Source organism: Pogoniulus pusillus, chromosome 1 (assembly GCF_015220805.1).
Source record: "Pogoniulus pusillus isolate bPogPus1 chromosome 1, bPogPus1.pri, whole genome shotgun sequence".
NCBI classification, from domain to species: Eukaryota; Metazoa; Chordata; class Aves; order Piciformes; family Lybiidae; genus Pogoniulus; species Pogoniulus pusillus.
The window spans coordinates 23,927,527-23,997,970 of NC_087264.1; the positions used below are offsets into that span (position 1 = coordinate 23,927,527).

A 70,444-nucleotide genomic window follows, 5' to 3' on the forward strand; every position below is an offset into this window, starting at 1 on the left:
TAGTGCAAAGCCTGTGCTGTTCCCAAATGAGGGAAAAGTGAGCCTGTGGCTTTGCCTGTTATGGTAAGGTTTGGCTAACTGCCATCCTGATTGGCTATTCTGTGTCCAAAGGGCAATTAATCTCTAAGATTGAGTCCAACCTATCACCTAACACCTTCTAATTAACTAACCCATGGCACTAAGTGCCTCATTCAGGATCCTTTTAAACACCCTCATGGATGAGGATTCCACCACCTCCCCAGGCAGCCCATTCCAATGCCAATCACTCTTGCTGGGAAGAACTTCTTCCTAACATCCAGCCTGAACCTACCCTGGCACAGCTTGAGGCTGTGTCCTCTTATTCTGTCTCTGAGTGACTGGTAGAAGGAACACCCCAGCTCACAGGCTGGCAGATGAGCCACTTTGGGACACTGTCCATGGCTGATTATTCCCGACCTAATTTTTAACAAGTCCATCCTGAGAGTAAGTGGAATATCTGACCAACTGAGCCATCAGCCACGCAGATCTCAACACAGGCTCTACAGAGAGATCTGGAGACAGGCTAGGTCAATGAGCTGAGGCTAATAGGATGAGATTCAAGACAGAGAAGTCCTGGAGCACCCCTCTGAGGAGGAAAGGCTGAGAGACTTGGAGCTGTTGAGCCTGCAATCAGCCCCAGAGGGCATCTTCTCAATGCTCACCAAAAGCTAAAGGACATCTAGGGGGCAAGAAGATGGTGCCAGACTCTTCTGAGTAGTGTCCAGTGACAGCACAAGGAACAATGGGCACAAACTGATCTGAAGAGAAGAAATTTGTTTGGTATGAGGCTGCTGGAATCCTGGAGCAGGCTGCCCAGAAAGGTTGTGGAGTCTCCTTCTCTGGAAAGATTCCAAAGCCACCCAGACACTGTGATCCTGGGCAAGCTTCTGTGGGTGCCCCTGATTTAGCAGGAGGCTGGATAATCTCCAGAGATTCCTGCCAATCCCAACATGCTGGGATTCTGGGATCTGCATGAGCAGTGCTCTCCACAGGAATCTTACCAGCAGAAACAGGAGGAGCTGAGTTTGTTGCTGACTTTCAGCTGCACATCATTGCTGCAAATCCTATTCCCCACTGCAGTGGTCCCTGCCACGTGTCACTCCCTGCAAACTCCATGAGATCAAACCACAAAAACCCTCCCACCCAACACTGTGTACAAAAGCACCAGGGTCAGATGCTGCTGAAAAAGCTTTTTCATCTCAGAGAGCTTCTGCTAAGAAAAATACCTGTCAGGGCTGGGCTCCTGCAAAGCAAATGTGCTGTGATTGGATGTCAGGGACACCAGGAGTTCAGGGAATTTTAGAGAGTTCTGAATGAAAAGGAACCTTTTAATGTCATCTAGTCCAAACCCCCTGCAGTCAGCAGAGACATCTGCAACTAGAGCAGGTTGCTCAGAGACCCAAACAACCTCACCTGGAATGATTCCCAGGGTGGGCATCTCCTACCTCTCTGGGTAACCTGGGCCAGGCTCTCAGGGTCCTCACTGTCAAACATTTCTCCTTTCCCTCCACTTTAAATCTCCCCATTTTAGTTCAAACAATCAGCCCAGATCAAAAGTCTGTCCCCAGATTTCTTAGAAGCCCCTTGAAGCACCAAAAGGCCACCAGAAGGTCTCTCTGGAGCCTCTTCTTCTCTGGGGTGAACCATCCCAACTCTCTCAGCCTGGCCTCACAGCAGAGGGCTTCCAGCCCTCACATTATTGCTGTGGTCTCCACTGGCCCTGCTCTAACAGGCCCACATTTGCTGTGCCGAGGACTCCAGAGCTGGCTCCAGCACTACCATGGGAGTCTCAGCAGAGCTGAGCACAGGTACAGAATTTCCTCCCTCTATATGCATCTCAGGACATGGTTTGGTTTGGGTGCAACCAACCAGAAGCACGTTTTCACTTTCTGGACAGATGTGCAGAAGGAGCATTTTGGGAATCATTCCGAGGCAGGAAGCTGCTCTGCAGGTGAAGATGCATAGTGTTGATGGGCTACAGAAGAACTTTGCTACCATCTGCTGGGCATGCACCAGCCTGCTCCTCATCTTTAACAAAGTGAAGTGATGGGAGGCTTTAGAATCATAGAATCATAGAATCAACCAGGTTGGAAGAGACCTCCAAGATCATCCAGTCCAACCTATCACCCAGCCCTATCCAGTCAACTAGACCATGGCACTAAGTGCCTCATCCAGGCTTTTCTTGAAGACCCCCAGGGACAGTGCCTCCACCACCTCCCTGGGCAGCCCATTCCAATGGCAAATCACTCTCTCTGTGAAGAACTTCTTCCTAATATCCAGCCTATACCTACCCTGGCACAACTTGAGACTGTGTCCCCTTGTTCTATTGCTGGTTGCCTGGGAGAAGAGGCCACCCCCTATTCCCTGGCTTCATTCCCAAAGTAAAGCCTGAGTGTCACCTCAGTCAATGTCCCAGCAGAAGGCTCATCACCATTAAGGGCAAGTCTAGAGTCTTACACCTGCGAAAGAACAACCCCAGGGATCAGAATGGGTTGGGGCCTGGCCTGTTGGAAAGCAGTGAAGGGGGAAAGTATGCACTTGTGGCCAGGAGGGGGGTGTATTAGAAGGGCTGTGGTTAGTAGGTTGAAAGAGATTCTCCTGCCCCTCTACTAGTCTCTGGTGAGGCTGCATTTGGAATATTGTGTCCAGTTCTGAGCCCCCCAGTCCAAGAGGGATCTCAGGGAACTGCTTGAAACAGTCCAGTGCAGAGCCATGAAGATGATTAAGGGAGTGGAACACTTTCCTTACAAGGACAGCCTGAGGGAGATGGGGCTCTTTAGATTGGAGGAGACTGAGAGGTGACCTCATCAACGTTTATGAATATGTGCAGGGTGAGTGCCAGGAGGCTGGAGCCAGGCTCTGCTGGGTGATGCCCAGTGAGAGGCCAAGAGGCACTGGGTGGAAGCTGAGGCAGAGGAAGTTCCATGTAAACATGAGGATTTTTTTTCCCTGTGAGGGTGACAAAGCACTGGAAGAGGCTGCCCAGGGAGGTTGTGGAGTCTCCCTCTCTGGAGATATTCCAAAGCTGCCTGGATGTGTTCCTCTGTGATCTGGTTTAGGAGGTCCTGCTTTGGCAGAGGGGTTGGAATGGATGAGCTTTGGAGGTCCCTTTCAGCCCCTGGCATTCTGTGACTCTGTGATCATGGGCAGCTTCCTACATCACTCAGACCCAGAAACTAAAGAAATTTTTTCACCAGTGTTGCACAAAGCAAACACCAATGCCAACACTTGACAACAAATGCTTCCCCAACTCTGCTCCTTGCAAGAGGCACCTTACAGCTCCAGAACATCCCCAGCTCCCTGATTTCCAATCCTTGGAGCTGCTTCCCAGAAGGTCATCCCTCAGCTGTAATGGTGCAGATGCAGGACTGTACACTTGCCTGGCTGAACTTTATGAGCTTCCTCTCCATGCAGCTCTCCAGCCTGGACAAGGTAAATCCTCCCTGTGTTGCTGTAGCATGCATGGGGGGGTCTGATCCCATGCACCAGCTTCCCTCAGCTGCTCCAAACTTTATGAAGGAGCTACAGCTTATAGATCTATAGAATTACTTGATTGGAAGAGACCTTGTAGACTATCTAATTCCATCCCCCCCACACCTCCCCGACACAGGCAGGGAGACCTTCCACTAGACTAGGCTGCTTGAGGCCTCATGCAACCTGGCCTTGAACATCTCCAGGGAAGGAGCATGCCCAACCTCCCTGGGCAACCTGTGCCAGTGTCTCACCACACTCATTGTAAAGAATTTCTTCCTGATTTCCAGTCTAAATCTACCATCCAAAGGTCCTTGCTAACTCCTGCCCTGTCCTGCTCTGTTGTAACCAGTGCCTGGCTGCTGAATGGCTCCGAGGAGCCCTGTTGCTGCATTACCATTCCACCCAAGCTCTCCAGCTTTTTTCCTCCAGTGGTGACCTCCTGACAGTGAGCTAAGCCTACAGAGCTGGTATTTGTAATTAATCCATTTCCAGGAGCTTAGCATGGCAAATATCCTCGGGATACAGCTCAGATCCCTCTGGAGTTCACAATCCCTTTGTCCTTAAACCTGTGACAGTCTCATCAGGAAGGAAACAGCTCAAGAAGGGGGTGGGCAAGGGTTCTCCATGGGCACGTCCTGGCTGGACTCCAACCTGCCACAGACATCAGCAGCTTTGCTCCCCACTGCCAGCCCCCACACTGCCTGGCCACCTCCACCCATCCTGGCTGGTGCCAAGGAGCTGCTGAATGAATGTCAAGCAAGGGGATGGGGTTGGCTTCTTCACTCCCTCCTCCCACCATCCCAGTATTTCAGCATCCCAACTGCCCAGCGTGCCAATAACTCAGTGTCCCAACAGGCCAGTTTCTCAGCAGCCTAGCATCTTCAATATCCCAGCATTTCATCATCCCAGTATTCCAGTATTTCAGCACCTCGACATCCCAGCATATCAGCATCCAAACATCCCTGCTTCTCTATTTCACAGCATCCCAGCATGACTCTCTGATTCTATGCCCCAGGGCAGTGCCCCCAGTCCCAAAGCGGCTCCAGCATCACACAGAGCTCTGTCTGGTTGCTCCCAGGTGGGCAACAAGCTCCCCAAAGCATGGAGGTGGTGTCACTAGCTTTGTCCCTCCATCTCCTCTCCACATTGTTTTTTCCCACTGAGTCCATGCACTCCATAACTCCACTGGTCCCAATGCTGCCCCAAGACCAGCACAGCCAGAGAAGTCTCATTGGCCCCCATTCCAGGCTATGAGGCCCTACTGGGACCTTGCAGTGTGAAGAGGGAGATTTAGGTTGGACGTAAGGAACAATTTCTTCCCCAAAAAAGTTGTTAAGTCCAGGCCCAGGCTGCCCAGGGCAGTGGTGAAGTCCTCATCCCTGGAAGGGTTTCAAAGCCATGGAGATGTGGTGCTGAGAGACATGGTTTAGTGATGACCTAGCAGCATGGAGTTAACAATTGGAGAGGATGATCTTAAAGATCCCTTCCAACCAAAACAATTCAATGATTTCACGAATTCCTACACAACAGTGACACCTCATCCCCAAAAGTAAGCTTCTCAGAGGTCTGCTAGCACTGGCTCCACATCTCCTGCACTCTCCACATCTCCCAGCTCATCCTAGAGCATCTCCAAGGAGCATGAAACTGATTTTCCTCCCGTTTTTCCTCTTTGTTTCCCTCATTCTTGCTGGAAATGCAGAATGACACTGGGTGATAGGAGCTGTTACCTCCAGATAACCCATCTGAGCTGCAATAATCCTGCAATAATCTGGATGCGGATAAAAATGGGATGTCTCTGGGGAGAAAGGAACCATCGGGGGAGAGAGAGGGACCATCAGGAGGGAGAGACAGACCATGAGAGGGGAGAGAGAGTCCATCAGAAGGCAGAAAGGGTCTAGCAGTCAGACACCTGGACATTTCCTGTGATTCACCATGGGCTCTTCCACACTAAACCATCCCAACACCTTTGCCTTCAGAGACTTATAGATCATAGAGCTGAAAAAGACCTCTAACATCATTGGGTCCAACCACCAACCCAACACCATCATGTCCATTAAACCATGTCACTAAGCGCCGTTTCTTGAATGCTTCCAGGGACGGGGACTCCACCATCTCCCTGGGCAGCCCATTCCAATGCCAATCACTCTCTCTGACAACAACTTCCTCCTAACATCCAGCCTGAACCTGCGCTAGCATAGCTTGAGGCTGTGTCCCCTTGTTGTGTCCAGGGTTGCCTGGGAGAAGAGACCAACCCCACCTGGCTACAACCCCCTTTCAGGTGGATGTAGACAGCAATGAGCTCTGCCCTGAGCCTGCACACCCCCAGCTCCCTCAGCCTCTCCTCACAGGGCTGTGCTCCAGGCCCCTCACCAGCCTTGCTGCCCTTCTCTGGGCACGTTCAAGAGCTTCATCATCTTTCTTAAATTGAAGGCCCAGAACTGGACACAGTACTCAAGGGGTGGCCTAACCAGTGCTGAGTACAGGGGCAGAAGGACTGCCCTGGTCCTGTTGGCCACACTATTGCTGATACAGGCCAGGAGACAAACACTTCTCCATCACCATCAACACATTTTCCCTTTTAGAGAGCCACTGTAACCCTTCACAAGGACATGAAGCATAGAGGACCCTGCGGTGTCGGTCAAAAGGCAGCTGAAGATGAGTTGGTGTGTGTTCAGGTGGCCAAGAAGGCCACCAGCATCTTGGCCTGGATCAGCAATAGTGTGGCCAGCAGCAGTAGGGCAGGGCTTGTCTTCCCATACTGGGCACTGGTGAGGCCACACCTTGAATCCTGGGTTCAGTTTTGGGGTCATCACTCCAAGAAGGACATTGAAGGACTACAGCATGTCCAGAGAAGGGTAATGAAGCTATTAAAGGGTCTGGAGAACAAGTCTGGTAAGGAGCAGCTGAGAAAACTGAGGCTGTTTAGCCTGGAGAAAAAGAGGCTGAGGAGAAACCTTCTGGCTCTCTACAACTCCCTGAAAGGAGGCTGGAGCCAAGTGAGGTTGGTCTCTTCTCCCAAGGAACAAGTGAGAGGACAAGAGGAAATGGCCTTAAGTTTCTCCAGTGGAAAAACTTGTTTCTCCAGTGGAGGTTTAGGTTGGACAGGAGGAACACTCTTTTTCCTCTTGAGGATTGTCAATGCCTGGCCCAGGCTGCCCAGGGCAGTGATGAGTCCCTATCCCTGGAGAAGCTTCAAAGCCATGCAGATGTGGTGCTGAGGGACATGGTTTAGTGGTGACCTGATAATGCTGGGTTAAGGTTTGGAGTGGATAATCTTAAAAGTTCTCCTCCAGCCCAAACAATTCCATGAGTCCAAGAGTCTCCACCACACCACGATCCAGCATCTCTCTCATCCTCCTGTGGTGCTGAGTTCATCTCATCTCTGGAAGTGTACTGGTGCACACACAACATTCCTCTACAGCTTTTCCCTGCCCTGCTGTTTGCTTCACATCCCCAGTTGTCCTGAATTAAAAAAATCTTCCACTCACTGGTGCAGAGGAGTGTGGAGAGCTGGAGAAGATGACTTTGGATTAATTTAGCTGGAATTTCCCAAAGGCTTTGCCATTACTTAAACTGATCACAGAATCACAGAAACATCCAGGTTGGAAAAGCCTCTCAGGATCCCCAAGTCCAACCCATACCCAGCTCAGACTGTCACCAAACACGTTTTTTGTGTGTGTGCTTCAGAATTCACACCAAGCTCAGTAATAAAACACAAAGGAAACGAGATGAGATGAGATGGTGGTGAGGTCCCCAGAGAGAGGAGGTTTGGCAGGTTGAATGATTCCTGATTCACAGGATCAGGTCTGGGTCCTCCTCATTGGCAAAGTGGGAAAGGGAAGAAGAGGGGTGGCAGGGGAGCTGGGTGGTCCCTCTGGTGGCTTGGTCTTCTGTAGTAGTTTGGTCCCTGCCATGGCTTTCTGTGCTGCAGTGAGTTGGTTGCTGTGGAATGTGTACAGAGAAGAGTGACAAAGTTGGTGAGGGGCCTGGAGCACAGCCTTGTGAGGAGAGGCTGAGGGAGCTGGGGGTGTGCAGCCTGGAAAAGAGGAGTCTCGGGGCAGAGCTCATTGCTGTCTACAACTACCTGAAGGGAGGCTGTAGCCAGGTGGGGTTGGGCTCTGCTGTCAGGCACCCAGCAACAGAAGAAGGGGACACAGCCTCAAGTTGTGCTGGGGGAGGTCTAGGCTGGATGTTAGGAGGAAGTTGTTGTCAGAGAGAGTGATTGGCATTGGAATGGGCTGCCCAGGGAGGTGGTGGAGTTACCATCCCTGGAGGTGCTCAAGAAAAGCCTGGATGAGGCATTTAGTGGCATGGTCTGATTGATTGGCTAGGGCTGGGTGATAGGTTGGACTGGATGAGCTTGGAGATCTCAGGACACATTCAAGCACTTCTTAAATTGAAAGCCCAGAACTGGACATAGGACTCAAGGTGTGGACTGCCCTGGTCCTTCTGGCCAAACTCACTCCCTGCTTCTCACACTGCCACCCAGGTCAGTTCATGGAATCATCACAGAATCTCTGATTGGTTTGGGTGGGAAGGGACCTTTCAAGGCCATCTATCCCAACCCTCCAGCAGTCAGTAGGGACATGTGCAGCTAGAGCAGGTTGCTCAGAGCTCCAGACAGCCTGCCCAGGGTGGGTTCCAGGGATGAGGCATCTCCCACATCTCTTTCTAAGCCAAGCCAGGATCTCACCACCGTCACTATCAAACACTTCTTCCTCAAAGGTGCCTGGTGGTTGGGACGGTGAGTGCAATGGGGCATGAAATGAACACAGGTCTCAACCCTGGATCCCAGGACAAGCCCGTGGCCTGAGATTGTGATGATAGGGACGCTCTCTGGAGGTCTCAGCTTGCTGCATCAACAGGTGCTGAGATATCTGTGGGTGCTGAGATCCCCCTGACTGAATCAACAGTGACATCCAGTGCCCACCCAGCTCCACTGCATGGTTCTGCTCCATGCCGTTGCTCAGCTCACAATGAGAGAGTTTAAAAAGTCATCAAAGAGCTTTGAATGCTCTTAAAAGGAGCCTGAGAAAGTCTCTTACAGGAGGAACTACCCACATACTCTCTGCTCTTTCTAAACACAGAATGCTATGTTGGAAGGGAACTCAATGATCAGACGAATGACCTTAGATGAATTCAAGCCAACAAAGAAGAAATGTGCACTGACATCTCAAGCTCAGCATCAAGGTGCTCCATGCCCTTAGCATCATGGAACATCCTCCCCTCAAACCAACATCATCTCCCATTCTAGGGTTCAGGAGCCAGCCTAAAGGTAAGGGAGCTCTCCCAGACCTCAAGTCAAGGTGATCCTGCACAAGTTGGTTATCAAGGCAGGAAGACAGCAAGAGGATGAGCAGAGGGCTGGAGCTGCTCTACTATGAGGAGAGACTGAGGAAGTTTGGGCTATTCAGTCTGTAGAGGAGAAGGCTTCATGGTGACCTTATTGTGGCCTTTCAGTATCTTAAGGGGGCTACAAGAAAGCTGGGGAGGGACTTCTTGAAATATCAGGGAGTGACAGGACTGGGGGGAATGGAACAAAGCTGGAAATGGGTAGAGTCAGACTGGATGTTAGGAAGAAGTCAGGGTTAGGAAGGTGGTGAAAGCCTGAAAGGGGTTGCCCAGGGAGGTAATGGAAGCCTCATCCCTGGAGGTGTTTAAGGCCAGGCTGGATGAGGCTCTAGGCAGCCTGATCTAGTGTGAGGTGTCTCTGCCCATGGCAGGGGGGTTGGAACTAGATAATCCTTGTGGTGCTTTCCAACCCTGACTGATTCCATGGTTCTATGACCTTGAAAGGTCCCTTCCCATGTAAAACGTTCTGTGATTCCCCAACTCCTGTGTCTCTTTGGTCACCAGCCATAACACACTCTCATCCCAAGGGATCAAGGCAGCAGGAAAGCCTGCCATGGTTGAAAGGAGAACTCACTTGCCTTCTAGAGAGTCATAAAACTATTTGGCTTGGAAAAACTCTCTAAGATTACTGAGTCCAAGCATCAAGCCAGCACTACCATAACCATTAAAACATGTCCCCTAGCACCACGTCCACATGTTTCTTGAATACCACCATGGATGGTGACTCCACCATCTCCCTGGGCAGCCTGTTGATTGTATTTAAGATTTCAAGAAATTGTCCAAGGAACATTTGTATTTTGAAGTAGATCAGGTCATGAATTTATTTCAGTTTCATCAAGACCTTGGGGTTCTTTTGCAGCTGACAGGATGGTTGGAAACACCTTTACCAATCCACAGAACCAGAGAATGATTTGGGTTGAAAGGGACCTTCAAGATCATCCAGTTCCAACCCCACAGCCATGGGCAGGGACTCCTCCCACTAGACTAAGATGATGAAAGTATGCTTCCAGCTTACACAGGAGGTGAAGACTTCAACACAGCTTCAAAATATTTTAAGTGACCAAAGGCATTTCAAAAGTGGTAGGAACCACCCAGGCATGAGGTCTTCAGCCTGTGCAGCTGCAAAGCTCTCCAGCTATTAAAAATTACTTGGCAGCCTCATTAAGACTTGGTGATGGCAACTTTTAATTCTGAGAATGTTCAAGATGATAAAAAGCCTCTAAATGGCCAGATATGTCTCATTTCACAGGGCAATAATTATGTTTATGCCAAGCTTTAAAATCAAAGTGCTCTGATCCTGCATCTGCTGAAGCTTCTGGAAGAGCATTAATACTAAATTAGAACAGTACCTGGGTGAAAAGAAGAAGATGTTTGATCACAAATTGCTTGGGAGGGCAAGAGGCCAGAAGCCACAGCAGTGTGGCAAGAGAGCCCCAGAAAGCAAATAAAGCTGAATTTGCTATTCTCAATGTGGCCTTTCAGTATCTTAAGGGGGCCTACATGAAAGCTGGGGAGGGACTTTTTAGGATGTCAGGTGGTGATAGGATTGGGAGGAATGGAACCAAGCTAGAAATGGGTAGATTCAGAGTGGCTGTTAGGAAGACGTTCTTTGGCAAGAGGGTGGTGAGAGCCTGGAAGGGGTTGCACAGGGAGGCAGTGGAAGCCTCATGCCTGGAGGTGTTTAAGGCCAGGCTGGATGCAGCTATAGACAGCCTGCTCTAGTGTGAGGTGTCCCTGCCCATGGCAGGGGGGTTGGAATTGGATGATCCTTGTGGTCCCTTCCAATCCTAACTGGAGAAGGTCCAACAGAGGGCCACGAGGATAATTAGGGGACTGGAGCACTGCCTGATGAGGAGAGGCTGAGGTACTTGGGGCTGCTTAGTCTAGAGAAGACTGAGAGGGGATTTAATAAATGTTTATAAATCTCTAAGGTCTGGAGGGTCAGGAGTTGGGGGGACAGGCTCTGCTCACTGCTCCCTCAAATAGGACAAGCAGCAATGGATGGAAGCTGCAGCACAGGAGGTTCCAGCTCAACACAAGGGGGAACTTCTTTCCTGGAAGGGTCCCAGAGCACTGGCACAGGCTGCCCAGAGAGGTTGTGGAGTCTCCTTCTCTGGAGCCTTTCAAGGCCTGTCTGGATGTGTTCCTGTGTGAACTGAGCTATATTGTATGGCCCTGCTGTGGCAGGGGGATTGGAGTAGATGATCTCTTTGGATCCCTTCCAACCACTGACACTCTGTGATCAGCTCTGGGCTCCCCATTCCAGAGATGGGGAACTAGTGGAGAGTCCAGTGGAAGCTGCAAAGATCCTGAGGGGCCTGGAGCATCTCCAGGAAAGGCTGAGAGACCTGGGGTTGTCAAGCCTCAACAAGAGCAGCCTGAGAGGGCATCTGTTCAATACTATTCCTCCAGCCAGCTCATCCCTCCTCAATAAGAAGACTCTTCGTGCTCCATATCTGCTATCTTGCAGGGTTCTGGTACCACTGCTTTGGCATAACAACTCTAGAGACTTTCATGTGTTAGGAGACTCAAGCTGCAGCCTATTTATATTCAGTGTCCAACACAGATACCCAAAGGTAAGGGTTTTTTTTTCCCAGGTTTATTTACTAAACTGGTTCACATTCAGTTTAATAGGTACAACAATACCCACAGAGGATCATCACGAGAGCAAACACCTTGAAAGCAAGACCCAGAATGCAGGAGAGGTTTTTTTTCCTGTTGAGTCAAGAGGAAAAAAAAAACACTTCTGTAAATAATAACAACCCCAGAAGGTTGCTGCTAGAAAAGACACACACAAAAATAACCCAGGGACACAAAAGAGGACATACACACAAAAAAAATCATGGTACACAACCCAACCAAATTACCCTGGGTCAAACCCAAGTACAATTTGGTGTCTCATGTACAAAACCCTGATGAAAATGAACAGGTTCTCCTGGGGTTGAAGAGACAGCACAGCTCATAAAGCAAAAATTTTGGAATTACCATCCAGTTCTTTGTGGTTTTGGTTGAAGATCAAGAATTTAAGGCAAGTTTGGCCATTTTGCATTGCTTCAGAGGGTGGATGGGAATTGACAGAAGTACACAGTGTCTCCCAAAAAATTAACTAATACCTTACTGGACACTTCACTTTTCCAGAAACTCAAGCTGGATTTCCTGAAAGAAAAGCCTTTCTAGGAGAGGAGGCCTAGAAAAGCCTTTCTAGGAGAAGAAACCATCAGAGACCAAAATCCAGCTGGATTTCCTGAAGGAAAAGCATTTCTGGGAGAAGGAACCATCGAGAAGCTCACAGATGAGTATTAGAACTAAAAAAAAAAGCAGAAATTGAGGAGCTGTCTGCATAGAAATTCATAGCCATTTTTAAAGTGCTTTACAGATCATTTTGAGTGAGCACCAAAGCAAAACTGGATGATAATTTGGAGTTGGGAGACATCTTAGTTGAAGGTCCTTAATTTGCTTTTCCAGACACCAGACAGACATTGCAATGAGCACCAACCTCCAAACACAGGTTTTAAAGGGATTGTTGTGTCTGATCTTACCAGAACCAAGCACTTGGTGAGGAAGACAAGCACCCAGAACACAACGTGAAGATTTTCAGTGACACAGTCCCTAGGCTGATCCATGGTTAGATCCATCTCCAGACAAACAGCTCACCTAACAACAACAATATGTTTCAAGGAGGCATTTTCCTATTCTTCAGACACTAAGAATTGTTTTGTGATGCTGTCTTAGATTCATCCCACAATACAGGATCAGACTCTGAACTAATTTGCCACAGCCCAGGTTTAAAAAAAAAAAAGTACAAAATACTTGACAATTTGCAGTGCTTTTGCCTTTCATAAATGGAAAGAACATTTTTGGTTGGAGGAGAGCTTTAAAGTTCACCAAACCCCACTCCAGTCAACACTGAATAACTAACAACAACCTCCAGGTTGGTTGTTCTGATTAAGCCAAAAGGATTTCTGAACCTTGTACCACTCTGTACCAACTGAAAAGTTCATTCCCTTATGTAATCAATCAGAGCATGTGTAGAAATATCTTCACATGTGGAATCCTGATGTAGACAAACTCTAAGACAGATGGTGCACACCAAACTATTTCTCCAATTCTGCTCTGCTGAGACCCCACCTGCAGTGTTGGGTCCAGCTCTGAGCTCCCAACACAGGAAGGACATGGAACTGTTGGAGAGGCTTCAGAAGAGGCCACAAAGGTAAGAGGACTGGAGCACCTCCCCTGTGAGGACAAGCTGACAGAGTTGGGGTTATTCACCCTGGAGAAGCCTCCCAGGAAACCTTAGAGCAATATTCCAGCATTGGAAGGGGGCTACAGGAGAGCTGGGGAGGGACTTTTGACAAAGGCATGGAGTAACCAGATCAGGTGTAATGGCTTCAAACTGGAGGAAGCTGGATTGAAGCTGGACATTTAGAGGAAATTCTTCACCAAAAGGGTGGTGATACACTGGAACAGGTTGCCCAGAGAACTTGTGGAGGCCTCAAGACTGGAAGTGTCCAAACCAGGTTGGATGTGGCCTTGAGTGACCTTGTCTAGTGGGAAGTGTCTCTGCCCATGGCAGGGGTGTTGGGACCAGATGGTCTTTAAGGTCTCTTCTAACCCAAACTGTTCTATGAATATAAGAACCAGATGATTTTTAAGATCCCTTGCAACCCAAACCATTCTTACAAACCATGTGGCAAGCTTCCAGTCAATAGAAGGCACCAACTGCTCTTAGGCGAGGAATTACTGGGCATTTTTTCCCCTCAGTCTTTCTTTGTCAGGTGCCTCTGGGGTCTGTTGGAGAGCAGGATGATGGAGCTGTGACAAACTGAAAAGACAAGCAGCACATGTGAGCACTCAGCCAGTGAGTTTGAAGGTAACATGCTGAAACACCTCCCACAATCCTGCAACCCAAATCTGCTCCACCTCCTTCTCCTCCCCTCCCCACACAAACAGGCCACACAAACACCCATGGAGCTGGTCCTGTCCTTAGCAGACAGTTACTGAAGTCATGAAATTAGGCTTATTGCTATCAAACAGACGCCTCTATATGCCCCAGAGCCCTTTGAACGCCTCCCGCCCCACCTTTGATGTCCCCAGGCCCTCTGGACGCCGCCAGACCCACTTTAGGGGCCCGCACACCCCCTTCAGAGGGGCGGCAACACTGAGCAGCTGCGGGGCACCGCCTGCGCCTGCGCCTGGGAAGCAGCTCCGCCGGGCCCCCTTCAGACTGACACAGAAAACCCAGCACACACTAAGCAAAATCCCCCTGCCGCTGCCTCGGACACACACCTGCACTGCAAAGCCCTCTGCGGCGCGGCTCGGCGCTGCCGCTCGACACCGCTGCCGCCGGAGCCCTCCCTCCACAGCGCTCTCAGTCCGGCCCGGCCCCGCACGCCGAACCAGGCGGCGCGGCAGCCCCGCACCGCTGCACAACGCAGCCCAACCAGTGCTCACTGCTGCCGCCCGGTGCTCAATTGTCGGCACTGCAGACCCCTGCAGACCTGTGCCGCCCAACCAGTGCTCACTGCTGCCGCCCGGTGTGCAATTGTCGGCACTGCAGACCCCTGCAGACCTGTGCCGCCCAACCAGTGCTCACTGCTGCCGCCCGGTGCTCAATTGTCGGCACTGCAGACCCCTGCAGACCTGTGCCGCCCAACCAGTGCTCACTGCTGCCGCCCGGTGCTCAATTGTCGGCACTGCAGACCCCTGCAGACCTGTGCCGCCCAACCAGTGCTCACTGCTGCCGGCAGTTGTGCTGGTTTGAAGCAGGGTAGAATATTTTAGTGAGAAAAACCGGATCATAGGCTGTGAAAGGAAAACAATGGTGACGTCCGCTCCCCTCAGAGTCTTGCCGAAGAAGAAACGAAAACATTAGATAACACTCTCGCCATTTTTGTCTCTCACTCTGCCTTGGGCTTCTGACTGAGCTACATCTCTCTAACACACCCTCCACTCACCTTTGCTTAACCTCTTGGCTGAACCTCTATTCTTCTTTAGGACTGGGGCAAGGTTGAGAGGGGCAGGGGGAAGGTGCAGGGGTGGTTGAGAGCCCCTCCTGGGGACTCAGGTTTCTGGGAGGGGAGTTGTGTTTCTGTATTACCTTTTACCTTGTCTATTTCTGTCTATAACTGTATACACTGTAAATATCCACTTGTATACTGTGCCAGCTGTAAATAAATAGCTTCATTTATATTCCCAGCGCCGGCTGAGTCTAGTCTGGGTGATTTCTAAAGTGTAGGGGGGCAGGGAACACCCAAACCATCACAGCAGTGCAGCTCTCTAGGGACCTGTGAGAGCTGACATCATTACGTGAGAGGGGGAGCTACTGCCATAGCAACAAGAGGCGAAACGACGCATCCGCGAAGGGCCATAGCAACGAGCCGGCAACGGGTAGGGACTTCTAGCAGTCTTCTACTGCCCAATCTGATGTAGCCAAGCAGATATGGATTTAATTCTGCTCTTCCTGCAGGTATCCTGTGCAGTATTAGAGCCAATTCAAAGATGGCTCTGCCCTGCAGTGAGGTGATGAGTGATGTCAGGAGATCACCAGTGCCACTTCAAGGTGTTCAATAACGAAGGTAACACTGGAGTGTGTGCATTCGGATCTCATGACCTACCACACCGAGTCCTCTCTCGCACACACTTTCTTCTTCTGGGAGAGAGCAAACAGCAAGCCAAACATCCAGAATGTCTTTCTGAATGGCACTGAGCTATTCACCACCTGTAAGTACAGGACAAAAAACTGTGAAGGAGAGAATCCAAACCGTCCTCCTCACAGGAATCTGGACGCTGATTAACTATTTTCCCTCTTTGTTTTTTTTTCCCCAATATCACCTCATTAATTTTCATTTCTTCTGAGCATCTTTTAATGGTCTTCTGTTCTTGATCACATTCACGAGCTACTAAATAATCAAGTCACCCAGGAATTCAAGTTTATGGGCTGCACTGCTTGTGACCCATTCTCAAAGCTTTTGAAAGACACATCTGAATTCTGCCTGGCTGGAGATTCTGGGGAAAGAACTTGGAGGGTGTGGTGAACAACACAATAGCACCTGATTATTCTGCCAGTGCTCTTCAATGCTCCCATCAAAAAAAATCCTACTTGTTTTGGATAAGTGGAATGTCCCTGACTCCATAAGGTAATCTAAAAGAGCAGAAGCAGCTGCTTTTTCCTGATGAAAGACAACTGTGAGCAATGCTCCCAACAGACTGATCCTCAAATGCCAAGCAGTGGTTTTCCTTAGCAGCTTAGAAGTTAGCAGCAATAATACACAAGTGAAACAGGTATGTGGGTTTCCCCCCACCCAAAACCTGTTACTTTATCATAGAATCATGGAATCAACCAGGATGGAAGAGACCTCCAAGCTCAGCCAGTCCAACCTAGCACCCAGCCCTGGACAATCAACCAGACCATGACACTAAATGCCCCAGCAAGGCTTGGCTTCAACACCTCCAGGCACGACAACTCCACCACCTCCCTGGGCAGCCCATTCCAATGCCAATCACTCTCTCTGACAACAACTTCCTCCTAACATCCAGCCTAGACCTCCCCTGGCACAGCTTGAGACTATGTCCCCTTCTTCTGTTGATGGGTGCCTGGCAGCAGAGCCCAACCCCACCTGGCTACAGCCTCCCTTCAGGTAGTTGCAGACAGCAATGAGGTCTGCCCTGAGCCTCCTCTTCTGCAGGCCAAACACCCCCAGCTCCCTCAGCCTCTCCTCACAGGGCTGTGCTCCAGGCCCCTCCCCAGCCTTGCTGCCCTTCTCTGGACACCTTCCAGCATCTCAACATCTCTCATGAATGGAAGGGCCCAAAACTGGACGCAGCACTCAAGGTGTGGCCTGAGCAGTGCTGAGCACAGGGGCAGAAGAACTTCCCTAGTCCTGCTGGCCACACTGCTCCTAAGCCAGCCCAGGATGCCATTGGCTCTCCTGCCCACCTGGGCACACTGCTGGCTCGTGTTCAGCTACTCTCTCCCAGCACCCCCAGCTCCCTTTCTTCCTGGCTGGATGTTAGGAGGAAGTTGTTGTCAGACAGAGTGATTGGCACTGGAATGGGCTGCCCAGGGAGGTGGTGGAGTCGTTGTGCCTGGAGGTGTTGAAGCCAAGCCTGGCTGGGGCATTTAGTGTCATGGTCTGGTTGATTGGCCAGGGCTGGGTGCTAGGTTGGGCTGGCTGAGCTTGGAGGACTCTTCCAACCTGGCTGATTCTATGATTCTATGAAAGGCCACACCTGGAAAGCACTCTTCCAGCACTGCACTCCAATAAAAAGGTAAACCACATGGCAGAAATCCAGAGCAAGCAAGGACCCAGAAAACTTGCCAGGTTGCAAAATTGCTGGTGGAAGCTGAAAGTTCAGAGTCCTGGAGAAGAGCCTTGTGCAGAGGTCAGGAGGTGCTGCAAAGTGAGTGTAATTGTTTGGTCATTAGATGGTAGAAGAAGTGATTGGCTAAAATAATTGCAAAGAAGACTCAGTTTGAGCTTTAGTAAAAAAGTCTCTTAACTTCCCTGTCTTTGAAGGCAGCAATATTCTGTCACAGGAGGCTTTTAAGAGCAGGTTAGATAAACATCTCTCAGGAGCAGTTTAACTCAATCTGACCTAACTGCCTTAAGGCAGTGGGGTGATGTAATGCTCTCTTGTGGACTTTTTCCAGTCCTATTTTTAGACTTGGCTTTTAAAGTTGGATTATGGTATGAGATGACATGGCTTGGCTTGCTCATCATGACCAGGTCTATGAAATCCTTGCAGAGGATCTGTATTTATACTGGTGAGGTGTGAAAAGGAGAGATCCCAACTTCTATTAGACAGCCACCCTTCATTATTTAACTCAGTCCATCTGACATTGGATCACAGACGTGTAAACCTCTGGGATCCTCACAGCCCCACATCAGTCTCTAGACTAATGTGCTAGTTTGAGCCTGGCTGGGATGTTTTGGTGAGAAGAATTAGATGCTAGGCTGTGAAAAGGAAACAATGAGGATGTCTGCTGCACTCACAGGCTTGCTGAGATGGGTAAGAACAAGAACACAAACATAGATAAAGAAGTCTCTCTCTGGGCTTTGGGCTGCACTTTTCTCCCTAACTTGCTGCCTGATTAATCCATCTGCTTCCTAACCCTCCTGGCCAACCCTCCAAACTCACCTTGAACATAAGGCAAAGTCTGGGGTCAGGAGGAAGGTAGAAGGGTGATTGGGAGCCCCTGCAGGGGACTCTGGCTGCTGGGAGGGCTGCTGTGTTCCTGTATTACCTTTCTAATTTGGCTATGTCTGTCTATAGCTGTATAGATTCAAGTATCTTCTTGTCTATGGTGCTGAGCTGTAAATATAAAGCCTCATTCAATTTCCAGAGCAGCTGAGTCTAGTCTGGGAGATTTTCTGAAGTTGGGGGCGGGCAGGGAACACCTAAACCATCACAACTAGTATCAGGGGGCTGGGAAAAGGCTGTCCCAGAGCACTGTAAGTGACAGCAGTGTAGTGTCTCTCAACAACAGTGTATGTCTTAGAAGGGAAGAGGCTGTTGGAAAAGCAAAAATGGAGCTTGTTTTATAAGTGGAACCCACACCAGTGATGCTGTGGGGCTCTTCACTGTTCTCTTGATTTGTTATCTGTAATCTGCAGATTCAGGCCCTATTCCTCTGTACAGCTTTTCATCTTCTCCTCCTGTGGAAATATTTTTTTTTTAAGAGACCAGTCAGGTCTCCCAGACTGACAGCCTTAGGTCTGCTGAACAGCAAATAGAGACCTCTGGGTTGAGGTGAAACCTTAAGCTTGGAGTGCTGCTGTGCCATGTTAGTTTAGAATCACAGAATCAGTCAGGGTTGGAAGGGACCACAAGGAGCAGCCAGTTCCAACCCCCATGCCATGCCCAGGGACACCCTACCCTAGAGCAGGCTGCCCACAGCCTCAGCCAGCCTGGCCTTAAACACCTCCAGACATGGGGCCTCAACCACCTCCCTGGGCAACCCATTCCAGCCTCTCACCACTCTCATGCTCAACAAATTCCTCCTCATGGCCAGCCTGAATCTCCCCACCTCCAGCTTTGCTTCATTCCCCCCACTTCTGTCATTCCCTGGCAGCCTAAAAAGTCCCTCTCTGGACACACTCCAGCATCTCCACATCCCTCTTGGAATGGGGGCTCCAGAACTGGATGCAGTACTCCAGGTGGGGTCTCAGCAGAGCAGAACAGAGCAGAGGGGGAGAATCAGCTCCCTGGCCCTGCTGGCCACACTGCTCCTGCTGCAGCCCAGGCTCTACTTGGCTTTCTGGGCTGCAAGTGCACACTGCTGGCTCCTGTTGAGCTCCTCCTCCACCACCATCCCCCAAGTCCCTCTCCTCAGGGCTGCTCTCCAGACACTCACTGCCCAGCCTGGATTTGTGCTTGCAATTGGTGATGATCAAGGCACACTTTTCTTTTGGTCAGCCCTTTCCTTTTGCTGGGCCACTGGCTGGATAACCACTTGCATAGAATCACTTCGGCTGGAAAAGACCTAATGAGGGACGGCGACTCCACCACCTCCCTGGGCAGCCCATTCCAATGCCAATCACTCTCTGTGACAACAACTTCCTCCTAACATACAGCCTAGACCTCCCCTGGCACAGCTTGAGACTGTGTCCCCTTCTTCTGTTGCTGGGTGCCTGGCAGAAGAGACCAACCCCACCTGGCCACAGCCTCCCTTCAGGAATAGCTGTAGACAGCAATGAGCTCTGCCCTGAGCCTGCTCTTCTGCAGGCTGCACACCCCCAGCTCCCTCAGCCTCTCCTCACAGGGCTGTGCTCCAGGACCCTCCCCAGCCTTGTTGCCCTTCTCTGGACACCTTGCAGTGCCTCAACATCTCTCTTGAATTGATTTCTTATTGCTAAGGTTTTGATGGGCTTTTAGAATCCAGGACCTGTCTCTTCCTCAGGATGACAGTGAAGTCCTAGCACGACCAAACTAAGAGCTGTCAGCACTGGGCATATGTCAGTCAGAGCTCAGCTTCATGAGCCACCCCTGCAGCTTGCAGATGTGATGTGAGAGCCTGGCCTCTGGAGCACAGGTGGGTCACACACCTGCTCTGCCTGGCTGATGCAGAGCCCTGCCTTTTGCTGATCATGCTGGCTTAGCCTCCCTACCTTGCTCAGCCAGAGGCCCTCTAAAGGACCCTGTGAACAGGCTTTGTGTCCTAGCTTAAAAAGTTTATTTCAGGGAATGGGCATATGTGCTCTCCCTGAGTCAGTGCTTAGAGCTTGCCAACAGGCAGCCAAGCCTCAAAGATAGCCTACTGAAATCAGCAAGCTGTTGGTTGGATCTAATTCAGCCCCAGCAAGATGCAGGAGAGCAGTTCTGAGTGAAGGTTCACTTGAATACTGTGTTCAGTTTTGGGCTCCCCAGTTGAAGAAGGAAAGGAATCTGCTGGAGAGGGTCCAGCAGAGGGCTACGAGGATGATGAGGGGACTGGAGGGCATGGCTGATGAGGAGAGGCTGAGGGACCTGGGGCTGCTTAGTCTGGAGAACAGAAGATGTAGAGGGGACTTGTAAATGTTTCTAAGTATCTGAAGGCTGCCAGGAGCAGGGGGACAGGCTCTGCTCACCTCTCCCTCGAATAGGACAAGCAGCAATGGATGGAAGCTGCAGCACAGGAGGTTCCAGCTCAACAGAAGGGGGAACTTCTTTGCTGCAAGGGTCCCAGAGCACTGCACAGGCTGCCCAGAGAGGTTGAGGAGTCTCCTTCTCTGGAGCCTTCCAAGGCCTGTCTGGATGTGTTCCTCTGTGCTCTGTGTTAGATAGCACTGTCCTGCTCTGGCAGGGGGTTGGTTGATCTCCTTGGGTCCCTTTCAACCCCTGACATCCTGTGAGCCTGTGAAGGGATATGCCATTTCTGAGTAGCCATTTCTCTAACCAGAGGTTCGTGAGAAGGGCTATGGAACACCTGGGTTTCACTTGATGCTGAAAAATCTGCTGTAATTCACTTACTGCTCCTATGTGAAGTGAGGGAATCCTCAGAATCTGCAGCTCCATCACCAGCTCATTTCAGAGAGCTGACCTCTCAGGTCATGCAGCTCCTGCCTCTCCCCTGAGGCTGTTCCAGGCCATACTAAGCTGCTTTCTCTGGGCTGCCATCTCCAAATGAGAATAACAATGGCAGCCAGGTTGGCTGCAAATCACCCCTTGTTGGTTCATGTGATGGTTTGGCTGTTACCCATCCCCCAACACCTCGGAAAAATCACCCAGACTAGGTTCAGCTGCTCTGGAAATCAAATGAAGCTTTACATTTACAGCTTGGCACAACAGACAAGCAGGCACTTACAATACAGACAGACATAGACAAGGTAAAAGTAACACAGAAACACAGCAGCCCCCCAGCAGCCAGAGCCCCCAGCAGGGGCACCCAACCGCCCTTGCACCTTCTCCCCACCCCGGACTTTGCCTTATGTTCAAGGTGAGTTTGGAGAGTCGGCCAGGGGGGTTAGGAAGCAGGAGGATTAGTCACACAGATTAGAGAGAGAAGTGCAGCCTCAAAGACAGAGAAGAAACAACTGCCTTATGTATGTTTGTGCTCTTGCTCTTACCCATCTCAGCAAGCCTATGAGTGCAGCAGACATCAGCATTGTTTCCTTTCCACAGCCTGTCATCTACTTCTTCTCACCAAAACATTCTAGCTAGCTTCAAACTAGCACAGTTAAGAAAGATTCTATCTTTGTGTTTCAAAGTGGAAGTCCCACAGCTTGTTTGCTAAGCAAAAGCAGAGAAGTGTTTAGCCCATGGGTGTCATTCTGGGTAATCTGAATATGCCTTTAGTTTGGAGGGGGGGTGTAATTCGGTTGGGTTTGATTTGGGTTTTGTTGCTGTCATTGTGGAAGCTGTTGTTTGGTTTTGTTTGTTGTTTTCTTAGCAGCCATTAAAACAGATTTCAATTGCTGTATGGCATGCTTAGCAATGGTTTCTGTCCTGAAAAAGAGTGAAAGATGCTGTTGCTGCTGCTGCTGCTGCTGCAGGAGCAAGGTGCAACTGCATGAGTTTGAATCATTGCTGAAGGCCATGTGGGCAAAAGCTCCCTCCCAACAGCCTGCCTTATGGACAGAAGGCTTGAAACCTGAAGTGATCAAGAAAATCATAGAGTCAACCAGGTTCGATGAGACCTCCAAGCTCATCCAGTCCAACCTAGCACCCAGCCCTGGGCAATCAACTAAATGTCAGAATCATGGAATCAGCCAGGTTGGAAGAGACCTCCAAGCTCAGCCAGCCCAACCTAGACCCAGCCCTGACCAATCAACCAGACCATGGCACTAAGTGCCCCAGCCAGCCTTGGCTTCAACACCTCCAGGCATGGCGACTCCACCACCTCCCTGGGCAGCCCATTCCAATGCCAATCACTCTTTAAGGCAACAACTTCCTCCTAACATCCAGCCTAGACCTGCCCTGGCACAGCTTGAGGCTCTGCCCCCTTGTTCTGGTGCTGGGTGTCTGGGGAAAAAAAAAAGAAAGGTCATATTTGCTTTGTTTCGAGTCTCAAAATAATTCTGTTGCCAAAACACATAATGAATGTGAGTTACCACTTCTAGCTAATATGGGTCTGAAAATGACATCCTGTGATGCAGCTGTCATGTGTTGACAAAGACACGAAGGCAAGGCAGCTGATCTGACTCTTGGTTCACCATATGGATGGACGTGAGAAGCACCAGTACAATGTGGGAGAATCAAGACCTCAGGCCAATGTGGTAGTAATCCTTAGCACTGTACATCTCTGTTCCAGTGCTTATAGCCTACTAACTAATACATCCTCCAAAAAGCCCTAGGGGTAGGCAAGGACTCTCAGCCCCAGCGTACAGATGGGGAAGCTGAGGCACAGAGAGGCTAAGTGACTTGCCAAAGTCACACAGCAAGGCGCTGGCAGAGCCATGTGAAGAACTGAGCCAAGCCTTGCTCCCCACCCTCGCTGCCTCCCCGCCCGTCGATGCTGTCTGTCTGGAGCTGGGGAGCGCAGGAGGCCCCTTGGAAAAGCAATGCCTGGGACATGGTGCCTATTAATAATTTTTATTTGCCTTTAATGAATTATTCACAGTTTTTCCCTCACACTGTACACCAAGCTTTCAAAGTCCACTCAGCGTTCTGTGGTAGCCCACAGCCTTCTTCAGCACCGGGACAGCTCTGCAGGGGGGTCGTAGGATGCTCTGTGCTTTCATTAAGAGGATGTTTAGAAACAGTTCTCACTGGCATTAGACTGGGAGCATGTGAGCTCTCGCTGGAGACCAGTAGCACACACTGGAGAAGCAGGTAGGAGGAGCTGATGGTAAAAAGGCATTTGCTATCCCCTGTCAAACGACCAGCACCTCTCTTGGTTTCTTAGCTCTTCTCCAGTGGTCACTCACAGCAGAAACTGCTTCTTTCCAACTTGCCTGGTCAAAATGCTGTTGTTCAAGGGGTTGCTTCCCTAACAGGTAATAAGCAGTCAGCTCAGGCCCAGAAAGGACCCCCAGCATTGCTTACTCCAGGTGTGTGGCACTGTCTCAGAGCAAGGCTGGCTGTAGACACTTTGCTCTCCTGCCACAGGGGTGGGGTATTACCATGGTTGGCAAGCAGCCATATCCAGCATCTGAGTCTCTTTCTTCAAAACTGGGACTCAATGAGAGCGAGGGAGAGTGAACGGAGGAGGAGGAGATGAGGATGAGGCAGAGCAAACAGGAAAATCCACCAAATGAGCTTCTAGGAAGAAAATGTTTCCCATTGGGCACTTCAACTGAAGTGGCTTCATTTTCACAAGGCTTCTTTCTCTCTCTGGGAACATCTGCTGAGCTTCATCTCTGTCAGCTGGATATATCGTATGACATTGGTATCTGCAGGAAAGAGCACACACACACACGTGTGGTGGTTACAACTCCCCATAGAAGACACACACTGCACCTTCATGCTTGGTGCATCCCCTGGGGAGCAACATGGCTCCAGCACTGCCTGCAGAAACAGCATCAGTTGGAAGGGTCTCTAAACCAGACTGCTGCTTTGGGTTTTGGAGAGCCTGGTCTGACTTGTGCTCACCATCCCTGCTGCTCTCCATTTTGCCTCAGCTAGTTTTATGATCACACCTGCTCAGCACAGTTGAATTCACACAGTTGAAATTATGCAGGTCATCCTTGCCTGTTCTTGTGGAAGAGCATCTCCACTGGCTTCCCTTCCCTCCATGCCCGCACACGAGCCCCTGAGGGCATTCTGCACACAGGTCTGTTCTGCCCTTTTGCTCTCCTATTCTTTTACAGCCTGTTTCACACTTCTCACATTTCCCCATGATGAGTCGAATAGAGAAGGGCATCCCTCACATTCTCTTTGTCCCTTTGTTTTCCTTAAGTTTCACATTTGGGAATCCTTCCACCGTGACATTCTGTCTGCATTTTTGTCACATGCTGTGTGCTGCACACTGCTTAGTCTATCCTGTCTAACGAAGTGCTAGGAGCAGAGAACCATGGTTTAACCCCTCTGGAGAGCTGTGAGATCCCAGCACCGTGCAGGTGGTAGGCTGAGCCCTCTTTTTCTTTCCAGTATTTCAGTGCACCACCACAGCACGCAGAACATGTGGGTTTTGTTTTACCTGCTGGCATAAGCAATGAAGGAACCTGTTCACCTTGAAGCACAGGTTGATCTAAACAGCTGTGTGTCTTCACAGTATCACAGTATCATCAGGGTTGGAAGAGACCTCACAGATCATCAAGTCCAACCCTTTACCACAGAGCTCAAGGCTAGACCATGGCACCAAGTGCCATGTCCAACCTTGCCTTGAACAGCCCCAGGGACAGCGACTCCACCACCTCCCTGGGCAGCCCATTCCAGTGTCCAATGACTCTCTCAGTGAAGAACTTTCTCCTCACCTCCAGCCTAAATCTCCCCTGGCGCAGCCTGAGGCTGTGTCCTCTCGTTCTGGTGCTGGCCACCTGAGAGAAGAGAGCAACCTCCTCCTGGCCACAACCACCCCTCAGGTAGTTGTAGACAACAACAAGGTCACCACTGAGCCTCCTCTTCTCCAGGCTAACCAATCCCAGCTCCCTCAGCCTCTCCTCGTAGGGCTGTGCTCAAGGCCTCTCCCCAGCCTCGTCGTCCTTCTCTGGACACGCTCAAGCATCTCAGTGTCCCTCCTAAACTGGGGGGTCCAGAACTGAACACAGTACTCAAGGTGTGGTCTAACCAGTGCAGAGTACAGGGGTAGAATGACCTCCCTGCTCCTGCTGGCCACACCATTCCTGATGCAGGCCAGGATGCCACTGGCTCTCTTGGCCACCTGGGCACACTGCTGGCTCATGTTCAGGTGGGTATCAATCAGCACCCCCAGATCCCTCTCTGTCTGGCTGCTCTCCAGCCACTCCGACCCCAGCCTGTATCTCTGCATGGGGTTGTTGTGGCCAAAGTGCAGCACCCTGCACTTGGGGCTTCAGACATGATTTTGCAGCCCTAATCAATCCTTTCTCAAATCATGCTGACTTTCTATCCTGAGAGTGCCTTCCCATGCACAGGACATCCACACAGTTGCAAAAGCCAAATGGTATCAGAAGCAAGCAAAAAAATGGACACTAACTTCTATGTTGATTGAAAATCAGAGGTCTGCTCACAGTCCTACTCAGGCAGCAAACCAGGGCCAGCTTAGCCCATAGAAGCTGTTAGGTCCTCAGGAACTTACCTGAAGCACATAGCAGCACACAGTCAGAGGGCATTCCTGCCTCCTCACCCAAACAGCACTGTGCTTCACACCAGCAAGGTAAATGAGGAGTGCCTGAGCTTTCAGAGAAACGAACACATTACTGGTAACATGCACCAGCACTGGCAAGTGTGGATACTGCACCCACCAGAGCGGTTGAGGGCCCTAAAGTTTCCTTTAAACGTGAGCATCGTAGAATCATAGAATGGTTTAGGTTAGAGGAGACCTCAAGGATCATCCACTTCCAACCCCTGCCACGGGCAGGGACACCTCCCACCTCATCCAACCTGGTCTTGAACACCTCCAGGGAGGGAGCATCCACAACCTTCCCGGACAACCTGTGCCAGTGTCTCACCACCCTCACTGCAAAGAGCTTCTTCCTAATATCTAGTCTAAATCTCCCCTCTGCCAGTTTAGACCCATTACTCCTTGTCCTGTCATTACAAGCCCTTGTCAGTAGTCCCTCCCCAGCCTTCCTGTAGCCCCCTTCAGATACTGGAAGGCCACTGTAAGGTCTCCTGGAAGCCTCCTCTTCTCTAGGCTGCAGAACCCCAGCTCCTGTAGCCTGTCCTCATAGCAGAGCTGCTGCAGCCCTCTGAGCATCTTGGTGGCTTACTCTGGACTGGCTCAAACAGTTCCATGTCCTTCTTGTGCTGGGGGCTCCAGAACTGCACACATCTCTGTTCTGCCCTCAAACAGAGCTGAAATAGAAGGACTCCACAAACATGCTGTGGGGTACCAGTAGGCTGTGGCAATGCTGGGGTGACCTCTCAAGTGGCCATCTGGTGATGTGAGTCTCCCTGCTGAGTCTTCTGCGGGCTCAGCTGCATCATCCCAGTTAGTTCAGAGGGATTGCTACTTGCCCCATTTGGGACATTCTCACTGAGCCAAGAGAACATAGTGTGTAAGATACAGATGTGCTGAGGGACTTGGTTTAGTGGTGACCTGGCAATGCTTGATTAACAGCTGTGGACTTGTTCCTAAAGGTCTCTCCCAACCAAAACAGTTCTATGATTCTGTTCTAAGTTCTGCAGTTGCTTGTGTTAGATCCTTAAGGTGCACCAACATCCTCGGCTGCTCATAGGTTATCATTTCCTACCAGTGCAGCAAAGTTTAAAGCAGCTTCTGTAGCAACAGCATTGGTTTTAGTTGCACAGCCTCCTGGAGCAAAGCTGCTCACCTGAGGGAGGAGTCCTGGATTTTGGGCCTGAAGCAAAACCAGTGCACATGACAAGGAGGTGACTAACCCAGCCCAGCAGGACATAGAACCCAGTCAGTGTTCTGCCACACTCCCTGCACCTCACTGCAGGCTCTCTGCAGCCTCCTAGATGTCTGGTGTCTGCAGCCTGAGTACATGTCCCTGCTGCTGAGGTTCACATCTTGAACATCTGTGGAGTGCAGGTGATAAGTGATAAGAGTGTTGACACATTAGGAAGCTACACCTGCCTGGGCCTGTAGGACTCGACCCCGCTGAGGAGGTGGAGGTGGGTTCAGAGCACAAGGAGGCAATGAAAAGCTGCCAGCTCCCTCTGACCTGCTGATGAGGGAGCAACCTGCTGATGACACAACTTCACTCACGTGGGAGATCACCAGACACCTGGGGAGCCAGGGGCAAAATGAGGTGTAGCCTGGTGGAGCGTGGGGAGCTCACCCATTGTGAGCTAATTATAAATCTCCCAGGCAGGGCTTGGTATCTTTTGCTTCCTTGTTGAGGGCTCTGAGTTTACAAAAGAGAAATGGTAACAGCAGCACTCAGTTTGCAGAAGTAGAGTCCTATCTTTGTGGAGCCTTTTACATCGATCAGGACTGCACCATACCAGCTCTTCCTGCAGAAGCATTTCAGAGCTACATGTAAATGTTAATGAAGACTCCATCTCTCGGTGAGGAAGAAGTGATCTCCTCCTGCTGGTGTGGAAGCAGCATGTAAGTACCTCTCTAATGTGAGTAGATGCTGGCAAAGCTGCAATGGGCACATGTCTCCTGGCTTTTATGACCATGACTGTATCCTTGGTGCATTGTCTCCTCCTGCCGTTTTGAAGGTCATTGCTGCTTCTCCCTGTAGCTTCAGAGCCCAGTTGCTTGTCTGCTGTGTGGGCACCATAGCTTGGGTTTTGTTCCCAAGACTACTAAGTTGCAGGAGCTGAAGAAGGCATCTCTTGAGCTCAGCTGTAAGCCCACTCCACGCAGCATAGCAAACCTAACTTGTGTGTGTAGTCTGCGTGATGCCAGAGCGTGAGCTTTAGTGCAAGGCCAGCAGAGACTACCTGCAAGTGTTTGATGTGACCAGGCCAGCTGATGGTCTGGCCTCAGTCCCAGCCAGTATGTACCTCAGTGATGCCGAGTCACTGACACAAAAGACCTGCACAGGGCTTGAAGGTCAGTCATAGGCTTGGCTGCCCAAGCTGTACTGGTCTCTGGATGTGAAGTTTGTGGGGGCTGTATGATTGATTTGCACAACTCAGCAATGGCTTCTCTCTCCTTTAGCAAAGAGGGCTATACAATTATCTTCTGCTATTTCCATCTGCTCTTGTGGGCTTTGTTCAGAGGTAGCATAAGAAATCAGGCCAAACTCAACCTTAACCTTCAACAGAGAGTAAATAGCCATGAGGGATTTGCTGTGCTGACAGCCCTTTAGAGCAGTAAACCCCTTTGTTAACTAATTCCTCTTTACCACTAAAAATCTCACCCACCAGGGCAAATAACTGCCAGTGATTTGTGCCCAAACCATTCCTTGCTAGAAAAAAAACACATACACCATGACTGTAATAATAATAGTAACCAAGTGCTTTTACCACTGAGCCCGATGAAACCTCCCATAAAGGGAAGCAAACACCTTCTGCAGATGGAGACTCCGAAAGTGGGCACACTGACTCACTCCAGGTCATGTAGAATCATAGAATCAACCAGGTTGGAAGAGACCTCCAAGCTCATCCAGTCCAACCTAGCACCCAGCCCTAGCCAGTCAACCAGACCATGGCACTAAGTGCCTCATCCAGGCTTTGCTTGAACACCTCCAGGGACGGTGCCCCCACCACCTCCCCAGGCAGCTCATTCCTATCACAGTATCACAATGCCAATCACTCTCTCTGCCAACAACTTCCTCCTAACATCCAGCCTAGACCTGCCCTGGCACAACTTGAGACTGTGTCCCCTTGTTCTATTGCTGGTTGCCTGGGAGAAGAGGCCACCTCCAGCCTGGCTACAATGTCCCTTCAGGTAGTTGTAGGCAGCAATGAGGTCTGCCCTGAGCCTCCTCTTCTGCAGGCTGCACACCCCCAGCTCCCTCAGCCTCTCCTCACAGGGTTCGTGTTTCAGGCCCCTCCCCAGCTTTGTTGCCCTTCTCTGGACACCTTCCAGTACCTCAACATCTCTCTTGAATTGAGGGGCCCAGAACTGGACACAGTACTCAAGGGGTGGCCTGAGCAGTGCTGAGCACAGGGGAAAAATAACCTCCCTTGTCCTGCTGCCCACATTGCTCCTGAGCCAGCCCAGGATGCCATTGGCTCTCTTGGCCACCTGGGCACACTGCTGCCTCATCTTTAGCCTACTATCTATCAGTACCCCCAGGTCTCAGCCACTCTGTCCCCAGCCTGTAGTGCTGCTTGGGGTTGTTGTGGCCAAAGTGCAGAATCCTGCACTTGGCCTTGTTCAATCTCATCCCATTGGCCTCTGCCCACCCATCCAGCCTGGCCAGGTCCCTCTGCAGGGCTCTCCTACCTTCCAACAGATCAACACCTGCTCCTAGCTGGGTGCCATCTGCAAACTTACTGATGCTGGACTCAATCCCCTCATCCAGATCAATAAATATATTGAACACGTACTTCTTTATACTGTCACCTAGTCCCTACTGCTGTCTTTTAACACTGCATCCTTCCATGCTCTGTGTATCCACCTTTTTTCCCCTGAATACTCTTCAGATGTTCCATAATCACAAATAAAATAGTGAAACAGTAGCCTTGAACAATACCTAATAATAACAGAGAAGAGTCTCTGATGCGGAGCTGAAGGCCAGAACTGCTTTTTGTATACGTTGAGGGCCTTCAGGGATGTTTTCTGATGGGTTTTTGCAGCAGGCTGTGGTATCTGAAGCTGCTGCTGTTGAATGAATCATTATTTATTTCAAGGAGCAAATGTGGGATACAAAATAAATGGTATTGGGGTGGAGGGAGGCACAAAAACACTTGTTTTAAAAGTAGAAGCATAGTGGTTCACCTAAAAGGACTTTTTTACTCCTGAGCCTAGCCAGAACCTCAAGGTTAGGGTAACATCTTATTTTCCATGAACTATTTATCTCTTGCATGGGCTTTTCCATTTCCTGGTTCTGGCAAGAGTTGAAAGCAGAAGGGCATGATGTAAACTAAAATAGGCTAAACTGAGCTTTTAAGCACATTTGCTCAGGGGGTGTGGGGTACACAGCTGTGCTGTCAGACTGCCTGGAGCCCATGGCCAAGCGTGGCAGATGGGACCAGGCATCCTTACAAGAGGTGGAAGAGGAAGGAGATCCTAGCACACTCTTGAGTGCACCCTCCCTGGTGCTCTCTCAGGACACAGCCACTGCAGAAGCCCTACAAGGACAGTTTCTGTAGGACATCAAGAGCACTCAGCTCAAACAATCTCCTTTGCTTGCTCTAGTTCAACGACCATCAGCTCTGCTGTGCTCTGCAGTGCTCTGCAGGACATAGGCTCGCTCTTGTTTCATGTCCAGTTCTCACTCTTCCCCTCAGTTTTGGGTGGAAGACCTGCTCTGTGGGGGTTCTCCTTGAACATACCTTCCATATTGCTGCCTTGTGATTTTTTCATTCCATTATTTTAGCAGAGATTGTGTAAATGACAGTATGGTTTTATCGCCTTACAGTTACTTGAACAATAAAGCATCATCTCTTCATCATGGCCTTCTACTCACCTTCTGGTTGCTCTAGAAAGGCTAATTCATTTTGCTGTCTCAAAATGAATTCTGGGGGTTTGATGCATGGGTATTTGATCAGGCAAGTGGCCAATTTCATGGCAAAAGTCAAAGCATCCTAATGTATGCTCTGTGAGTAAATATCTGTCTCTGATCAAAATAGAACACTAACCCTTTACTGAGCTGGTGCAAAGCAGGGATCACAGGCTCACAGGATGTTAGGGGTTGGAAGGGACCCAAGGAGATCATCCAGTCCAACTCCCCCTGCCAGAGCAGGACAATGCTATCTAACACAGATCACAGAGGAACACATCCAGACAGGCCTTGAAAGGCTCCAGAGAAGGAGACTCCACAGCCTCTCTGGGCAGCCTGTGCCAGTGCTCTGGGACCCTTACAGCAAAAAAGTTTCCCCTTCTGTTGAGCTGGAACCTCCTGTGCTGCAACTTACACCCATTGCTCCTTGTCCTATCCCAGGGAGCAGTGAGCAGAGCCTGTCCCCTTGCTCCTGGCAGCCCTCAGATACTTATGAACATTTACCAAATCCCCCCTCTAAGTCTTCTCCAGACTAAGCAGCCCCAGGTCCCTCAGCCTCTCCTCATCAGCCATGTCCTCCAGTCCCCTCTTCATCTTCATAGCCCTCTGCTGGACCCTCTCCAGCAGATCCCTGTCCCTCTTCAACTGGGGAGCCCAAAACTGAACAGAGTATTCAAGATGAGGTCTCAGCAGAGCAGAGTAGAGGGGCAGGAGAACCTCCCTTGATCTGCTGCACACACTCTTCCTAACACACTCAGGGCTGGTGAGGATTGCAAACAGTCTCTTGGCTTTGCTAGGGAGAAAAAGTCTTTTTTTTAAGGAGTCGTAGAATGTACTGCACTCTTGCTCACCCTTCTTTCTTCTTTACCGATAAGCTAGGGATGGCAGGAGAGGCAGGATCCCCTGCACAGACACACGCGGAGCGCTCCAGCGGCACTGCCGCCTGGCCGCGGTGCCGCAGCCTCGGCAGCGCTTAACCTCCGGGCACTGCAACGCACTGCGAGAGCGCCTGCAGGGGAGCACAGCTAAGGACAGTGAGTCATGCTCATCCCTGTGCACATCAGCACACTCGAATCAGGGACAGGCTATGTCTGCTGAAAAGAATTGCGACAAGTGCCTGATGCAGAGCCCGTCCCCGCTTCCCCCGTACCTGTCGGCTGGCGGGATCTTGCCTCTTTCAGGTAGTAGAGAGCCTTGTTGAAGTCACCGAGGTGGTAAAAGGCCACTCCTGATCGATAGAGAGCCTTGAAGTTCTCGCCTTCTTTCTGAAGCACTTTGAGACAGTACTCCTTGACTCGCTCGTAATTCACCAGCTCAGCCTGGAGCAGGCAGGCTGCAGGGGACGGGGATGACAGAGACAGACAGAACATTAGTGCCAGCGGCGTATTTCTCCCTGCCCCGCAATCCGCACGGGGCAAAAGGAGCGGTTTAGGTGAGGGAAATGACTCAGTCTCGTAGCTCACAAAAGGATGCAGGCAGAGGGACTGTTTGCCGAGCCCGACTGTTCGCAACTTAAACTCCGACGCTTCTGCTTTTGCCCTTGCAAAGAGCAGGGATTGTGTTTTCTCCGGGGGGGTGGGAAGGGAGCTGAGAATGTAAACAGCTTCTTTTGTAGCTATCGCCTGGCAGACTGAGGGCTGGAGCTCAGGAAAGTACAAAAAGGCAGTCAGATCTCTGACAAGGAAAAAGGGGAGCTAAATTACATCAAAGTCTGTTACTTGTCTTAATCCAAGGCTGCCAACATTTACAAACAACCTTTTATTCGGGAGGTCCTGTAGGGCGTTTTGCTGTAGGGGAACAAGGTGCTCTGCTCTGCTACAACCTGCTGCCAGCAAACCAGAGGCACATGGAGTTGCAAGACAGGGAGCAAATATGTGAAGTTCCTCCCCGGAGGTCAGTTCTGCTGATTTCCTCAAGGAAAAGGCAAACACAGGGAGGAAACTGTGTGCTGAAGGATAGCTGTTGCACAAATGCCATGGGGCTGAAGAAAATCCCCATAGTGAGCTTCCCACAGCTGGGAGTGAAAGGGGAGATCCTTGAGGCATGCTTTACAGCTCCTGCCTTACTGTTGTGCTTCCTCTGGCAGGTTCAACTTTGTTAGGCATACTGGGCATTAAAAACGGGGAACACTGACAAGAACAGAGCATGGTGCAGTCACAGTCTTTGGGGAAAATGAAGGAATTTGTGGTATCCACAGGCCCCTCTGGTTCTGCAACCCAAGGCAACTTTGGAATTGACACACTCTGGGGAAAGGCAGAATGTTGCTGCAAGGATCGGTTCACAGGCTGGCAGTGCCAAGGCATGGAGAGAAATTTCCCATGGCAGGTGGTGTCACTCAGCATGTTTCTGGCAAGGAAACTCACTGCTCCTGGAAATCCAAGTCATCACAGTTCAGGTGTCACCAGTGAACTGCCAGACTTCAATTTTTGCATGGCAACTGCAATCTCTGGCTGAGAGGATGCAGTGCTAGGTCAGGAATAGGATATAGTTCTTGATTCCCTTCCCCTGAACCCCTAAAAGTAAGCCCTACACCCTCCTCACATTTTGTGAGCAGGAAATTGGCTAAATGACCTCCAGAGATTCCTTTCAACCTAAATTAGCCCAAGCCTGTGATCGGTGAGCAGGGGCAGCACACATGTCTAACCCAAGTATGTGTTTACAGCTTAAATAGCTAACTGGGAACAACCATAACCAGGCTTTTACCAGCACAGAGCTGATGGTGTAGATATGTTGAGTAATGACTGGAGCGTGTCCAGAGCAGGGCCAGGAGGATGCTCAGAGGGCTGCAGCAGCTCTGCTGTGAGCACAGACTGAAAGAGTTGGGGCTGTGCAGGCTGCAGAAGAGGAGGCTCCCAGGTGACCTTCTTGTGGCCTTCCAGCATCTGAAGGGACCTCCAAAAAAACTGGGGAGAGACTTTTTAGGCTGTCAGGGTGTGACAGGACTGGGGGGAATGGAGCAAAGCTGGAGGTGGGGAGAGTCAGAGTGGGGGTGAGGAGGAAGTTGTTGAGCATGAGAGTGGTGAGAGGCTGGAATGGGTTGCCCAGGGAGGTGGTTGACGCCCCATGGCTGGAGGTGTTTGAGGCCAGGCTGGATGAGGCTGTGGGCAGCCTGCTCTAGGGTAGGGTGTCCCTGGGCATGGCAGGGGGGTTGGAACTGGCTGCTCCTTGTGGTCCCTTCCAACCCTGACTGATTCCATGACTGCAGAACTAGTCCTGCTGCTGGTACATTCGGTTGAGTGGTGCAGCAACCAACAATGAGAGTGATGGACTCCTAGCATGTATTAACAGCTTCTGCCGCCAGAGTGCACAGGTATTGCAAAGGCATCTGGTTGCTCACTATTTTATTGCCAGTTTAAAAGCACATATGTTTCTAAAAGCTTAGAAGCACTTCCTTACCCAGAGTTTGTTCCTTCCTACTTGTCAAGCATTGATTTTTCTCCCTCTGTTCCTAATGGAGCTTGAAATGATTGTGCCTCGTTTTCCTTTGTTTGCCAAAGCTATTAAAAAGATGACTGTGTAAATTTGCTACCAGCTTCACAACCCTTGAAAGCAGATTGCCTTATCTGCTGACCAGTAGCGTGTCCAGCAGCGGCAGCAGCACTCTGCACACTGCCAGTCTGATCCAGCCTTTCATCTTCTGTGAAACTGACTTCCAGAACAACTGTAGTTCATTTACTACTTGGTATTGCCAGTCTACAGCTACCTGAAGGGAGGCTGTGGCCAAGTGGGGTTGGGCTCTGCTGCCAGGCACCCAGCAACAGAACAAGGGGACACAGTCTCAAGCTGTGCCAGGGGAGGTCTAGGCTGGATGTTAGGAGGAAGTTGTTGTCAGAGAGAGTGATTGGCATTGGAATGGGCTGCCCAGGGAGGTGGTGGAGTCGCTGCCCCTGGAGGTGTTCAACCAAGAAAAGCCTGGATGAGGCACTCAGTGCCATGGTCTGGTTGATTGTCTAGGGCTGGATGCTAGGTTGGACTGGCTGAGCTTGGAGGTCTCTTCCAGCCTGGTTGATTCTATGACAAGCAGCCTATTCACATCTATTAACGTAGTAATTCCATGTTAGACTTGTTTTATGGATTGATTTGAAAGAAAAAAGCTCTGCCACATCCTGCCAATACACAAAGCCAAATGGGCTTCAAGATATCCAGCTGGGGTCTTTCGGTGACTCGCCCTCCCAGCAAAGCTTCTGCAGGGCATCCCCAGTAGCTGTGCACATGGCAGAGAGCAGTCAGTGCCACATGGCTGGCAGGGGAGATGTGTGTTCAACCGAACAAAGCGAGCAGATGGGCGTGCAGGAAACAGTTCTGCTGGAAGAGTTGGTCATTTGGAGAGCCAGGGTTGGAAGTGGCTCTTGGAAATGAACCTGGGGGGAGCATCTCCTGTATAAATATTCAGAGGTGTGTGCTTGCAGTTCTTGGTGGGCTGGAGTGATCTTAATAGGCTGTGAATCTATACAAACACCGAGGCTGTTAGTAATTCAGCTCTCAGATGCAAGAGACATCAAGTCCTTGTACTTCCTACCCAATTCAGCCAGAAGAGAACTGTTTTGGAAGCTGTGTTTTCCTGACCAGACACGCATCTTTGACTGGGAGTGCTTATTTACCACAGCAGACACCTCATTGCTTGCTTTCTTACTTCAGAACAGGTCTCCAGCAAGCCCTTCCGAGGAACAGAGCACACTCAAAGTGATCAGAGACATTTTTTCTGCTCTTCCTCCTGCTCTCTCAAAACTGAAGGGGCTCAAGCCTGCACAGCACCATCTCAAGTAGCTCTTTGTCAATTAGAAGGGTGCCCTTTACTTGCAGATGAAATCTTACAGGCAACCATTCCCTGCAGGTCTCATTGCAGGGGGACTACATCTCTCCAGTTCTAAATGCAAGGAGTCCTGCTTCCCCACAGCATGTGACAGTTACCCACCATGCCTGGTTATCATTCTCAATTTAGCAGCTGAAGTATTGTCTCAGTTTAAGCAATTAAACTACTAATTTTTAAAACCTGTAGGTCACTCAGTGATGAAGAACCCCTGTCTGCTCTAAAATAAACTGTTCTCATAGAATCAACCAGGTAGGAAGAGAGCTCCAAGCTCAGCCAGTCCAACCTAGCACCCAGCCCCAGCCAAGCAACCAGACCATGGCACTAAGTGCCCCAGCCAGGCTTGGATTCAACACCTCCAGGCACGGCGACTCCACCACCTCCCTGGGCAGCCCATTCCAATGCCAATCACTCTCTCTGACAACAACTTCCTCCTAACATCCAGCCTAGACCTCCCCTGCCACAGCTTGAGACTGTGTCCCCTTGTTCTGTTGCTGGGTGCCTGGCAGAAGAGCCCAACCCCACCTGGCTACAGCCTCCCTGCAGGTACTTGTAGACAGCAATGAGGTCTACTGGGTGTGAAAAGCACTAAGGGGAGGGGGAGAAGGTTAATGTTATTACCTCCAAAGGCAGGACCCTGTTGTCCATCATGCTCTTTGGTTGTCGATGTTTAAGTAAGGAAATAGGAAGGTTGGCTGATTTTCTTCATAAGAGCAGTGTTAGGCCTAGATTTCTGTGCTTTAATTTGTGGACCAAATCTATGCTAGCCAGTTCCACGAGTTACAGCAGTCTGAGCAATGTAATGCAGGTCTGGTACCAGTAGATAACTGTACCCCTAGAGCAGATTTGTGTGGCCCTACTCAGGACAAGGTTAGGCAAAGCAAAGACTTAGAGCTCCTGTAGAGCACAAAATATATCCACACCTATAACCTCTCTCACTAGCAATGGTGGGATGAAGTAACCAAAATCCTAGCAACTGAGGGGTTTGTCTTCTGCTTCATTTCACCTTGAATTGCTGGTCAAGCGTCAGAATAGGATGCCCAGAGAGGTGGTGGAGTCAGCATCCCTGGAGGTGTTTAAAAACCACTTACACATGGCACATCAGGGTATGGCTTAATGGCCACAGTGGTGTTAGGTCAATGGGTTGAACTCAGTAATCATGAATGTCTCTTCCAGCTGAAACACCTTTATGATTCTATGAGTTAATTTTGAACTGCTGAGTATCTTTGAGGAAGAGAAGTAGGCTTGACAGGTGCTAGTGGGAAGGGATCCATGACAGCCCTTTTCTTCCAAAGGTTAATTACCTCTTTGTCTAAGAAATGGTGTTACATTTCCATACTGTTTTCTGTGTGAATGCCTCTGCAGGTTACGCAAATAGCCCAACTTGGCCCAAACTTTTGGCTTCTCCTTCTGACTGAGCCAAGTTCTAAACCTGGAAGTAGGACGTAAGGGTCTTAGAATGGAGATGTGATCAGTTATCAGGAGTCTTGCCCACCTGGGAGATTTCCCCAAAGGGTAAATCTGCATGCCAGAACAAGTCTCCAGTCACAGTGCACACCTGTGGCTAGATTCCTGCTGTAGGCAAGGCTCAAGGCTCCTCTATGTTAGAGAACACTTAAGAGTGAGCCACATTACTCTGCAAATAGCACTGGTGTACCCCTACCCTGTAGCACGTTCCCTGGGCTCAGCCAGCACACTGACAGTCAGAACAGGACTGCTGCTGTTGCTCTGAGGCATGAGAATGCCCTTGCCCTCCAGGAACACTTTGGGTTGGTAGTTGAGCTCCTGTCTTGCTTGCTATTTGCTGTCACCCAGGGAAGCCAGGGGTGCTGCCTATTTTTATGATTGCCTTGTACCTCCCACTGTAGCAGGCAGCTACTTGTAACTTCAGTCTTTCAAGTTTTTGGATTAAAACTATTCCATGTGCCACGTCTGCCTTTGCAAATGTCAGCCAAGACTGTTCAGGTGTTTTTGAAAGACAGGCGAGGGAAACATAACTTCTTTGTACCTTGCTGAAGATCTCTGGTGACTGCCTCTCTGGATTTGCCTCATGCCTACTCATCACTTGGCTTTGCAAGATGAAATCTGGCAGGTATCATTTGTGTCAAGCAGGAGCCTTCTGTCATCACTGGGGTAATCTATAGCAGGCCAACTGATAATCTTCCAGAAACAACACCTCTAGAGTAAGTACAGCATATAGAATTCTGAAGGCATGCTTTAGACTATAGAATCATAGAATCAAGCAGGTTGGAAGAGACCTCCAAGCTCATCCAGCCCTGGCCAATCAACCAGACCATGGCACTAAGTGCCCCAGCCAGGCTTTGCTTCAACACCTCCAGGCACGGTGACTCCACCACCTCCCTGAGCAGCCCATTCCAACACAAACCACTCTCTCTGCCAACAACTTCCTCCTGTGAAGAACTTCCTCCTAACATCCAGCTGAGACCTGCCCTGCCACAGCTTGAGACTGTGTCCCCTTCTTCTGTTGCTGCTTGCCTGGCAGAAGAGACCAACCCCACCTGGCTACAGCCTCCCTTCAGGTAGTTGCAGACAGCAATGAGGTCTGCCCTGAGCCTCCTCTGCTGCAGGCTGCACACCCCCAGCTCCCTCAGCCTCTCCTCACAGGGCTGTGCTCCAGGCCCCTCCCCAGCTTTGCTGCCCTTCTCTCAACACCTTCCAGCACCTCAACATCTCTCTTGAATGGAGGAGCCCAGAACTGGACACAGCACTCAAGGTGTGGCCTGAGCAGCGCTGAGTACAGGGGCAGAATAACTTCCCTTGTCCTGCTGGGCCTTGGAATGGGCTGCCCAGGGAGGTGGTGGAGTCGCCATGCCTGGAGGTGTTGAAGCCAAGCCTGGATGGGGCACTTAGTGCCATGGTCTGGTTGATTGGCCAGGGCTGGGTGCTAGATTGGGCTGGATGAGCCTGGAGCTCTCTTCCAATCTGGCTGATTCTATGATACTCTGGAAAACACAGGATTGATGCTTTCATGGTGCTGCCTCAGGGTACTATTCAAGCATTTGATTAAGACATTTAGATATCATCAAACAGGCTTTGTTCTCGTATCTCCTTATACAGACCCACAATAACAGCAGACCAGGAGAGTCTGATACTTCTGCTACTTGAGAAGTCTTGGCATCTTTCCTGGTGATGCTTTTAGATGCTTTAAGAAACCGTAGTGATAGCTTCTGTTTTGATTTTAAGTGTTTGGGAAGAAATTTTATTGTAACATAACAGCAACAATAACAAGAAGGGGAAAAAAAAGCAAGAGGACTAGAAAAAAAATGCCTTGGAACCGACAGCATTTTCTAACCATGCCACTAATGGATGCATCATTACTCTGCATGCTGCAGTCTGTGTAAATGGCACTTGCAAAAAGCACACGGAGCTTACAGCATCCACTGGAAGCCTTAAGAGGGATACCATTACTACATAAGACTGAAAAAATGAGCCATGCAATTTAAATTACCATTGCCTTCCAAACCAAACGAGATAAAATGTGTCCCGTGAGATGACAAGGGAAGGGTTAGCTTAGATTAAAACTTACCTCGGTCTTAACCTACTGTGAGTTAGATGTGCAGTGTAAAAAGATCTGGACTACTGGCATGCTCTGCACATTTCTCTGAAGCTGAAGTGATTGATCTTCAGCGTGCAGGCACTGCAGGCTGCCTGTGGATGGACCAGCCCAGTTTTAAACCTGTGTTGAATTGTCAGTCTGGATCGGTGCTAAAAGGAGATGTATAACACATGGGAATGGAAGAAGCCTACACCAGGAGAGCAGAGCAGGGGTAGTAAAGCATCTCTGTCTGCATTAAGAATCATAGAATCAACCAGGTTGGAAGAGACCTCCAAGTTCAGCCAGCCCAACCTAGCACCCAGCCCTGGCCAATCAAACAGATAATGGCACTAAGTGCCCCAGCCAGGCTTGGCTTCAACACCTCCAGCCACGGCCACTCCACCACCTCCCTGGGCAGCCCATTCCAATGCCAATCACTCTCTCTGACAACAACTTCATCCTAACATCCAGCCTAGACCTCCCCTGGCACAACTTGAGACTGTGTGTGCTGTGCCTTTCAAGAATGTAACCCAGCATTCCTCAAAAGAGGATGCTGAAAGCATTAAAAAATTGATTTGATTTTATTCTTCCCTAAGGAATTGCTGCATGAAGTTTCACTACTAGGCTAAGAGACTAAGCAGGAGCTGTAGTTTCCAAGCAATCTCTTCCATGAAATATTTCTCTTCTTTCTCTATAGTCCAAGCTTGCAATCAAGTAGGATATTCTGGCTTCTCACCAATAAAAAGATAACTACAGAGAGCTTGATCATATCTGGCAATAATCTGATTAGCTGATTCCTAGTTCCCAGATGACCTTAATGGGATGAAATGGGAGTATAAGAATGCCAGCACAACTTCCCAGCCAGTGGCTTTCCTCTCTAAGTACCCAAACCTCCTAACTATCCTCATACGTTTCTGCTAGTGTGCAAGAGTAAAACCCAAACAGCATGACAGGTTCACATTCTCCACAGGGAGAGATTGGTGCAAAATGAAGTGAGGATCCACAAATACTTCAAAAGCCCAAAGCAAACCACCTCTTCCAAGCTGCCTCTGCCTCAACTTGTAGACCAATACCAGCTCTTCCTCCCCATTCTGCCTTCTTGGCCATGCTTTCATCCCACTGCCTAGCATGGCCTCCTCAGTTTTCTGCTGCTCTCAAGCTCTTCATTCCTGTTCTGGAAGAAAGACTCTGACTTCACTGGTCCAATTAGCTGGTTTAGGAGAGACACTAGGAGTGCCTAAAATATGCTGATGTTTCCATATATTAAAAGGTATCTAGTACCTGCATCCAGTTCTGGAGTCCCCATTACAAGAGGGATGTGGAGATGCTGGAGTGTGTCCAGAGCAGGGCGAGGAGGATGCTCAGAGGGCTGCAGCAGCTCTGCTGTGAGCACAGACTGAAACAGTTGGGGCTGCTCAGTCTGGAGAAGAAGAGGCTCCCAGGTGACCTTCTTGTGGCCTTCCAGCATCTGAAGGGACCTCCAAAAAAGCTGGGGAGGGACTTTTTAGGCTGTGAGGGAGTGAGAGGACTGGGGGGAATGGAGCAATGCTGGAGGTGGGGAGAGTCAGGCTGGAGGTGAGGAGGAAGTTGTTGAGCATGAGAGTGGTGAGAGGCTGGAATGGGTTGCCCAGGGAGGTGGTTGAGGCCCCATGGCTGGAGGTGTTTAAGGGCAGGATGGCTGAGGCTGTGGGCAGCCTGCTCTAGGGTAGGGTGTCCCTGGCCATGGCAGGGGGGTTGGGACTGGCTGCTCCTTGTGGTCCCTTCCAACCCTGACTGATTCTCAGATTCTCAAAGGAGTTGTCGAGGCTGTGTCAGGCTTTCTGTGGCTGCCAACCCACCCTAGACTCTGCTCACTGCATGCCTTAGAGTGCACAGAGCTGGTAAGAAGGAAGTAACAGCAGGAGCGCCCTACTGACTGTGAAGTTTCAAGGTGCTGTCAAAAGGGACAAAGGTGACAACGTGACATAAAATCAGTCTCAGGAGCTGGCACACCGCAGTGCTTTTACCTCGGGTGGCAGCTGGCAACACGAAATCTGAGATCCTGCACTTTGGGGCTAGTAAGTTTTGGGGTTTTTTTTCCAAAATTTGTGAGCTTGCAAGCTGGAAACAGCCAAAGAGGAAAAGGATGTGAATACTCAGCACTTCTGAGCCCATACCTCGAGTACTGTGTCCAGTGTTGGTCACCACAGTACAGGAGGGACACTGAGGTGCTGGAGTGGGTGCAGAGAGGGGTGATGAGGCTGGGGAGAGTTCTGGCAAGCATGGCCTGTGAGGAGCGGCTGAGGGAGCCTGGAGAAGAGGAGGCTGAGAGGGGACCTTATTGCCCTCTACAACTACCTAAAAGGAGGTTGTAGTGAGGCTGGAGCTGGTCTCTTCTCCCCAGTTACTAATGCTAGGACAAGAGGAAATGGCCTCAAGTTGCATCAGGGCAGGTTTAGGTTGGCTGTGAGGAAGTTCTTTCTTGAGCAGGTGGTCAGGCACTGGCACAGGCTGCCCAGGGAGGTGGTGGAGTCACCATCCCTGGAGAGGTTTAAGAGGAGAGTGGCTGTGGTGCTTGAGGCTATGGTCTGGTGCTGAAGGCTGCTGGGATGAAGGTTGGCCTGGCTGATGCTGGTGCTCCTTTCCAACCACAGCGATTCACAGTGATGAGTTGTGCTGAGGGCTTTGGTTTGGTCAAGGACCTGTCAGTGTGAGCCTAATGATTGGACTCGGTGAGCTTGCAGGGCTTTGCCAACCTAAGAGACTCTGTGAATATGCTAGGGGATCAGGGGATGACAGTCACTTATGTGACATGTTTGTAGACAGGGAAATGAGAGTCTCAGAGAAGTTTATTCATAAGTCCAAACCAGTTAGCAGTGGTTCTCAAGCATGAAGAATGTACTATTTCCTTTAGAGTTTTTATCCCTGCTAATACAGCAGAGAATGTTCTGATTAGTTACATGTCTAAGCCTTCCCTTCTAACCTCATTAGGTTCTTTAACTCCATGATACCTTCTGGCACTGTACTCCAAGCTAAGCAGCCCTGGGGTTAAAAAAAATTAGTTTGTATTAATCTACTAATTTAATTTACCCCCTCCCACCCCAGGAGCCAAGCCCATGAGTGGCCTCAGTCTCAGCTCCACTGCAGTAGCCAGGGAATGTGCAAAGGGAAATGAATACATTTCCTTTGTACTTCCAATATAGATGAGGATCTTATTTCCTTGCAATATGAATGCACTACTGTGTCTTAAGCAATTAATCACCACAGAGCATTTAAGAGGATAGTAATCTAGGATTTGCATTGTGCTAGTATTAAAAAATACGGTGACTGAAGGAGCTGAGGCTTATTTTTGGGCCATGCAGCTTGATGGCAAGAAAAAAAATCATTGCTACAGGCACGGGGCTGAGATTCTGATTTGTTTCTTTCTGGAGAAGAATAAAAGGTGCCTTTGCAGAACAACAGCTAGGGCTGGCTCACCATGGCTTTCCAGAGCATTGTGCAGCCTCTTTGCCACATCATTCTGCTTCTGCAAGATCATCTGGGTAGGGTGACAACCTTGCTGGGCAGCACCTGTTCATGAGAGGCTATGGCCATTGGCATAGCCAATATGGCATGGATTTATTCTCTGAAAGTGGGGATGAAACAATCTTTCTGCCAGTTCCCTCTCTAGGAGCAGGAATGGGGCAGAGAAATGTGAATTCTCACAGCTGCTTCTCTGCAGCTGGCTGAAAGAGCATTCTTTCCATCAGAGAGATGCTTTTTGCTCAAGGGTGAATTTGTAGATTAGATGGTGACTGTAGGGATACTGAAGCACACCAGAGGTAGACATTTGTTAGTGACATAAGCCCAAGAAAGCACTAAAGGTCTGACATAAAATTTCAAGTCCTAAACACTTCCTCTGCTTTTAATTTGCTTCCAGGAGTGAATTTCCTCTCTCTGAACTGGGGAATATGCAGGGGAAAGGATACCCTGCTGCTTATCTTGTATTCTGCTCTCCATCTGCTTCAGCTAGCAGTAAACAGTTCTGCTGTCCAGAGTTGAGAGTTGAGTCTTTCAAGTTGGAAAGGACCTTAAACAAGCAGCATCCAACTGGGCTGATCTGAAATCAGTCTTTGTATGTTAGGCCAAGCCTTACAGATGAATCAGAGAGGTAGTGAATTTTCACCACTGCCCAATAAGGTTCTACCATGAAGGGCCTGAACTCTCTTGCTTTGCATAATAAGATGCCTTGTAGCAAGGGAGATACTTCTCTTGAACTTTCTGAAGTAGAGGATAAGCTCTTTAGATACCTCACCAGAGGTATGAAAACTAACAGGTGTAACCAGGGCATCAACAGGAGCTTTGGAATCAACATTTGAGTAACACTGCTTTGGTGGCTCTTTGCTGGTCTTCCTTCAGATATTACAGCAGAGATGGGCACTGAGAACAGCCAGGAAGAGAAAGGAGGTCCAACCTAGTCTAAGTTCAAACGAATCTGGTACAACAAGGTGCTATGGGACAGAGTATGGGAACAGAGAGAACAGTAAGGCTTTGCTGGCAGAACAGAGGTGAGAGAAGCCTTGGAAGGGACAAAATTTTGTCTAGGAGGTAAAAAATTGTGACATAACCACACTGCAACCGGGAGAGGAGTAGAGGAATTCAAAGGGTAAAGGCAAGACCTGCGTAAGCCATGTGAACTCCTGAGCTGAGGAACGTGCCAGGACAGCTGGGTGAGCAGGGCAAAGCCGAGGAGAAGCAGGTGCTGCTGTCCAGCCTATGAGCCTCGGGGCAACGGCATGGCAACAATTCTGGAGAGTAGGGAGAAAGGAGTGGGTCTTGAAGTAAAAATCTTGACCTTGGCTCCTGCCTATGGATAGTGCCAGATGGGTTCTGGCACGTCAAGCTATGGCAGCTGGAACAACGGTCCTTAGCTGTCACTCCTGCCTCGGCCAGTGTACCACAGGCACACAGCCACCTCCAGGGTCCTATCATCAGCCCCCAGGGCCGCAGAAGGGAATGTGCCTGAGCTGAAGCCACCTTCAGCAATTCAGCAAAGCTTCCAGAAACTGCACTGATGCCACAGCCTTTGTCAAATAGAACAAAACAGTAACACTCCATGCCACCACCAGATCTACCTGCATTCATCTGTCAATGTCCTAAGCTCACCAATTCCCATCCAAGGTGCACTGCAGGAACAAACAAGCCAGACAGATTTCTGGGCAGCCCTTAGCAGCAACTTTCTAGTTAATTATAGTTAATATTGACTCTTTCTCAAATCATTTTTCAGTCCTCAGTATTAGTCACTGGTATGGTTGCCTGAGCAAGCTGAAAACAAGATTAATAAACAGTTGTCTTCCTTCTGTATCAGTTTTTCATCCGTGAACTGAGAGAACGAAGACAAAAATGAACTGTCAATATATTTTACTCCCTTTCTTCATTTTGTTTGTCCTTGCTGCATGTTGTTTTCTGTGAGGTAGCACAACAGCAAGAAACTGGGAGCTGGCAATATTTAGAACTCCCCTTTTCTTTATTCTGTTTACTTTGACTGTTCCTTTCCTCACAGCAGCCTCTTTATCAACTGCATGTTTAGATCTCAGCCTAAAATCTGTGTGAAAGCTTCTGCTCACCCTCCATGCTTGGAGCATTGCTTAGGTACTTCTACTGTGAGAAGGACACCACTGAGGAACAGGGGGTGTGCTGCTGAAGCAGTTCTAGACATAAGGCTGGAAAAGCAGGTCTGCACTTGGGTTAGAAATGTCTGTGTCTGAGCTCAAGTGAACGGGAAGAAGGATGCTCCACCTGCTGAATCATGCAGAGGTGGCCCAGGTCTCAGATAAGGAGGTAACCATGGAGCTCAGGAGTGCATTTAGCAATAGATTGTGAACCAGACTTGCTGCTGACACTAGGTTTTGCTGAACCAGCTGAACCATCTTCAGCACAGCGCTGATGGAAGTCTGTAGAGGTGTAAGAGGCTGTGACTCAATGGAGGAAACTCTAGGCCAACATTTCAAAGGAGGATGGAGTAAAGCTGGCAGGACAGGGTGCTACAGAACTCTCAAAGGACATACCAGTGTTCTCAAGGCAGAGAGCAGCCAGTAAGGAAATCCACTACTGCTCTGCTCCTGAAGCTTGCTGAGTTTTGATATTTCCTGCTTTGTCTGCCATAGACTCAACTCTGCTCACCACGGCTCCTCTGGGCAGGCTGGCCAGGGAACCTCTACCTTCTCAATAACCTCTTCAGGTGAATAAGGTCAATTGAGACAGGCTGCTCCTCATGCAAAGGGTAGGGAATTAAACAGATGGCAAAAGGGCAAAGAAAATTCACCACAGCTTCATGTTTAGAAAATCTTTAGAAGAACAGTGACATATACAGAGGAAAATCACAGAATCAACCAGGCTGGAAGAGACCTCTAAGCTCAGCCAGCCCAACCTAGCACCCAGCCCTGGCCAGTCAACTACTGTCCCATCCAAGCTTTGCTTGAATGCCTCCAGGCACGGCGACTCCACCACCTCCCTGGGCAGCCCATTCCAATGCCAATCACTCTCTCTGACAACAACTTCCTCCTAACATCCAGCCTAGACCTCCCCTGGCACAACGTGAGACTCTGTCCCCTTGTTCTGTTACTGCTTGCCTGGAGAAGAGCCCAACCCCACCTGGCTACAGCCTCCCTTCAGGTAGTTGTAGGCAGCAATGAGGTCTGCCCTGAGCCTCCTCTTCTGCAGGCTGCACACCCCCAGCTCCCTCAGCCTCTCCTCACAGGGCTGTGCTCCAGGACCCTCTCCAGCCTTGCTGCCCTTCTCTGGACACCTTCCAGCACCTCAACATCTCTCTTGAATTGAGAAGCCCAGAACTGGACACAGCACTCAAGGTGTGGCCTGAGCAGTGATGAGCACAGGGGCAGAAGAACCTCCCATGTCCTGCTGCCCACACTGCTCCTGAGCCAGGCCAGGATGCCATTGGCATCTCCTGCCTCTGCAAGAGAGATGCTGTCAGACATGTATCACTTAAACCAAGCTTGGTGGCAGCTTGCCATCTTTTCTCTTCCTCCCTCCCACCCCTCAGCATCTGGATGTATTGCCATCCCATCCTCTCTCTGAACATGGAGAATTTAGTACTTCAAAATAAAATGCAACAAGATATTGTAGTTCATTACAATGGCTTCAAATCCCACCTCTTTCCTAAATGAAGGTCAGGATTTTGGCCTATCACCAAAAAAAAACCAACCACCCAACCCACACATAGTGATCTGTGTTTATTCCTTGCTACAGTTGCACCTACCTGGAGTAATACTTTCATATATATCTTTTTGGGTGCCATGGACAGAGGCACTGAGTGCAGCCTCAGCAAGTCTGCTGAGCACACCAAGCTGTGTGGTGCAGCAGCCAGGCTGGAGGGCAGGGATCCATCCAGAGGCACCTGGACAGGCTGCAGAGGTGGGCACAAGCCAACCTCAGGAGGTTCAACAAGAGCAAGTGCAAGGTCCTGCAGCTGGGTGGAGGCAATGCCCCAAGCACAAATGCAGGCTGGGCAGTGAGTGGCTGGAGAGCAGCCCTGAGGAGAGAGACTTGGGGGTGCAGGTGGAGGAGAAGCTCAACAGGAGCCAGCAGTGTGCACTTGCAGCCCAGAAAGCCAAGCAGAGCCTGGGCTGCAGCAGCAGAAGTGTGGCCAGCAGGGCCAGGGAGCTGATTCTTCCCCTCTGCTCTGCTCTGTTTAGACCCCACCTGGAGTACTGCATCCAGTTCTGGAGCCCCCATTCCAAGAGGGATGTGGAGATGCTGGAGTGTGTCCAGAGCAGGGCCAGGAGGATGCTCAGAGGGCTGCAGCAGCTCTGCTGTGAGCACAGACTCAGAGTTGGGGCTGCTCAGTCTGGAGAAGAAGAGGTTCCCAGGTGACCTTCTTGTGGCCTTCCAGGATCTAAAGGGGGCCTCCAAAAAAGCTGGGGAGGGACTTTTGAGTCTGTGAGGGAGTGACAGGACTGAGGGGAATGGAGCAAAGCTGGAGGTGAGGAGGAAGTTGTTGAGGATGAGAGTGGTGAGAGGCTGGAATGGGTTGCCCAGGAAGGTGGTTGAGGCCCCATGTCTGGAGGTGTTTGAGGCCAGGCTGGCTGAGGCTGTGTGCAGCCTGCCCTAGGGTAGGGTGTCCCTGGGCATGGCAAGGGAGTTGGAACTGGCTGCTCCTTGTGGTCCCTTCCAAGCCTGACTCGTTCTGTGGTTCTGTGTCTCAGCAGGCCTGTCAAACAGGACACTCCTGGGCACCCTGGCTGAGTAGGTGCATCTATGCCAAGTGTCAGTAAGGTCCTTCCTCTACCAGCAGAAGCACAAACCACCTCCTGCTCTGTCTGCTGCACTCCTCTCTTCCCTGTTGTGTGATGCTCTTACAGAGGCTGTTTTCTGTTGATGCAGCACATAAAAAGCCCTTCACATCAAGCAACAATCCAAGCCTGCCTGTAACACCCACAGCACCATGTGTCCTGGTAGAGTCTGTACTTGCTAACAGTTATATACTGGGGTGGGATTTGAGCAGAGAGTCCTTGTGAGGAGGCCTAGTGGGTGGTCAGCAGAGACAAGCTGCACCAGCTTTTCTGGTGTTCAGACTTTGGGGGCTCTGGTACTTGGATCAGGTGTGAGAAGTACTGTCGCTTGTGCTTCCCAGTGGGCCTCCTCGCCAAGCCTGTGCTGTTGGGCGACACTGGGAAATAGTGCTGACAGCACAGCCCAGGGCAGAGGATGCTGAGAGCTTGCTACATTGCTTGAAGTGACACGCTTTGTGGCACTGTCACTGTGACCTTTAACGCAGTCATGACAGTACCAGTGCATAGTTCTGCCACTGTGGGAAGCCAAACCTCATTATCCAGGCTGAAACTGGCATCTCATGTGGCTACATTTTGTTACACTCTATGCAGCTGTGTGTGCCCTCCTGACGTGACTCCTACAGCAAACTAAACGTACCTGAATGGAGTCATAAACATGTTACATTCCCTTGACATGCACATAAACTATCAAAACCTTGGGGTGCTCCCAAGAGCTCATAAATGCAGACAGATCATAGAATCAACCAGGTTGGAAGAGACCTCCAAGCTCAGCCAGCCCAACCTAGCACCCAGCCCTAGACAATCAACCAGACCATGGCACTAAGTGCCCCAGCCAGGCTTGGCTTCAACACCTCCAGGGATGGCGACTGCACCACCTCCCTGGGCAGCCCATTCCAATGCCAATCACTCTCTCTGACAACAACTTCCTCCTAACATCCAGCCTAGACCTCCCCTGGCACAACGTGTGGCTGCGTCCTCTTCCTCTGTTGCTGGTTGCCTGGCAGAAGAGCTCAACTCCACCTGGCTACAGCCTCCCTTCTGGTCACTGCAGACAGCAATGAGGTCTGCCCTGAGCCTCCTCTTCTGCAGGCTGCACACCCCCAGCTCCCTCAGCCTCTCCTCACAGGGCTGTGCTCCAGGCCCCTCACCAGCCTTGCTGCCCTTCTCTCAACACCTTCCAGCACCTCAACATCTCTCTGCAATTCAGGAGCCCAGAACTGGACACAGCACTCCAGGGGTGGCCTGAGCAGTGCTGAGCACAGGGGCAGAAGAACCTCCCTTGTCCTGCTGCCCACACTGCTCCTGAGCCAGCCCAGGATGCCATTGGCTCTGCTGCCCACCTGGGCACACTGCTGCCTCATCTTCAGCTACCCTCTACCAGCACCCCCAGCTCCCTCTCTGCCTGGCTGCTCTCAGCCACTCTGTCCCCAGCCTGTAGTGCTGCTTGGGGTTGTTGTGGCCAAAGTGTAGAATCCTGCCCTTGGCCTTGTTCAATCTCATCCCATTGGCCTCTGCCCACCCATCCAGCCTGGCCAGGTCCCTCTGCAGGGCTCTCCTGCCCTCCAATAGATAAACTGAATGGAAAGGTTTGGTGAAGGCAATAGTGTTGGGTAGCACAGAGATTAGAACTCCAGATCCTGCAGCACCCCTCCTTGTTCTCTCCCTGGTTCCACTCCTCCTGCCAGGATTAGCTCTTGCATTTCTGCATACTTAGGGAAACCAGCAGAAGTTTGCTTATCACACTGCAACATTCCCTCGCCATAAAAGAACTTAAAACTATGCTTACCCTAAGCATTTTGCTGCTTTGGAATGCTCAGGACTCATTTCTCCCTGCAGAGCAGACCTAGTCCTTTTGGTCCTGTACACTTCTAGCAGTAATGCTGGGGTGAAAGAATTGTGTTTAAATGAGAGCAACGGTTCCACTTGCAGGAAAATGATCCCTACCTGCATGCAGTACACAAAGCATTTAAGCTTCTTCTAGATGCTGTAGGAACAGACAGAAGACTAAGGCCTCCTGAGGGATATTTGGCCAGCCTGCCTTTCCGCAGGAACTCTTCACATACTCATCTCCTCTCAGAAGGACACAAACCACTGACTTGGGGGAAACTCATGCACCATCAGCATGAGATTGCTGTCCCTGTTCTTTACTTTCAGTAGGGCTCAGAGAGGCAAAAAGAGGTCAAGTGACTTCCTCAATGTCAGAGACCATCATGAGTCATAAAGAAAGGGCGGCTGCCTTACAACGCTGCATTCATTCCACAGGGCTCTGTGCTGCTGCTAGGGTTTTGCTTTGCCCACCCCAGGAATTTCTGGGAACCCTGACCATGCTGCTTGTGGGTTTGGTGACAGTTATCAGAAAGACTGGTGGGGCAGTGGAAGGGCCATGTGAGAATGCAGCAGCACTGGCTTTTGCAGATGTCAAGGGGAATTCCCTCGAGGCAAAACTCTTACAGCTTAAACTGAAGCACAAGCCAACCTCAGGAGGTTCAACAAGACCAAGTGCAAGGTCCTGCAGCTGGGTGGAGGCAATGCCAAGCACAAATCCAGGCTGGGCAGTGCCTGGCTGGAGAGCAGCCCTGAGGAGAGGGACTTGTGGGTGCTGCTGGAGGAGAAGCTCAACAGGAGCCAGCAGTGTGCACTTGCAGCCCAGGAAGCAACCAGAGCCTGGGCTGCAGCAGGAGCAGTGTGACCAGCAGGGCCAGGGAGCTGATTTTCCCCCTCTGCTGCGCTCTGCTGAGACCCCACCTGGAGTGCTGCATCCAGTTCTGGAGCCCACATTACAAGAGGGATGTGGAGGTGCTGGAGTGTGTCCAGAGCAGGGCCAGGAGGATGCTCAGAGGGCTGCAGCAGCTCTGCTGTGAGCACAGACTGAAAGAGTTGAGGCTGTGCAGGCTGCACAAGAGGAGGCTCCCAGGTGACCTCCTTGTGGCCTTCCAGCATCTGAAGGGGCCTCCGAAAAAGCTGGGAAGGGACTTCTTAGGCTGTCAGGGAGTGAGAGGACTGGGGGGAATGGAGCAAAGCTGGAGGTGGGGAGATTCAATCTGGAGGTGAGGAGGAAGTTGTTGAGCATGAGAGTGGTGAGAGACTGGAATGGGTTGCCCAGGGAGGTGGTTGAGGCCCCGTCCCTGAAGGTGTTTAAGGCCAGGCTGGAGGAGGCTGTGGGCAGCCTGCTCTAGGGTAGGGTGTCCCTGGGCATGGCAGGGGGGTTGGAGCTGGCTACTCCTTGTGGTCCCTTCCAACCCTGACTGATTCTATGACTCTATGAGGCCCAGTTACTAACTTACTGAAGGAAACGTGAGCAGCACTGCCAATGGCAAGCAGTGAAAATCCAAGGTTGGATTTACAGCCACAAGAATTTAAAACCTGGCAGATTTAGGATCCTTTGAAATGGGCTAAATAGTTTAGTTAGTGGAGTTAGCCCCACAGCTCTGCAACAGGGAACCTCAAGAAAACATGCTGAATATTGTGGGGATCTGATTAAATACAGACACCTCGCAGTGGGAGGACTGCCCCTTGAAGATGCTCTACAAAAGAAGCAAAGCTAAAAACCAATTTGTGTGCACGTTTGTGCCTAAATTTATGTTCTGCAAGGCAGTACAGGCTCTGACAATAGCTTAATATAACTGACAGGTGTTTCTAAGATAATAATATATTTGATCAATGTTTATAACTACCTGAGGGCTGGTCGGGATGAGTGGGACAGGCTCTGCCCACTTGCTCCCGGGGGTAGGACAAGGAGCAATGGGTGTAAGCTGCAGCACAGGAGGTTCCAGCTCAACACAAGGGGGAACTTCTTTCCTGGAAGGGTTCCAGAGCACTGCACAGGCTGCCCAGAGAGGTTTCTCTGGAGCCTTTCAAGGCCTGTCTGGATGTGTTCCTGTGTGATCTGGTTTAGATAGTATTGTCCTGCTCTAGCAGAGGGGCTGGACTCGATGATGTCCTTGGGTCCCATTTAGCCCTTAACATTCCGTGAGCCTGTGAATATTTGTCTGCATGCTCTTTATCTAATCACTGGGACTTAAACAAAAAACCATCAACCAGCCAACTCCAGGCTTCACCCATGAGACTGCCCCAAATCCCCTTTGGGTGTGCATTTATCACCTACTTATTTGGCTAAATATTTTACTTCCTTGTAGCTGATGCTTCTCTTCTGACTGGGATGCTGCACCCAAACAAGTGTGTGTGTGCCGCTGCATTTGTGATGCAAAGCGGCTGTGACAGGTAATGTGTGGTGGCCGCAGGAGAAATGACAGCGCAAAAGCAAGGGTGAGTCTCTTCAATGCTAAACTAGAAGAGTAAGCAGAGGTGCTAAAAGAACTTGATAATAAGGACACTCACCGGGTGTGCATCAGAGCTAAACAAAAAAAGGGCTTTCTCCAGAATGAACATGTACTGCTGTAACGCTCTTGGCGCTAGGCAGATCTGTTTGTTCTACAAACGGCTCCAGGCATCCATTCCACGCTCAGAAGCAAAACTTCCTGCACCTCTTCTCCTCCCAGTGTCAAATAACACCGCCTTCAACTCCAACGCCTTGCTGCCTCTGTGCAGAGAAACTGATGGCTTCTGCTGCAGCACACTTAGAAAATAAGGTCCCACTGCTGCACCTCTTGAAATCGCTCTTAGAAAGGTACACTAATTATTATGACAGTTCCGGGGGAACTCCCTCCTGCCTCTTCCCTTTAGACAGCACTCTCAGATCCTCCTGCTAGAGACAAAGCTCTGGGATTGGGCTAGAAGCAGCAACACTGCAATTCCAGTTCTACTGCACACTCCCCTCTGTGACATGCAGGGCATTTTGCTGCTTGCAGGCAGCCCAACAGACACACGAAGCTATGCTTTGATGAGACAAATGCTGTTCTCTGCTCTGTGCGTGCCATCTTCTGAAAACATGTGACAACCGTCTGTGCAAAACAGCAGCGTGCCCTGCTGCGAGGTTATCCCAGGAAAAGCAGTGCTTGCAACTCCAGGGTTAATGATACTCATCTCCTCCCGTGTTCACACTGGTTAAATTTAGGGAGAAATCTGTTCAAATCTAGGTTGAAGATGGAGCACGTTTCTCACACTGCGTTTGCTACCACTGATGAGATCAAATACAACCAAAGAAATCCCCTGCACAAACCCAAAATGGTAATAAACAAGCTGAACGAGGACCACTATGCAGGACATCTGTCAGCAGGAGCAGCCACATTTCCAGCAGGTGTAACCTGTGCACTCAGCAAGAAGTGCCACAGGGGCAAATCTCATTTCTCTCTCCCACTTCATTTACCTTCTACCTACCACATCTCACTTGTCTGTTGCAGAGAAATTGCCTGTGAGCAGGTTTACTTTGACCCCAAAAACTTGACAAGCTATATTGCTCGGAGTACTACAGGCTCTTTGTATAACCCTGCCAATCTAAGTGATCCTTGCCAAATACAATGGATCTTAATAAACCTGTCAAGAAACATTTGGAGAGACAAAGTCACAGCTGTGGTACCCCTCTGGAATCTCACCTGCCTCTCCCTTTATGCAATTTCAACAGGCTTTTGAAGGATGAATATTTGAAAACAGATGAAAGGAGTCTAAATTGTGCCCCCCGTTACATCCCAAAAGGCACGTCAAGTAGAACAGATTGTCATGGATTAAGACAAGAGAAGATGCTGGCTTGGTGTTTCAAACCATTTGCTTTATGTTGCATCTTTTTCAGCACTAAACAACAGGAGAAAAGCTAACCAACTCTGTCTAGGAAGCTGAATGCCAAGTGATGATGACAGCTGACGCGCCAGTGTCCTGGGTTTCGCCATTTTTCCCCCCCAAGGATATAAAGGCTAATGACTAACCCTTCATCCTTCCGGAAAACAGAACAGCTTTATTAACCTTGTCATCTTCTGCACCTCGCCCAGGTTATGAACTCTCTCTTCCCTGTGCACAGCTAGGCACGAGGTTTTGCTTCAGAGATGTTTTCAGGCTTGGAAAGGAAAAATCCATGCCCCGCTAGGGACCAAAAATAACCTCCGAGCCTGCAGTTCTCACTTGGGTACAGCTTCTTGAAGTCAACAGGAGCTCCGTCTCTATAAAGGACTTCAGAATCAGACTACAAAGTAGTTAAACCCCCCACCCTTCCCCTCCACCTTCCTGCAGCACCTCTTCTAAACAGATGGCAGGGAGCAATGGGAGTGATGATCAAATGCCTACTGACCACAGTGGTGACTGGCAGCTATCGCAGAGGCAGTGCTGCTTTCAACTTCCATCTCTCAGACGCCAAAAAAAAAAAAGCTTTTTATGTCTATTTGGAGCTATTGCAGTGGCACCCAAACCCTTCCCCTTCCTTACATCAAATGTGGTAAAAGGAGTCTCTCTCTCTCTGTAACACTGTCAATTACAGGCACCAGAACGGGAGCTGTGGTGAAGGCACTGAAGGACATCTCGGGCTGAGGGAAAAAACACAGCATGCAATCTTGGCCACTTCCCGGGCCACAATTGCTTCGAGACTGAGCATCCCACGTACTCGCCGCTGCCTTCTCTCCTGTTCCTCGGGAGAAAGACGACACGGGGATTCACCCACCGCCGGCGGCCGGAGAAGCCCGGGGAAGGGCTGGGGGGCCGCAAGGCTGCAGGGGAGCGCCGGTGCAAGGAGCGGCCTGAGCGAGCCCCCGAGGCAGCCGGGCCCGAGCCGTGCACCGGCAGCACTTCTGCGCCAGGCGTGAGAACCAAAATAAAAATGGAAGACAACGGAAGGAAAGGGATGGAACGGGCTGAGAAGTGCGGCAGGGCTGGCTTGCGGAGGGGGAAGGCAGCGTGCCTGGCCAAGGAGGGGGACCCCCCGCCACCCCGCGCCCCGCTGACCTGCCAGGCTGTTGTAGCAGTCAACCTCGATGGCCTCCACCGCTTGCCGCTGCTCTTCGCTGAGCCCAGCGGCGGCAGCGGTGGCGGCGGGAGGGCGCTGCCCGGCCGGCTCCTGGCTCAGCAGCAGCAGCAGCGCCTTGAGCTCCAGGAGGGCGCGGTGGTACTTGCCGATGGCCTCCCGGAATTTCTTGTCCTTGTAGCACTGCGCCCCTTCGCTCTTGAAATCCAGCGCCCGCCCGATGAGCTCGCCGGGCTCCGCGCTGCCCGCCGCCGCCCGCGGCTGGGTTCCCCCGGCGGGGCCGTGCCCGTCGCCCGCCCCACGGCCGCCGGCGTTCAGCTTCCCCGCCGCCGGGTTCGACCGCTCCATGGCCGCGGCGCCGCCCGGCTCCCGCGCCGCCCTACGCGGGCGATCCCGCGGCGCCCGCCGCCGCGCTGCCGGCCTTGCCCCCGCGCCGCTCCCCGGCTCCGCCGCTCGCTCCCATCCTCCGGCGGCCGCCGCTCCTCCTCCCCAGCCCCGCAGCCCGCGGGGCGCCCGCCTCCGCCCGCCCCCGCCCCCGGCTGCCCGCCGCAGGCACTGCCGCCGCCCCACCGCTCTGCCGCGACCCCCGCCCTGCGCCGCGCAGTGTGGGGCGGCGGGGACGAGGCCAAGGTCCGGGGACGCACCGGCTCTGCAGCCTGCCCTCCGGCTCCCCAAAGTGGCCGTTCCCACCGACCCCCAGCTGTCCTCCTGCGCTTCCTCAGGATGGGATCCCGCCAGCCCCTGGCAACCCTGTCCCTGCCGCTCCCTACACCTTGCCCACCTGTACCTTAGGGTCTTATCTCTCCCTTTCCTCTCCTCACTCCAGTTTCCCTCCTCCTTTGTCTTTCCAAGATCCCACCAGCGGCCATCCTTTACCCGCACCTGCTCGCGGTCCCTCACGGTGTAAGGTGCTTAGGTGGGTGCAGCCCGCGTTGCTGGGCAAGCAAGCACCAGGCAAACAAGACGGTGGTGTCCTTTGCATTGGGGCAGCAAAATCAAAGGCCTGGGAACTGCCCTGGCACCAGTCATTCAAGAACGTTGATTTTCTGGGGTTGGATTTTCACATGTGCTGCTGAAAATTGGAGCAATGCCCACTAATGCCTGGAACTTCTCCTGGTTTAGCAGCATCAACAGGGACTGGATCACAGCACTGCTCAGGCCACCCCTTGAGTGCTGTGTCCAGTTCTGGGCTCCTCCATTCCAGAGAGATGTTGAAGTGCTGGAAGTTGTCCAGAGAAGGGCAGCAAGGCTGGGGAGGGGCCTGGAGCACAGCCCTGTGAGGAGAGGCTGAGGGAGCTGGGGGTGTGCAGCCTGCAGCAGAGGAGGCTCAGGGCAGACCTCACTGCTGTCTGCAGCGACCAGAAGGGAGGCTGTAGCTAGGTGGGGTTGGGCTCTGCTGCCAGGCACCCAGCAACAAAAGAAGGGGACAGATTCTCAAGTTGTGCCAGGGCAGGTCTAGGCTGGATGTTAGGAGGAAGTTGTTGGCAGAAAGAGTGATTGGCATTGGAATGGGCTGCCCAGGGAGGTGGTGGAGTCGCTGTCCCTGAAGGTGTTGAAGCCAAGCCTGGCTGGGGCACTTAGTGCCATGGTCTGGTTGATTGTCTAGGGCTGGGTGCTAGGTTGGACTGGATGAGCTTGGAGGACTCTTCCAACCTGGCTGATTCTATGATTCTGTGATTCTTTTTCTTGACAGGAGGATTCTATGATTCTTCTCCCACAGACAATCAGAACTGCTCTTATCACTATTAGGCCAAATACCATGTCTGCATTGTCAGAGCAGTTTGATGTATTTTGGGTGCATTTGTAGGTTGTACCTCAACCATAAAATTTGGAGGATGGATGAAAGCACAGTGAGATTGTTCTTTTCAGTCTTAGTAATATACTAGGAGCATTTTTGCACTTCCCATACAAACTTTACATGGTAGAGCTGCTATGGTGTGTTCAAGCTTCTGTCTGCAACTAGAGGGACATTTTAAAATGAAGGCTTGAGCTTCTCTTTGAGTTATGTCCAGCCTAGTATGATGGCATGTGATGATGCAGCATGATCAAATTGGCACAATGGTGCAGCAGAGCTCCATGTAAAGGTATTAATACAGGTCTGGCACTGTTGTCTGGGTGATCCCTGGTTAGCAGAGCTGAGAAGTTGGGCTTTATGTACTGGGAATGCAAGTCCACTGCTGCTAGGTTTCTGGAAGTTGTTAAGTTGCTGAAGTTGTGTTCAGAGTGTGGTGCAGACGTACATCTCCTGACTTGAATCCAACAGCCTCAAGGAGAAGCAAATAGCATCATACTTGTGATAAACATGTAATTCTGGAAACAGTTGCAAGAGAGAAATTGGAGGTAAGATACTCAGCAATGATTATACCATTTCAAGTGCTTTGGTTTCCAGGTGCTCTACTAGACACACCTCCACGGAATCTTACTCTACGAAAATGGATGCTCAGCATCCTCTGGTTTCCCAAGCCAAGACGAAAAGAAGTTGCTTACCACTCCTGCTCACAGTGTGCGTGAGCTAGCGTCAGGAAATCCTGAGGCGCGGGCGTGGTGGTGGTGGATATTAGTCACAGCAGCTAGAATGGAAGTAATGCCTGGAACCCAAAAATTAAGGAAGGAAAATTCTTGCTGGGTCGGTTTTTAATCCGTTTGCTTGTCATAGTGCGCAAAGTAAGTTTAAGTCACTTTAGAGGTTTCATTAGACTGTCATTGGTTGGTGTTCAGGAGAATTTGCCAAGACAATGTACGTCTCTTATGCGGGAATGCTGACTTTGCCAGAGGAAGGGAGATTGCCACAGAGGTTTAGTTCTTCAGATCAGAGCAGGTGCAGAAGCAATGGAAGAAGGGATTGGTTTCTTGGAGGATGGTTGTAGGTAACTTGTCCTTTTCTTCCTTGATATGCATTAATCTTAAGGAAGTCTTTGAGGCTTCTCTCTTTGGTTACTACTCAGCAGTGGATGCTTGAGACAAGCTTTAGAAAGCTGAAGCTTTCTTACAGAAGCTCCTGGCAGTGTTTGCTGACAATATGGGTGCAGATGTTTCAGAAAAGGTCACAAAATGCTAATAAAACTTGTGTGCTCCTCACACCAGACTCTGGCTAAGACTCAAATGTTGCCTAAACACCCAAATGAGTTTTCCATCTTGTGGTTCTTCCAGAAATTGCCAAGCTCTCTTCCTGACAGATTACTGATGACCATGAAAGGGAATGTCACAGCTGTGTAAATTCCAAACCAGAAGATAACAGAACCGTCTGAATGATTGCTGTTTGTTGGCCAACTTAGACTCTGCATTGATACCAAATAGTATCCCTTGGCTGAGAGCTGAATCATAGAATCAACCAGGTTGGAAGAGACCTCCAAGATCATCCAGTCCAACCTATCCCCCAGCCCTATCCAGTCAACTAGACCATGGCACCGAGTGCCTCATCCAGGCTTTTCTTGAACACCTCCAGGCACGGTACCTCCACCACCTCCCTGGGCAGCCCATTCCAATGGGAAATCACTCTCTCTGTGAAGAGAGTGAATTCTCTCAGCCAGAGAGTTTAAAGCTGCTGTGAGATCTATGCAAGAAGAACAGCAAGGGTCAGTTTAGTCCATCAGCTGCTTCCTCCTAGAGAGGAGGTAATTATTGTGATGGTGGCACTAAAATACTTGGGAAACATTTCAACATCGTAGGGTCACCATGCTGAGCGTTCCTGTAAGAGTCCACTCGTGCTTCTTTTTCAGGAGGAACATGGTGCTTGAGGCAAAATGTGAGAAGCTGTTCCCTTTCCAAGCTAGACAAGATCTGTACTTGAGAGAGCCCTCACATTTCACTGAACATACGATGTTATGTCCTGATCTGGATCTCAGCTGCCTGGGGCCCGCCGGACTCCCTCTACAGACTCGCAGATGATCAGCACCTCCAGTCATACCCAACTGGAAAACCTGGTGGGAAGCTGACAGCAGCAGAAAGAGCAGGTGTGTACAGTATTTGTATATTTAGGTGGGCAATGAGGCTGGTGAAGGGCCTGGAGCACATGTCCTGTGAGGAGAATCTGAGGCAGCTGGGGTTGTTCAGTCTGGAGAAGAGGAGACTGAGGGGAGATCTCATCACTCTCTACAAACACCTGAAGGGAGGCTGGAGCAATGAGGGGGCAGCCTCTTCTCCTTCATGACAATTGACAGGACTAGAGGAGATGGTTTCGAGCTACACCAGCAAAAATTCAGGCTGGCCATTAGGAAATACTTCTTTCACAGACGGGTTCTCAAACACTGGAATGCTCTGCCCAGGGCAGTGGTGGAATCACTGCCCCTGGAGGTGCCTAAGCGACCTGTGGACATGGCACTTAGGGACATGGTTTAATGTTGACCTTCAGCACTGGGTTGAGGGTTGGACTGGGTGATCTTTGAGGTCTCTTGCAACCAGATGTTTTCTGTGATTCTGTAATGATATGGATACAGCAGGCTGTGAAGTAAGGCATACATTCAGACAAACCAAAGCCAGTTTGCAGGCATTATCTGTATGCTGTGAGATGAAGTCATGGTACTGGTCAGTATTAGCTGTCCTTTGTCCAGCAGTAAGGGTTTTTTTGCCCGCAGAAGCAGAACATGCTTATGTCTCTCATTCTGCAATGGATGGGGCGTGCCTGTCTGCCTGGATGCCCTGAGGTGCTGTGAGTACCTCCAACTGCCTGAGTGTGCCTGTCTCCCCTCCTCCGCAACGAGATTTCCTTACCGGGTTCCCAAAGCGTACACTTGCAGTGCTCAATTATTGTCATTACTACTATTATGCAGTGGTCACATGATTCAGAGGGTATTTTAAGATCTGTGATTCACTGAACCAGAATTTCCTGCCCATAGCTTACCTGAAGAAAGTTGTCTTTGTGAGGTCCTGTGCATTGCTGGGAGATGTGTTCTGAGGTGAAACTGGAAACATTCAGAAAGGCACTGGATGCATACCTGTGAGATCTTCAGATCTTCATCTAGCTGTGATTACTTCTTCCTGCCCACACGAGGATTAATTTACAGGCAGCTGTAAGACTGTCCTCGTATTTCAGGACAGCGCTGCAGGCTGGGGGAGGAGTGGCTGGAGAGCTGCCTGACAGAAAGGGACCTGGAGGTGCTGGTGGCCAGCTGGCTGGACAGGAGCCAGCAGTGTGCCCAGGTGGCCAAGAAGGCCAACAGCATCCTGGCCTGGATCAGCAATGGTGTGACCAGCAGGAGTAGGTGCTCATGGCCCTGTACTCAGCACTCATGAGCCCACATCTGGAGTACTGTGTCCAGTGTTGGTCAGCACAGTACAGGAGGGACATTGAGGTGCTGGAGTGGGTGCAGAGAGGAGTGATGAGGCTGGGGAGAGGTCTGGCAAACATGGCCTGTGAGGAGTGGCTGAGGGAGCCTGGAGAAGAGGAGGCTGGAAGGGGACCTTATTGCCCTCTACAACTACCTAAAAGGAGGTTGTAGTGAGGCTGGAGCTGGTCTCTTCTCCCCAGTTACTAATGCTAGGACAAGAGGAAATGGCCTCAAGTTGCATCAGGGCAGGTTTAGGTTGGCTGTTGGAGGAAGTTCTTTCCTGAGGACTGGCACAGGCTGCCCAGGGAGGTGGTGGAGTCACCATCCCTGGAGGGGTTTAAGAGGAGAGTGGCTGTGGTGCTTGAGGCTATGGTCTGGTGCTGAAGGCTGCTGGGATGAAGGTTGGCCTGGCTGATGCTGGTGCTCCTTTCCAACCACAGCGATTCACAGTGATGAGATGCTGTGCTGAGGGCTTTGGTTGAGTCAAGGACTTGTTAATGTGAGACTAATGATTGGACTCGTTGAGCTTTTGAAGGGCTTTGCCAACCTAAGACATTCTGTGAGCCTGTGACAGAGATGCAAGGAAACTGGGAAGGCTTCTGAGGACTAAGGAGGCTGGGGTCTGGTGATGCATGTTTCTATCTGGATGTGCATTTACACTGTGGGTGAGCATTATATAAATGGAACTTTTAAGGACTGCTATGAGACCTCTACTCAATATCAGATATCAATTTTGAAAGCAGAATATCCTGTAAGGTCTCAGTCCAGTTCTCCTTGGACATTCATTGGTGTCGAATAGGACTGTTTGCCATGTGAGAACTGTTTCAAGTCCTTTATTGGGCAAACCCCTTTCTGAATGGGCCAAAACCAAACTGTGATGAAAGTGGTATCAAGTCCTTGTGAACTGCAGAAGATCTTCCTCACTGCCCCCTTTCAGCTGCAGAATTCCCAAGCTGCTGTGAGCTTCCAGCATACCCAGCTGCTGCTACTGCCTGTCAACAACTTAGCCAATCATCCATTATTTATTTCCAAATTGTACATAAAGCCCTGGGAGACCTGGGCAAACAAAAGCAGAGAAGTGTCTGAAATCCTTTCCATTATCTTATAACCAGGGCAGAGAAGAAAGAGAAACACAATCACATGCAACAAAAAGTTGCCCCTTAGAATCATAGAATCAACCAGGCTGGAAGAGACCTCCAAGCTCAGCCACTCCAACCTAGCACCCAGCCCTAGCCAAGCAACCAGACCATGGCACTAAGTGCCCCAGCCAGCCTTGGCTTCAACACCTCCAGGCACGGCGACTCCACCACCTCCCTGGGCAGCCCATTCCAATGCCAATCACTCTCTCTGACAACAACTTCCTCCTAACATACAGCCTAGACCTCCCCTGGCACAGCTTGAGACTGTGTCCCCTTGTTCTGCTGCTGCTTGCCTGGCAGCAGAGCCCAACCCCACCTGGCTACAGCCTCCCTTCAGGCAGTTGTAGAAAGCAATGAGGTCTGCCCTGAGCCTCCTCTTCTGCAGGCTGCACACCCCCAGCTCCCTCAGCCTCTCCTTGTGTTCCAGGCCTTGGTACAAATTCCTTTGATCTCTCCATATAACTTGTTGCAGTCAACAACCCCTCTTAGCAGAGAGATCTTTTGTTTACAAGTGTTAATCAAATACAACTTACTCATTTGAGAGCACTGTGCAGGTGTTTTCATGTGTTTTCTTCCACGGCCTGGGTCCTGTGATGGGTTGCTGCTGCTGCTGCTGCTGCTGAGGTGTTTGATGCCTGCTGATTGCCTGGATGAGAACAGTTAATCAGGACTACAATGAATTCCCCAGCAACTGTGTGCAATCAAGGAAGAGTAGTCAGCAGCAATGTTTGCCGGCAAACCAGAGCATCTCTGTGACAAGTCATTCCTCGGGTGTGTATATGAGGGGCATGGTTGTCACAGAGATGTTTGCTGATAAGGAGTATTGATAGGTAGCCAGTTAAGCAGAAGAGCTGTTCAGAATGAAAAGGGGTCTGCCAAATTCTGTTGACATACTGAATTCTGTCATTCTTTTTCATAAAGATACTAGCAAATAGCAAACTAAGGCCCAGGGTGGACCAAAGCACAGCCATTTGCCATCGTATCTACTGTTTCTTTTTGCACTTTGATTAGCACGAGTGTTCTGTTTTGGAGAGAGGTTGTACTGGCAGTGAATGCTGCTAGCAAGTTTGAGAAACACTTTTAATCTCTTAAAATCAGCTGCTGATGACACATCTGCAGGCTGTAGCTGTAATCTCTCAGCTGAACCCCAGTGTACTCAGGCTGGACTGAAGAGCAGCCAGGCTGATTGCTGTGTGTAGAAAGAGTAGATTGAGAAACGAACCCCACCCACATCTCTCTTGTCAGGCAGATGTCGAGAGTCATAGAATCAACTAGGATGGAAGAGGCCTCCAAGCTCAGCCAGTCCAACCCATCACACAGCCCTATCGAATCAACTAGACCATGTCACCAAGTGCCCCAGCCAGTCTTTTCTTGAACACCTCCAGGCACGGTGCCTCCACCACCTCCCTGGGCAGCCCATTCCAATGCCAATCACTCTCTCTGACAACAACTTCCTCCTATCATCCAGCCGAGACCTGCCCTGGCACAACTTGAGACTGTGTCCCCTTGTTCTGTTGCTGGGTGCCTGGCAGCAGAGCCCAACCCCACCTGGCTACAGCCTCCCTTCAGGTAGTTGTAGACAGCAATGAGAGCACCGCTGAGTTGCTTATGCCTGGCATCCTCTTACTGCCCAGGTAAATTGCAAGTAGTTCAAAGTGAGGAGCAATCACTTGACACCAAGAGGTGCACCAAGTGGCACTCGGCGTTGGTGTTCTGCATAGGTGTGTGAAGGTCTGTACAGGAGTGCAGAGTAAGCCACTTGGGTCTGAATGTAATCAGACATTATGTGAGTGTAACTGGAAATTGAATTGCTGAGCAGCATAAGAATCCTAAAACGCACTGATTCTCCACGAGTCTGGAACTGCTGGCTCTCAGGAGAAATGCCATCCAGTGAGCATCAGCAGGAGAGCTTGCTCAGTTTGTGTGTCACAGAATGTTAGAGGTTGGAAGGGACCTCCAGAGATCATCTAGTCTAACTCTGCTGTCAAAGCCAGATCACCTAGGGCAGGCCACACGAGAAAGCACCCAGGTGGGTTATGAAAGTCTGCAGAGGACACTCCACAACCACACATCAGAGCCGGAGTCACAGAGTCACAGAACAGCTCAGGCTGGAAGGCACCTTAGAGATCATCTACTCCAACCTCCTTGATATGGGCAGGGATGCCTCTCAACTAGACTCTCTGGGCAGCCTGCTGCAGGGCTCTGTCACCTTCTCTATAAGGAAGTTTTTCCTCATGTTGAGGTGGAACCCTCTGTGTTCCCTTGTCCTATCACTGGGCACCATCTGAAAGAGATCATGACCTTCATCTTGATACCCACTCCTCAGATATTTATAGGCATTGATAAGGTCCCCTCTCAGCTTTCTCTTCTCACGACTAAACAGCTCCAGTTCTCTCAGTCTTTCCTCACAGGAGAGATGCTCAAGTCCCCCAGTCATCTTTGTAGCTCTTTGCTGGACTCTCTCCAGTCCTAGGACTGTTACCTAGTTTGTAGTCATCTTACCCCTTCAGGATCAAGCAGTGATGGCAGCTTCACTCCAGGATAAATGTGTATTTGTCATCATTACTCACATAACTAACACCAGCACCCCCGGGCTGAACCCATACATGCAGCTGTAACTCTCATTCAGCTGAGTTCTTCTTGCTGGCATACATCAAGTGTGCATCTAACCACCCCAAAGCTTGGGGGAAAAAAAGGGTTCCCTCTCTCAATTTTGTGGCTCAATCTCTGTTTGTGAGATTAGAAGTGAGGTGTGGGAGCAAATGGGGATGCTTGTGCTCCTAATTGCTTGCTTCCTGTGCCAGCCAGATAGTGTGAGGCACAGCTCTTCCCAGCCCTTCTTGCAGCCGAGCTGCAGGAGGAAAACTGTGAGCACTAATTTTACAGAGCAAGCAGAGCTGCTGGAGGAGCAGCTGCTTTTTAATATCAGTTCCAGTGACGGGCAAAGGAGTGGAGCTCTCAGAACAAGCCAAGTTTTCAGGGAGGTTCCTAGTTTGGAGACATCTTTGGAAGCCAAGGCTTACATGGATTGCCTTACACATGGCATCCGTTTTTGTGGTCTTATGCCCTGGGTCAGTCTTTGCTAAGGTTCAGTGCCTACCAACTTCCTTCTGCCTCATGTGAACCAAACCCTAAGAGAAGGCCCTTACTGTGTTAGATTTGTATGACCAGACTGATGTCAAAGGGAAAGTTTCTACTGTTTTCCTGCCTCCTGGTCTCAAAGGTCCAAGCAAGTTGTGGATGGTGATGAGGTGAGTGGCCTCCAAGGAGAAACAAGCTATTTCAGGAAGTGTGGCTGATGATGCAGTAAATGCTACTGTCCCTTGAGAGAGTACTTAGCCACTCTGTCGGCAGACTGGCAGGCCCTGCAGCTCAGTTAGCTCTGCTATCTTTGGAAGAGAGGTGAGATGAAGGTGGTTTAAGCTGCTGACCTTTGATACTCTTGTGCTGTTCGAGTTTGAAGCGTAAGCTGCTGCAGGTCCTGAGTCCAATTCCAGTGTAAATGCATTTGCACTTGCTTTTCCACTTGGATACAGATATTGTGCTTGCTTTTCTCTCTCCTAACACGCTGAGGGTGCTGCAGTGCACAGCTAAGCAGATGGCTCACTTCATCCTGGAGACAGAGCCATTTCTGAGCATGGGGATTCTCGTATCTAAAGAAGTGCTTGTGTGAAACCACTTGAGTTGAAAGCTGCAGTGGAAACAGGAGGTATTTAAGTTCATGGATGATCTGTTCACAAGAAAGCAGAAAAAAGGGAGAAGAGTTCTGAAAGAGAAAGGCTTCTTCTTGCACCCCCAGAGTTTATCATCCTGCAGCATGTGGAGCTTTCCTCAGGACATCAATCCCAGATTTGCTAGGAACAAATTTGTAAGGTCTGGCGAGCACAAAGCCCCAGGCAGCGTGGTCGCTGTCTGACCATCTGTGCGTGATTCTACTAGCATCAGGCCTGTAGTTCACATGTGAGGTTCTCAGGTCTCTTCTTTTGATGCAAAAATGGTTCTGTTCCCTATCCAGGCAGCCTTCCAGACCAGACCTCACCTCCCAGAACACTGCAGTGATGGAAGGTGGCCAGCAAAATGTAGTATAACTCTCTTTTATACCAGGAGCTCAAATGAACCTTAAGTGAAGAAACATCATTGCTTCATCCTGCAAAGAGAAGAGAAATTCTAATGGACCTTGATTTATGAAAGCCTTTCAAAGTCGTTTAGAGAGGCCTCGTGATGTTGCAAATGCAAGGTCCCTGGTGTGGACACGTAGAGATGAGCACTATCCCTGTTTAGTCAAAGCTTGCTGAGGATTGGACTGCAGAAAATGTGGTCACTGCTCCTGCAGTGCACTCTTGTTGTATTATACTCTTTCAGAAGGTATCTCTTTCCCCATACACTGTAGTATCTGCTCCTGCAGTGCACTCTTGTTGTATTATACTCTTTCAGAAGGTCTCTCTTTCCCCATACACTGTAGTAGCTGCTCCTGCAGTGCACTCTTGTTGTATTATACTCTTTCAGAAGGTCTCTCTTTCCCCACACACTGTAGTATCTGCTCCTGCAGTGCACTCTTGTTGTATTATACTCTTTCAGAAGGTCTCTCTTTCCCCACACACTGTAGTATCTGCTTCTGCAGTGCACTCTTGTTGTATTATACTCTTTCAGAAGGTCTCTCTTTCCCCATACACTGTAGTAGCTGCTCCTGCAGTGCACTCTTGTTGTACTGTACTCTTTCAGAAGGTATCTCTTTCCCCATCAGCCATTGTGAGCAGTGTATAGCAACAAGGGGTGTGAAGAACAAGTCTTATGAGGAGCAGGTAGGGGAGCTGGGATTGTTCAGTGCAGAGAAGAGAAGGCTGAGCAGAGACCTTATCTCTCTCTGCATCCATCTGAAAGGTGGTCGTACTGAGGTGTGTTTTGATCTCTTTTCTCAAGTAAATGGTGATAGGACAAGAGGAAACTGCCTCAAGTGGTGCCAGAGGGGGGTTAGATTGGATATTAGGAAAAACTTCTCTACTGAAAGAGAGGTCAGACATTGGAACAAGCTGCCCAGAGTGGTGGAGGATTCACTATCCTTGGAGGTGTTAAAAAAACATGTAGGCATCGTGCTTTAGGACATGGTTTAGTGGTGGTGGTAGAGTCAGATTGATGTCTGGACTTGATGCTCTTAGAGGTCTTTTCCAACTTTAATGATTCTATGCTTCTGTAAGAGTATCCTGAGGAAAGTCTGAAGAGCAGTCTTTGTGGCCCCACTTCTCTGCTGAGTGCCATTGCATATACTCTTATCCCCAAGGAGGGCTGCCCTGGCAGATCGGCAAACTAAGCCAGCAGTGTGCCCAGGTGGGCAGGAGAGCCAATGGCATCTGGCCTGAATCAGGAGCAGTGTGGCCAGAAGGACAAGGGAGGTTCTTCTGCCCCTAGGCTCAGCACTGCTCAGGCCACCCCTTGAGTGCTGTGTCCTGTTCTGGGCTCCTCTGAACAGAGGAATCAGTGCACCCTCAGCAAGTCTGCAGATGGCACCAAGCTGTGTGGAACAGTCGACTTGCTAGGGGGTAGAGATCCATCCAAGGGGACATGGACAGGCTGCAGAGGTGTGCCCAGGCCAACCTCATGACCTTCAGCAAGGCCAAGTGTAAGGTCCTGCACCTGGGTCAGTGCAATCCCAAGCACAGCTGCAGGCTGGGTGGGGAATGGCTGAGAGCAGCCCTGAGGAACAGGCCCTGGGGGTCTGGGGTGGTGAAAAGCTCCACATGAGCCTGCAGTGTGAGTGCAGCCCAGAGAGCAACCCTGTGCTGGGCTGCAGCAAGAGCAGTGTGGGCAGCAGGGCAAGGGAGGGGATTCTGCCCCTTGGCTCTGCTCTCCTCACACCCCACCTGCAGTCCTGTGTGCAGTTCTGGAGCCCCCAGCACAAGAAGGACATGGAACTGTTGGAGCCAGTGCAGAGGAGGCCACAGAGATACTCAGAGGGCTGCAGCAGCTCTATTCTGAGGACAGGCTGAGAGAGTTTGGGCTCTGTAGCCTGGAGAAGAGAAGGCTTTGAGGAGACCTTGGAGTGGCCTTGCAGTATCTGGAGTGGGCTACAGGAAGGCTGGGGAGGGACTATTGACAAGGTCTTGTAATGACAGGACAAGGAGGAATGGGTTTGAACTGGCAAAGGGGAGACTGAAACTGGATGTTAGGAAGAAGTCGTTTGCAGTGAGGGTGGTGAGACACTGGCACAGGCTGCCCAGGGAGGTTGTGGCTGCTTCCAGGTTGGATGAGGTCTTCAGTGACCTGTTCTAGTAGGAGGTGTCCATGCCTATGGCAGGGGGTTGGAGCTGGATGATCCTTGAGGTTCCTTCCAACCTAAGCCATTCTATTACTCTATGATTCTATATAAATGTTAACTAATAAGACTTGTATAGAGAAAGAACTTATTGATTAATACATCTTTTCACATCCACCCTTGTATATATTCAGAGGCAGGTGCAGCATTTGACCTGCCATGAAAGCCACTGTGCATGAAAAGGTAGAAAAAAGTCATGAGCAACAGGAAAATTCAGTCCACAGCACCTGTGTGTGTGCCACTCTCTCGAGGTGCAGTTTGACATGAGCAGCTCTTCTGCCCAGGGTGGAGTCTGAGCTTTTGCCCCAAAAGCTAGGAATTCATCAGCCACAAAATGTTCCTCTCCACTCTCCTTCCCCTTCTTGCAAGGAGCAACCACAACGAGTTGCATAGATGGATAGCACGGACGGAAAAGGCATCCAGCCAGCCTGGAACTGAAGTCTGAAAGATACTGCTTTTACCACAGCTCTGATAGTGTGATAAGGAATGAAGCTCACTTAACCCAACCTCCCTTAAATACAGATATCGTTAGACTGTGGGATATTTACGAAGAACAAGAATAGTGTGGCAGGTCTGAGAGATTGGTCAAGTGGCAGAGACCAAACAAGGGTTAATTTGAGGCCGGGTAACCATCACAGGTCTTGCCAAGGCTCTTTTCCAGTACAGGCTGATTATGTAAGGGCATTCACTACTGGGCAGAGCTACAATGTCTTGCCAATGCAGGCATTTGCAGCTGCACTGCTCCCCGTGTGACTGACAGAGAATCATAGAATGGTTTAGGTTGGAAGGGACCCCAAAACTCATCCAGTTCCAACCCCCTCCAGAGGCAGGGACACCTCCCACTAGAACAGGTTGCTCAAGGCCTCATCCAACCTGGTCCTGAACACTGCCAGGGAGGTTGTGGAGCACAGAAGCACAGAATGTGATCTTTGGCAACCTGTGCCAGTGTCTCACCATCCTCACTGGAAGCAACTTCCTTACATACAGTTTCAGTCTCCCCTCTGCCAGTTTAAACCCATTCTTCCTCATCCTCTCATTACAAGACCTTGTCAGTAGTCCCTCCCCAGCCTTCCTGGAGCCCCCTTCACATCCATGCTTTGCTGCTGGTTTGTCTCATGCTGGGGAAGCCAGTCCTGGGAAAGCAGACCTAGTTACAGTGTGTGCTCATTACCCTGCCCTACCTTTTTGTTCCTTGAGTATGCCTTGAGTGCTGTGTCCAGTTCTGGGCTCCTCCATTCCAGAGAGATGTTGAGGTGCTGGAAGGTGTCCAGAGAAGGGCAGCAAGGCTGGGGAGGGGCCTGGAGCACAGCCCTGTGAGGAGAGGCTGAGGGAGCTGGGGGTGTGCAGCCTGCAGAAGAGGAGGCTCAGGGCAGACCTCATTGCTGGCTACAACTCCCTGAAGGGAGGCTGTAGCCAGGTGGGGTTGGGCTCTGCTGCCAGGCAACCAGCAACAGAAGAAGGGGACACAGTCCCCTTGTCTGTGTGACTTCAGTAGGATGTGCAAAGCAGAGAAGGAACACTTTGCTGTTCCTCATTTCTCACAGGCCCAGCAAACAGGCCAAGGTCCCCACTGCAGATTCTCTGGGTCAGTAGCACTGAATCACTTCTGCTGTCGGCCCAGGGCTGAGGAGCCCTGGCTGTGAGGAGACAGCTAGCCTGGGGTCAGCGCCGGCAGGACGTGTCCGCCTCCAACACTGCTTGGTATGGAGGCACAGAGCAGGGGACACAGCAGTCAGGAGGGAAATAATGACATTTTTTTCACTACCTGTTGGGGACACACGTGTAAAATTCCTGGGAAGGAAGCAGAGGTGTTAGGGTTACCAAGCAACCAACACTTGCAAAAATACTGTGAAAGGAGAGCAGGGAAAAAGAGATCCAATCGAGGACCTGCTTGGGCAATTACACCTCTCAGACAGTGATGGAGCGAGCACAGTAAGATTTCAGAGTAGGTGAGGAGGTCTGTTTCAGATTGACAGAGGGCAGAAGAAAGAAGGGGGGGAAAGTGTTTGACTAAATAGACAGAGCAGAGAGGAAAATTCTTCTCTGAAATTAAATAAAATACTTTATTTGAAGCATTGCAAGGCCTGGGGTTGCTCATGCAGAGATTTCATTTATGCTTGTGACGGTTTGGGTGTTCCCCTGCCCCTCCACCCTCTGGAAATCACCCAGACAAGACTCAGCTGCTCTGGAAATTGAATGAAGCTTTATAGTCACAGCTTAGCACAATAGACAAGCAGATACTTACAATCTATACAGCTATAGGCAGTCACAGACAAGTTAAAAGGTAATACAGGAACACAGCAGCCCTCCCAGAAACCAGAGTCCCAGCAGGGGCTCCCAACCACCCTTCCACCTTCTTCACACCCCTTTACCTTACCCAAGAGTTGCCTCACACCCAAGGAAGGTTGGAAGGTTGGCCAGGGTGGTTAGGAAGCAGATGGATTAGTCACACAGACGGCAGGTTAGGTTAGAGAGAGAAGTGCAGCCCACAGAGCCCAGACAGTGACTCTGTTGCCTGTGTTTATGTTCTTGTTCTTACCCATCTCAGCAAGCCTATGAGTGCAGCAGACATCAGCACTGTTTCCTTTTCACAGCCTGTCATCTAATTCTTCTCACCAAGACATTCTAGCTAGGCTCAAACTGGCACAGTGCTCTGCCACCAATGCAGCTGATTGCATTTTGTAGCTCTCTCCAATCTTGAAACACCAAATTTCTCTTTCTCTTCCTGATCTGGCCAGCCTGTCCACACTTTGCATCCTCCTCTTGGGCAGCACAGGGCTTGCTGCCAAGCCAGGGCCCTGGTTTTAACAGAAAAATACAGTAAAGCAGGAAAGCAAATCCTGGTTTTGTTCACCAAACTAGACAGACTCTTGTTTTATTAACACCTTCTTTCAGAGCAGCTCAGTGCCCGACTGGCTTTGAAGAGCACAAAAAGGAAGGACTCTGCAGTGTGGGTGCATTAAGGGTTGTAACAGGCAGTAAAACGATGGCACTCAAAGCTGACTGAGAGTTAGTCTGCAAATGCCAAAGATGTGCTACAGTCCAAAGATTGGGATTACTGGATTATTGTGGGTGCAGTACAGAGCATGCAGGGGGAGGTGTTTAAGAGGAGTTGAAGAGGGACAGGGATCTGCTGGAGAGGGACCAGCAGAGGGCTATGAGGATGATGAGGGGACTGGAGGGCATGGCTGGTGAGGAGAGGCTGAGGGCCCTGGGTCTGCTTAGTCTGGAGAAGAGAAGACTTAGAGGGGATTTGATAAATGGTTATAAGTATCTGAGGGTTGCCAGGAGTGGGGGACAGGCTCTGCTCACTGCACCCTGGGATAGGACAAGCAGCAATGGATGGAAGCTGCAGCACAGGAGGTTCTGCCTCAACAGAAGGGGGAATTTCTTTCCTGGAAGGGTCCCAGAGCACTGGCACAGGCTGCCCAGAGAGGTTGTGGAGTCTCCTTCTCTGGAGACTTCCAAGGCCTGTCTGAATGTGTTCTTGTGTGATCTGTGCTAGATTGTGTGGTCCTGCTCTGGCAGGGGGTTGGACTCAATGATCTCCTTGGGCCCCTTCCAACCCCTAACATCCTGTGAGCCTGTGGTTTCTTCCCTTCCCCTTTCCCTTTCCCTTTCCCTTCCCCTTCACCTTTCCTTTCCCCTTCCTCTTCCCCTTCCCCTTCCCTTTCTCCTTCCCCTTCCCCTTCCCCTTCCCTTCCCTGGCTGTTAGTGGTCACTCATTGCCTCTCCCTGGCAGTGAGTGGGAGCAGGGCTCTGCTCCACAGCCCTTTGGAGGATGGGTGGAGGTAAACCACCAGTTGACTTCCAA

At 50.4% G+C, this 70,444-nt stretch overlaps 1 protein-coding gene and 1 long non-coding RNA gene across 2 annotated transcripts; both read right to left on the reverse strand.

Moving 5' to 3' along the window:
• Positions 1-11,442: 11,442 nt before the first annotated feature.
• On the reverse strand, positions 11,443-14,322 carry LOC135180635 (uncharacterized). The gene is made up of 4 exons (XR_010304513.1): positions 14,131-14,322; positions 13,529-13,666; positions 12,384-12,498; positions 11,443-11,559 (listed from the first exon to the last, which is right to left on the reverse strand). It is a non-coding gene; the product is annotated as an uncharacterized LOC135180635 (long non-coding RNA).
• An 8,516-nt stretch (positions 14,323-22,838) lies between these two features.
• Positions 22,839-54,308, reverse strand: TTC9 (tetratricopeptide repeat domain 9). Its single transcript, XM_064144027.1, has 3 exons — positions 53,896-54,308; positions 31,585-31,767; positions 22,839-23,654 (listed from the first exon to the last, which is right to left on the reverse strand). The coding sequence occupies exons 1-3, from the start codon at positions 54,260-54,262 to the stop codon at positions 23,575-23,577; spliced, it is 630 nt and encodes a 209-aa protein (XP_064000097.1). The 5' UTR covers positions 54,263-54,308; the 3' UTR covers positions 22,839-23,574.
• Positions 54,309-70,444: the final 16,136 nt, after the last annotated feature.

Bases quoted from the DNA above. Each gene is read 5' to 3' on its own strand.
- TTC9 (XM_064144027.1), bottom strand. From the start codon at position 54,262: ATGGAGCGGTCGAACCCGGCGGCGGGGAAGCTGAACGCCGGCGGCCGT. The intron at 31,768-53,895 runs GTCAGCGGGGCG...CGTCCCCTGCAG, and splicing joins CTGCTACAACAGCCTGGCAG to CCTGCCTGCTCCAGGCTGAG. The intron at 23,655-31,584 runs GTACGGGGGAAG...TCTTTCCTGCAG, and splicing joins AAGATCCCGCCAGCCGACAG to ATACCAATGTCATACGATAT.